This window comes from Budorcas taxicolor, chromosome 12, assembly GCF_023091745.1.
Source record: "Budorcas taxicolor isolate Tak-1 chromosome 12, Takin1.1, whole genome shotgun sequence".
NCBI classification, from domain to species: Eukaryota; Metazoa; Chordata; class Mammalia; order Artiodactyla; family Bovidae; genus Budorcas; species Budorcas taxicolor.
This window is the reverse complement of record NC_068921.1, coordinates 50,544,832-50,616,920: the sequence shown is the minus strand read 5'-3', so window position 1 is coordinate 50,616,920 and position 72,089 is coordinate 50,544,832. Positions and strand designations below refer to the sequence as shown.

General features: G+C 37.9%; 1 protein-coding gene across 1 annotated transcript; it reads right to left on the bottom strand.

Annotated features, from left to right (window-relative positions):
• Window positions 1–17,340: 17,340 nt before the first annotated feature.
• On the bottom strand, window positions 17,341–70,033 carry UCHL3 (ubiquitin C-terminal hydrolase L3). The gene is made up of 8 exons (XM_052650203.1): window positions 69,977–70,033; window positions 55,643–55,771; window positions 53,017–53,173; window positions 52,586–52,671; window positions 50,723–50,770; window positions 23,194–23,269; window positions 18,170–18,228; window positions 17,341–17,555 (listed from the first exon to the last, which is right to left on the bottom strand). The coding sequence occupies exons 1-8, from the start codon at window positions 70,016–70,018 to the stop codon at window positions 17,472–17,474; spliced, it is 681 nt and encodes a 226-aa protein (XP_052506163.1). The 5' UTR covers window positions 70,019–70,033; the 3' UTR covers window positions 17,341–17,471.
• Between the last annotated feature and the right edge of the window lie 2,056 nt (window positions 70,034–72,089).

The window sequence follows — 72,089 nt, the reverse complement described above, 5'->3', positions numbered from 1 at the left end:
GTCTCCCCCACCCCTCCATCCTACCCCTGTAGGTTATCAAGGTGACTGAGCTGGACCCTCGTCACATAAGATGTTGATGATGATGAGTCTTCTGCCCAGTAGATGAAGGCAGGGGTCCTAAACATGTCTTTTGAATCTGCTAGATGAGATGGACAGACCAGAGAGAAGCCCTTGGTACTTACTGACTTTTCCCTGTGTGCACAGACAGCTCTTTAGGAGACCAGCAGAGATGGTAGCTTTCAAAACATGGGGCCAACCCCATAATTTGAAGAGTAGCTGGTTATTTTCTTCCTATTATAAAGATCTTAAGGCTTTGGGTTTTGTTTTTTTTTTCCAGCATCTACAAAAGTTTCCTATCATTGAACTCAAAGTATTTAACATAGAATCTAAGACTTCTTTTTTTGTTGTTGTTAAGGTCCTGCATTCTAGCCAGATTTGCAAAACCGCACTATAATTCTCTAAGTGATAGCAGTAAGATCAAAAGGACTTACCCTAGAATTAGCTTTAAAATAAACTATTGGGGCTTCTGGGAAAAAAGAAGAAGAGAATGCCTGTTTACTAAACTTCTTTTCCTGCAACCTAGTGGAATGAGTAAAATGAACTCTGTGTTTTTCCCTAAAGGGATATATTTAGTAGTGATAGTCAAAGTTAAAAATAGTCAAGCCCTGTTTTCTCTAAAACATTTTTTTGCCTTTTTGTTTTTATGTTTTGGTACGAAAGTTCTACCTGACCTCTCATTTAGTTTACTCGATCAGAGGAACAGCCTTTTTGTTTGTTCAGCTTGTTTTGCTAAAAAGCAGGAAAAAATTAAGCACGACATTTACTGTACTATTAACTTAGAATTGTAATAACTATTTGCATTTATGTTTTGAAATATAAAATATTTCATTTTATCTTTGCAGGAGGGAACAGCCCTCTATAATAGGAAACTGATAAAAATTCAAACTCTATTTTAAAAAGTGTCTTTAATTGTTTAAAAACGTTTAGAAGTCTTTTTTATGTTTATTTTGTCTGCATTGGGTCTTTGTTGCTGCATATGGACTGTCTCTAGCTGCAGTGAGTTGGGGCTACTCTTCATTGCGGTGTGCAGGCTTCTCATTGCAGTGGATTCTCTAGTTCCAGAGCACAGGCTCTAGAGCATGGGATCAGTAGTTGTGGTGCTTGGGCTTAGTTGCTCTGTGGCATGTGGAACCTTCATGGACCAGTGATCCAACCCAGGTACGCTGCATTGGCAAGCAGATTCTCACCCAGTGTACCACCAGGGAAGTCCCCCCAAATTTTTCATTCTTCCTATTTCTGTGAATAGTGCATAGATATCGATTGATATGTTAGCTTCACAGAAGAAAGGATTCCAAAAGTATAAAATAGACTGGCCTGGGGAACAAGAGACCCAAATTGTGCTCCCAGATTCTCCCTTAGTAGTCATCAGAGAGTCAGTGGTGGGAGAAAGATGATCTCCAGCACACCTCACTCTCACCTCCATGTAGAGTGAAGAGATGTTATAAACACCTCTGAAATGAAGCCACTGGCTATTCTTCAGAGTTCCAGCACAGCCGTGAAATCTCAGTCTACACAGAGGAGAGTCAGCTGTTCCCTCAAGGGCTGGAAATAGCCATGGAAGAGGCCAGCCTTGACTCAGCTCCTTCAGAAGGTCCTTTGTGAAAGAAGGCAAAGGGATTTCCTTGAATGTAGACATCAGTTTAGAATGCTCACAAGGGTCTCTGAGGTAAATTGTCAGTCTACCAGGAGTTCTTGGACTAAGAATGGTCCATCCATGACTCTACCATGGACACTTGCGGACAGAAATATACCAGTCAGGCCAAACTATTTCAATCCTATGTAACTGAAGCTTTCATATACATATATACACACACAGATGCATATATCCATAACACTGGGGTTTTCCAGAAACAGGGAAAGAAGTCACCTATCTACTGCTCCATTTCTGCTTAGACCAGGAATTGGTGGGTAGAGGGTACTGGGGCAGGAAACACTAAGACAAGACTTTACATGGGCTTCCCATGTGGTGCTAGTGGTAAAGAATCTGCCTGCCAATGCAGGAGACACAAGAGATGCGGGTTCCATCCCTGGGCGGAAAGATCCTCCGGAGTAGGAAATGGCAACCCTCTCCAGTATTCTTGCCTGGGAAATCCCATGGACAGAGGAGCCTGGTGGGCTATAGTCTGAGTGACCTAGCACACACAGAACTTTACATATATACACACACAAACACAGGCACACATATATCCCCATAGATTACACACATCAGATATCTTCTGTTGGATCTTTGAATAAATAGAAGTAGTGATCAGGGGTCTATGGCTCTGTTATTTGAAAAAGTATTATAATAGGTGCCATTTTATTTTTTCAGAGATAGACCTCTGGTCATGATCTAGGTCAGAAAAATAGCGGGGGGAAAGTCTCTGCAACTTTGCTGTGTAAAATGTAGAATGCTGTTTTCTACCGTCAGGAAAAATTATTTGCGAGATGTATTGGCTTTCAGTTCAGTTCAGTTCAGTCGCTCAGCTGTGTCCAGCTCTCTGCAACATCATGGACAGCAGCATGCCAGGCTTCCTTGAGCTTGCTCAAACTCATGTCCATTGAGTCAGTGATGCCATCCAATCATCTCATCCTCTGTTGTCCCCTTCTTCTCCTGCCTTCAATCTTTCCCAGCATCAGGGTCTTCTCCAATGAGTCAGTTCTTCATATCAGGTGGCCAAAGTATGGAAGCTTTAGCTTTAACATCAGTCCTTCCAATGAACACCCAGGACTGATCTGCTTTAGGATGGACTGGTTTGATCTCCTTGCAGTCCAAGAGACTCTCAAGAGTCTTCTGCAACACCTCAGTTCAAAAGCATCAATTCTTCAGCATGCATCTTTCTTTATAGTCCAACTCTCACATCCATACATGACTACTGGGAAAACCATAGCTTTGACTAGATGGACCTTTGTCAACAAAGTAATGGCTTTAGAGATGTATTTCCTTTCTAAAATATGCCCTTAAATGGTCTCGTCTCTGAGAATAATTGTTCAAACTTGGGAGATCTTGCGTGAGTGTGTGTTTTACCCAAAAGGGACCCAAAGGAGATCAAAAGACATCAGGAGGAGTTAGCTTTCTTCCTACTGGCCCAGAAACCTCAGTAGAAACAGAATTTGTTATCCCCATCCTGTATTGCCATCCTGTATTGCTCTGTTAGAAATATTTATCATCACCCCCACTACTTTCACTACAAACCAAACCTTAGAAGATGTATTTCTGTGTGTCTTCTGGTGTCTAAGGATGTCTAGTGAGTTCTAGTGAGAAACCAACTCCCATAGGTAATGAGTGGAATATTCTAATAATACCCATAGGTAATAGTGGAATATTCTTAAGCGGGCATGAATTTGGCCTTGGGAAATATTAACATTTATGAAAAGTATTTCTCCAACAAATGAGAACAGGGTAGACTTTAAGGTAAGGCAGAAAGGCTGGGAAGCTGAATAAACCTATAAAGTGTTTAACTTCCAGAAGCGTTTAGGTTCCAGAAATAGTTGTATTCAAAGTATAGGTTTAAGGCAGTGGTGAATATTTTTATATTCTAATTCTCTTCTGAAGTGTGGAGACCTTCAGCAAAGTTGGATACACAGCTTTGTTAGTGGTGTCTTGAGGGTATGGTAATGCTCTGCGTGAGGCCAAGTGCTACCTGGGAAAGGTGAGTGTCTGGTATAGTTGAGAGACTGAGACAGGCAGTGAGAATTCTGCAGAAGTATACAGCTGAACCAGAGAAATCTGGAGATATGTTCACTCTTAAGAATCCTTGGAGGATTTCCCTGCTGGTCTCAGTGGCTAAGACTCCTTGCTCCCAATGCATGGGGCCCAGGTTTGGTTCCTGGTCAGGAAACTAGGTCCCACATGCTGCAACTAAGAGTTCATAGGCCATAACTAAGACCCAACATAACCAAACAAACTTTTTTTTTTAGTTTTTGAAAAGAATTCTTGGAGATATTTGGGGAAGCTGAGATGGTCGTTCAAGGCATTGTATTTGAAAATTAAAAGAGCTGTAACTTCCAAAGATCAAAGATTTAGGAGTACTCAAGAGATATCTGGGGATCATATGCATTTATAAACTGATTTTACTCTCCTAGTGGTGGAATAGGCCAGAAGAATGTTATTTACCTATCACTTCACTTTCTAAAATCTTACTAATCATTATGCCATGGCCAAATTTTCAATAGCTTTTATTTTCCTATAACATATATAAAAACAAATCTAAATTGATAAATTCCAACAGCCAAACTTTTCACCGTTTTGAAAGAAAAGTTTTATTTGACAACACATGCAATAAATTACCACTTTAATTATGTTAACGAGTTAACTTTTTCTGATTCTGCCTTAGAAATTAGAGAAAAATTTTACCTTAATAGGATTTGTCTTTCCAGAATTTCTTTTAATCTCCAAATTAATAACTGCACAAAAATTCATGACTAAGAAAGTTAAAACATTAACATGGGTGAAAAAAAGAAAATTAATTAATCAGCATATATTTATTGAGCAACAAAAAATATTTATTGAGTTGTTAGCTAGCAGAGATACCAAGACACATAAACGCTGGTCCCTCAAAAGTCAAACACAAATATGAACCTGATAAAATACTAGGAGTATTTTGACTTTAAGTCAAATTTTAGAGATAAGATTATTTCTGCTCTTCTAGTGGCTTGTAGAAATTTCACATCATTTGCAAAATAATTGCAATGTAATCCCACAAGAAAAATTCTTTGCCAATGAAGTGTTTTGTTCTTTAAGCCCTCACTGACAGAAAAGTTTACTGGATGCTAAATTAAAAGATCAGGAGCTATAAATTTTCAGATCTACTTTTAATTGCTATTCTGACATATTTGGCCAACACAGTGGAGAAAATAAATTCTTGTGAATAACTAAATTTTTTGAATCAGACACCAGTATCCTGCATGTTTATTGCCATATCTGTTGGATAGATCTAATGTCAAGTTAGGACAGTGGTTGTAAATTAACATGACACCCACCATAAACATCCATTTCTAGTCTGATCCTTTTGAAAAGATCCCTGGGCTTATAATTCTTAAAGTTCTTAAAAGCATTAGAGTAGGAGCATGAATTATGAAGGTAGTACTTAACAGACAATTATAAGATTTAGAAAAAGAACAAGAAAAACTTTTCAAAGTGAAAGTTAGTGAAAGTGAATTCGCTCAGTCATGTCCAACTCTGCGAACCCGTAGATGGTAGCCCACCAGGCTCCTCCGTCCATGGGATTCTCCAGGCAAGAATATTGGAGTGGGTTGCCATTTCCTTCTCCAGGAGATCTTCCCAACCCAGGGACCAAACCCAGGTCTCCCCCATTGCAGGCAGATGCTTTAACCTCTGAGCCAAAGTAAAGTCAAGCAGGATCTTAATAACACTGGGCCCACAGACCTCAACTAAAACTGGCGTCAAGTAGCTTGGCTGACATTTCTGCATATCCTCATCACCTTGTACATGAAAGCATGCTACCAACTTCAATACTCATTGTAGTACATTAATACCTCCCACCATCTGGGCATATTCTACCAATGCAAGAGATCAACGATGATTATAAGATTGATAAGGGAGAGAGAAATATTTGCAATATTGTGAATACTAAGAATAAAAGGTCTGGTAAAATGTGCCTGGGGATAGTCTGGAAAATTGACTTAAATTTATCTCAATAAATCTCAATTTATTTATTTTTTTAACCTTCTATGAACCTCCTTTTTGCCCTCTGCATGTGTTTCCTAAAGAAAACCAAATGAAAGAACTTCCCAGGAGGTCCAGTGGTTAACAAACCAGGGGATGCAGGTTTGATCCCTGGTGAGGGAACTAAGATCCCACAAGCCACAAGGCAACTGAGCCCACGTGCACCACAATGAAAGATCCTGCATGACGCAACAAAGATCATACAACAAAGACCCAGAGCAGCTAAGTAAATAATTAAAAAAAAATTTTTTTTAAGGCCTAGTACTGAGCATTAAAAATAAAACAAACAAACAAAAAAACAAATGGAGACATTCCTTCTTGGTGCTTTCAAAGCAACAAAGAAAGAAACTATTACTTTCTGTACTTCGGGCTACCTCCCTGAGATCCAGCCAGCCCACACAGACCCGGCCCCAGCCCCGGGACAATGATCAGTCACCTTCAAATTCCCAGAGCTCAGAACTGTGTTCTCAGCATAGGAAGTCCAAGTGTGAAAAGTGGAAATATTGTATATACACATTTTCTTCATAAGAAAGTGAGGAAGTGTTAGTCACTCAGTTGTGTCTGACTCTTTGTGACCCCATGGACTATGGCCCACCAGGTTCCTCTGTCCCTGGGATTTCCCAGGCAAGAATACTGGAGTGGGCTGCCATTCCCTTCTCGAGTTGATCTTCCGCACCCAGAGATCAAACCCAGGTCTCCTGCATTGCAGGAAGATTCTTTCCTGTCTGAGCCACCAGGGAAACCCTTTCTTCATAGCAGTTGTAATTAAAATTAAAATAGGTTTATATCATAACCTTATATTGAATATATTTTGTTTTGTCACTATATTGAAATTTGTCAAAATTCAAATAGCTGTAAATGAAGAATGAATAATAATAACTTGAAATGTTGAAATAATTAATTAAGGTGATTTACCTTCTGTAAACCTAGCTATCAAAGAAAAACAGCATTCTTGGCCCCTAAGAATAAAAGATTCAGATAAAAATGTTTTCTAATGAGCAGTATGCCTAGTCTTACAGGAAAGGCCAAAATTCTAATCAACCTTGCTAAAATTGCATGCCTGCTAACTTGAGCTATTTTGAGATATTTTTTTAAGTTAAACCATGTCCGAGTTACAGAAGAAATATGCACAGTTCTCTTGTGCATAGAAACAAAGCCTGATCTGTTCATTCCACCTTGTTATTTAAATTCTTTGAAAAATTAGATGAATCTGATAATTTATGAAACCAACTTTGAAATTATATTCAATGCAGCCTAATGCACTTGTGGAGTGATGTGATAATAATAGCCACCATTTCTTGTGTGCTGGTCTTTATGTATTATTGATACATATGTAATTCTCACAAAGAGACAAAAGAAAAAAAAATTGCATGAAAGTACTCCTACTTAAGATGTTAATAGTTTGCCCAAAACCACTCAGAATCAGAGTCAAGAACCAAACTATGTCTAACACCAAAGTCTGAGCTCTGTTTATGAAGCAATGATATTTAGATAATTGTTAGTGATCCTAATAATGTCTCATTTTAAAAATAGTAGAACCATTGCATTTTATGCCATAACCTCAGTATCTTGCTGTCCATCAAACATTGTGAGAACACTGAAATTCGAAATTATTAGAAAGGGAATTTAGAAAGGAAAGGGTACTAACTGGACATTAGAGGTGGAAAAAAATCTCTCTTAAAAAAGTTCCATAAGCTGGAATGTTCAGATCTCTCTGCTCCTCCTCCAACGTTCAGCTCTGCATCTGGGCTCTAGAATCTCCCTTCTCAGTGAGGTCCTCAGACCAGCAACCCAGGTGCTCATTAGAAACAGACAGTTTCAGAATCTGCACTTTAAGAAGATCTAGGTTCTCATATACTCATTAAAGTCTGAAACGCTCTGCTGGATGATACACGTCTTATCCTCCCCCACCCCTCATCCGTCCCCCGGTCATCCCATTTCTTTGCTGTGTTGTCAGTTTCTCTCTGCTGTTTTTGTTTCCTCACATAGAAACACTCTTATAAACAACAGCAACAAAAAACAACCCTCTCTGATCCTGCCTGAATCCAGCTATGACCATGTTTTGCTTCTTTTCTCAACCAAGTGCCTTGAAGGTGGTGTCTGTGCCCCCTAAATCCATATTTTCACCCTCTGTTCATATCCCAACCCACTGCAGGATGGTTCAATTACCTCCTGGATGTCACCTGGCATCTACTACATGCGAAGCACTGAACCGGACTCAGGATAAAATGATGTGCAAGAAACACTGTCTTTGCCTTCAAATGAGTATCTTCAAAATTGTTTTGACATAGATCACCACCGACTTCCTAAATTGCCAATTTCAGTAAGCACTTTTCTTTCATTATTTAGGAGACTCCAGTTGTCTTCCTAGGTCAGACATCAAACAGATTTTGTATTTTGTTAAATGCAAAACAATACTACTCCTCTCACTAACTTTTTAAAAGGAAACAGCTATTTTAATCGAAATGTTATCTGTTAACTTATAAGGTGTTTATTTTTATTTTAAAATACATTAATATTCTTAAAATTATGACTTAAATTTATGACTAACAAATCAACAGATATAACTTATAAAGTTCCTCTGGGCTTTGCACAGCTCAGAGGAGGCCAAGGTGCAACCTTCTTCGGTAGTCCAGAATCTGGGTTCACCTGACACCAGCCGCCTCTGCCATACTGCCTAAGCATGTGTTAGTCACTCAGTCGTGTCCAACTCTTTGCGACCCCATGGACAGTGGCCTGCCAGGCTCCTCTAACCATGGAATTCTCCAAGCAAGAATACCAGGGTGAGTTGCCATTCCCTTCTCCAGGGCATCTTCCTGACCCAGGGTTTGAACTTCGGTCTCCTGCATTGCATGCAGATTTTTTTCCAACTGAGCCACCAAGCCCAACGAGGTCAAAGTCGTGTACCTGTGGTATACCTGTGGGGAAGTCGGTGTCGTGTCTGCCCTGGCCCCCTAGGTCTGTTTCCAAAAGAGGTTGATGGTGATACCACCAAGGCAACTGGTGATTGGAAGGGTCTGCGGATTGAAATGAAAATGACGATTCAGGACAGACAGGCCAAGCCTGAGGTGATACCTTCTGCTTCTGCCCTTATCATCAAAGCCCTCAAGGAACCGCCAAGAGACAGAAGCAGAAAAACATTAAGCACAGTGGAAACATCACTTTTGATGAGATTATCCACATTGCCCAGCAGATATGGCATCAATCTCTACCCAGAGAACTAAACAGATCCTGGCAACAGGTCAGTCTGTGGGCTGCAATGCTGATGGCTGCCACCCTCACGACATCATACGGTGGTGCGGTGGAGTGCCCAACTGGTTAAGAACTACAAAGAAAAGAAAAATAATAAAGAGTTGACAACCAGTGGATTAAAAAAAAAAGTCCTCTGGGCTCCTCAAAATTTTTAAGTGTTAAGGCTTCTAAGATGAAAATGTTTGAGAGTAACTGGATCCCGTTTTAGAACCAGGTTAGTTGCTCAAAAAATCCTTAATATCTACATAGCAATCAACTGTGGAATTATATTGGAGGGGCATGAATAAACCAGCCTAAGCATTTTCCCTCCTATTTTTATTAATTTAGCTAAAGAAGTCACTTTCTCAAGGCATTCCATGCACAGTAAGGAAACACTAGATGACTGCTAGCCTTGGGAAACTAAGAGCCTCCACTGGAATCTTTGTATCAAATGAGATACATGGATTCTGAAAATGGAAAAAAGCAAGGTAAAAACAAAAACAGTAAGGTTAATGGCTTTAAACATTCTATGTTGATTTTGCCCACAAGTCATACTTTGTAAAATTCTTAAAATAAATCAGCACTGCTGTACTCTTATCTTGAATACTTCATATGTAGCCGATTATTAAGTCACACCAGAATATAGCTGAGAGAGCAAATATTCACATATTAAAATAAAGAAATATTTAAGGCATGTGTATTTTGTTTATAAAAGAAATCAGTTCTTCATAAGAATGCATCTTTTAAATTACACCCAGACCACAAAATATTCTTTGGTCTCAGTGGTTAAAAAAAAAAAAAGATGGACAGTGTAACATTCCTATTAACTGTATACACAATTATCAAATGTGTATACTTGTATAGCCGTGGTGGAGGATGGGAGGAATGTCTGCCTTCAAATAGTATGCAGGGAAGAATAAAGAAAAATAACTTTCTACTACTGAACTCTAAGGAAAATTCAAATGCAGTTTTTTGTTCATCTTCTAATATAGGTAAACTCTCAATACACAATGCAACTTTTCAGCAGATAGGTTTTACAACATTTTAAAATAATAGTCTAAATTTACAACTTTTGCATGTGCTTCAAGGCTTTCATGTTTTGTTGTTGCTAAATCGTTCAGTCTCATTCGACTCTTTGTGACCCCATGTACTGCAGCATACCAGGCTTCCCTGTCCTTCACCATCTCCTGGAGTTTGCTCAAACTCATGTCCATTGATTCATTGATGCCATCCAACCATCTCATCCTCTGTCGTCCCCTTCTCCTCCTGCCTTCAGTCTTTCCCAGCATCAAGGTCTTTTCCAATGAGTTGGCTCTTTGCATCAGTTGGCCAAAGTATTGGAGCTTTAGTTTCAGCATCAGTCCCTCCAATGAGTAGTCAGAATTGATTTCTTTTAGGATTGACTGGTTTGATCTCCTTAAAGTACAAGGGACTGTCAAGAGTCTTCTCCAACACCACAGTTTGAAAGCAATTCTTCAGTGCTCAGCCTTCTTTATGGTCCAATTCTCACATCCATACATAACTACTGGAAAAACCATAGCTTTGACTATACAGACATTTGTCGGCAAAGAAATGCCTCTGCTTTTTAATGCGCTGTCTAGGTTGGTCATAGCTTTTCTTCCAAGCAGCAGGTGTCTTAATTTCATGGCTGCAGGCACCATCGACAGTGATTTTGGAGCCCAAGAAAAGAAAGTCTGTCACTGTCTCCATTGTTTCCCCATCTATTTGCCGTGAAGTGATGGGACCAAATGCCATGATCTTTGTTTTTGGAATGTTGAATTTTAAGCTAGCTTTTTCACTGCCCTCTTTCACTTTCGTCAAGAGGTTCTTTAGTTCTTCTCTTTCTCCCATAAGGGTGGTGTCATCTGCATATCTGAGGTTGTTGATATTTCTCCCGACAATCTTGATTCCAGCTTGTGCTTCATCCAGGCCGGCATTTCACATGATGTACTCTGTATAGAAGTTAAATAAGCAGGGTGACAATATACAGCCTTGATGTACTCCTTTTCCTATTTGGAACCAGTCTGTTGTTCCATGTCCAGTTCTAACTGTTGCTTCTTGACCTGCATATGGATTTCTTAGAAGGCAGGTAAGGTGGGCTGGTATTTCCATCTCTTTAAGATTTTCCACAGTTTGTTGTGATACACACAAAGGCTTTAACATAGTCAAGGAAGCAGAAGTTTTTCAGAATTCTCTTGCGCTTTCTACAGTCCAGTGAATGCTGGCAGTTTGATCTCTTTCATGTTTAAGATACAAATAAACTTCAGGCAATTTGTTTTCATCTTGTCCTCACTGAACATATGCAGGACAGAGCTATCCTTTAGCTCTTAAGGAATAGACTATTGAATTTAACTGTTATTTAAATATCAACTATGTTTACATGTCATAAAGGCATAATTTCGAATGAACTAAAATGTATCATTCATATCATTTGGGACTTATTCTTGAACATATGGATTTTTAATTCAATTATACTCATATCTGTTTTATAGATTAGAATGGCTTTACTATATATTTCTATCCATATTAAAATTATAATATTAAATCATTCATCTTGCAAAATAGCTTTTATTATTGATTATGTGCATTCAGTGCCTCTAAATCAAGGATTCCCAACCATGCTATCAATTAGACAGGAAATTAATGCTCAAAACTTATAGCATTTGTTGTCTACAAAGCCTCCTGTATAATATCCAGGCATGGAAGACCTCTTGGAGGAGGGCATGGCAAGCCACTCCAGTACTCTTGCCTGGAGAATCCCATGAACAGAGGAGCCTGGTGGTCTATGGTCCATAAGGTCGCAAAGAGTCAGACATGACTGGGCAACTTAGAATGTACACATGCAATGCATTTAAGGGGTCAAAATTTGAAATCAAAAGAAACAATGGGGGACTTCCTTGATGGTACAGTGGTTTAAAAATCTGCCTTGTAATGCAAGAGACATAGGTTTGATCCCTGGTTGGGGAACTCAGATCCCACATGCTGTTGGGCAACTAGGCCCATATGCCATCACAACTACTAAGCTGGTATGTCACAACTAAGACCTGAATCAGCTAAACAAATAAATATTTAAAAAAAAAAGAAACAATGGGAATGACAAAACTTATTTTCTGCTGTCTGAAAACTCAGTATATTCCACATTTGGTTTCTGATAGTAATCTTGTTGAGAGCATAAGGAATCTAAGATTTTACTAGAGAATTTCATAAGATTAAAACATTACTAACATTTACACGTGTACAAGTCCATCTAAATTAGCTCTAAAAACCTTTACAATGATTACACACTTTTCAGAGTGGTTTTACTTTAACTTCAGTCAGGGATTTTCATAATGTGCAGAGAATTTTAGACCAAAGTTAGTTTCCTATTCAAGACATGAATGTGTATGTACATATATACATGCACATATGTGTATATATACATACACATATACATATATATACTTGTTAATTCCCAGATAATTTATATACACCCATGGAAATACACCTATATACATATACATATAAACTTTCCCTAGAAGAAATAACTTCTATAAATAGAAAAGTATTTTTAAAAGTAGTTAAAAGTATTTTTAAAAGTAATTAAACTATGCCTCTTTGCAATTTTCTACAAGCATCAATATATGTCTCTTAAGCCTATAGATGCTTCTTTTGAAAACTACAGTAGTAGTTAAACATTAATGGCTAAAAATCTCTTTTAAACTATATAATTTTCATTAAATGAAATAAACAGGTTTGTTGCACACAGCTCAGCTATAACACTTAGCTAACAAGCTCTGTCTGTACACAAATCTAAGATGGAAATTAAATGTAAATCAGATTTCTTTGTTTAAATAATTTTTACACTGAATTAAAGATATAATTTAATTACATATAATATATAAGGTTTTCATTTAAGATATAAGGGCTTCCCCTGTGGCTCAGTGGTAAAGAATCCACCTGCAAGGCAGGAGATGCAAAAGACGTGAGTTCAATCCCTGGGTCAGGAAGACCCCCTGGAGAAGGAAATAGCAACCCACTCCTGTACTTTTGCTTGGAAATTCCCATGGACAGAAGAGCCTGGGCTAAAGTTTCAATCCTTGGGTTGGGAAGATCCCCTGGAGGAGGGCATGGCCACCCACTGCAGTATTCTTGTCTGGAGAATCCTATGCACGAGGAGCCTGGTGGGCTACAGTCCTTAGGGTCACCAAGAGTCAGACATGACTGAAGCAAATGAGCATGCACACACGTGAAGTTTGATTCACCATAGAATACAGATAACTTTTGTTTTAGTCACAAATGAACACAAAATATTAGGAGTTAAACCTTGTAGAGTTCATAAATTTCCTCTGATTCATTGATTTAAAGCAAATCACTATGCCTAGTGAAAGGTGATGTTTAGTCAGCTCTTAAATGTCCACTGAGAAAAACATTTAAAGTTTCATTTTAATCTCACTTCCCCAAAACATATTATGGTCCTTAACAGCAACATGCAGAAATGACTCATAACTAGACATACAGTCAACAGACACATGAAGAGGTGCTCAACATTGCTTATACTGCTGTGCTCAGTCATACCTTACTCTTTGCGACCCAAGGGACTTTAGCCCAGGCTCTTCTGTCCATGGGAATTTCCAAGCAAAAGTACAGAGTGGGTTGCTATTTCCTTCTCCAGGGGGTCTTCCTGACCCAGGGATTGAACTCGTGTCTTTTGCATCTCCTGCACTGGCAGGCTGATTCTTCACCACTGGGCCACCTGGGAAGCCCAGGGAAATACAAATCTAAACCACGATGAGATATCACCTCATGTCTGTCAGAGTGGCTACCATCAAAAGAACCACAAATGACCAGTGTTGGTGAGGATGTGGAGAAAAGGAAACCCTCATACACTGTTGGTGGGAATGTAAATTGGTTGTAGTCTGGAAAGCGCATATGGAAAACAGTATGGAGGTTCCTCAAACAACTAAAAATAGAACTGCCATATGATCCAGCAACTCCACTCCTGAACATATAGCTGAAGAAAACAAAAACATTAAGTCAAAAGATAAATGCACCCTGCTATCCATAGCAGCTTTATTTACAGTTGCCAAGATATGGAAACAACCAAAGTGCATATCAACAGATGAATGGATAAAGAAGATGTGGTATCTTTACAATAGAATACTATTCAGCCAAAAAGAATGAGATTTTGCCATCTGCAACAACATGGATGGACCTAGAAGGTATTATGTTTAGTGAAATGTCGGACAGAGAAAAACAAATGTTCTATAACTTATATGTGGAATCTAAAAAAATAAAGCAAAGGAATGAACATAACAAAACAGAAATAGATTCACAGAACCAACTAGTGGTTATCACTGGGGAGTAGGAGAGGGAAGGGAGGAGGGGCGAGATAGGAATAAGGGATTAAAAGATACAAACTATCATGTATAAAATAAATAAGCTCTAAGGATATACTGCACAGCACCTGAAATAGGACAAACATTTTAGGATAACTTTAAATGGAGTGTAATCTATGATTTCGAATCATGTTGTACACCTATAATATGCGTGGCATGCTCAGTTGCTCGGTTGTGTCCGACTCTGCAACTCCATGGACGGTAGCCCACCAGGCTCCTCTGTCCACGGGATTTCCCAGGCAAGAAAACGAGAGTGGGGTGCCATTTCCGATTCCGGGGTATCTTCCCAACCCAAGGATCAAACCCATGTTTCTTGCATCTCCTGCATTGGCAGGATCTTTACCACTGAGCCACTTGAGAAGCTCCACACACTTAAAACATACTGTAAATCAAATGTAACAATAAAAAACATTAAGATTTTTTAAAGTTAGTGTTCAACCTAGAAAACTGAGAAACTACATACATTCTTGCTAATATGTCATTAAGAACTAAGAAATTATATAGGAGAAACCCAGCAAGGCAAGAGGCAGAACACTGCTTAGGAACGTTTAAAATATTTAAGATGATATACAAGACAAATGTGAGTACCAAATGCAAACAGTATAACAAGAAAAACAGAACACTTGGTTGTTATTGGCATGACAAAGCATCATCTCTATATACTATCTAGTTACAGAACTGTTCCCGATTTTTTCTTCATCCTTACTGCCAACATTTCATTCAGGCCCTCTTCAACATACATGGGTAGTACATTTAATAGACAGGTCCAAAATGACTTATAGTCTATTTTTTTCTAATCTGGTGCTTCCCAAACTTACGACTCACTCAGGGATCTTAAAACACTGGTTCTGATTCAGTCTCACAAGTTCCCCTGGTAATCTTGATGTAACCACACTTTGAATAACAAAGATTCCATGTACTCAACAAGCCTATTACTTCAAAAAAAGAAAAAGGTCTTTTTTTGGTTGTGTCTGGTCTTAGTTGCAGCAGGCAGGATCTTTTATTGCAGCCCACCGACTTCTAATCATGGCACGCTGGCTCAGTAGTTGGGCACCTTGTCTTAGCTGTTTTGTGCCATGTGGGATCATAGTTCCCTGAACAGGGATTGAACCCATGTCTCCTCCATTGCAAGGTGGATTCTTAACCACTGGACCACCAGGGAAGCCCCTATTACTTTTCTAAGTTGTACCATTTGTTTAACATATGTATTGCAAAGTCACTACTACCATAGTGTTAGTTAACACCTGCATCAAGTTACTTAAAATTTCCTTTAAAATTAATTGGCATATAGTTGGTTTACAATGTTGTATTGGTTTTGCTGTACAGCAAAGTGAACCAATTATATACATATATATATCCACACTTTTTTAGCCCTTTTTGGCTGCACTGTGCAGCATGCAAGATCTGTTTCCCAGACCAGGGACTGAACCCTGCCTTGGGAGGGCAAAGTCTTAACCAGTGGACCATCAGGGAAGCCCCTCTGTTTCATAGTTTTAAAACACCACTTATCTCATGTTACAGCCTCAGGAATCCACCCCAACTCAGTGAAGCATGTATAAACATCTACCTTCAACTTTATGGGTTCAGAACCTTATTCTGGATCAATTTGATCTGTTTACTGCTATTCTCATTCCAGTTCATTTGTTTTTGTTTCTGCCATTTTTGTTTTCGGGGGTAAAATATATATACAATAAAGTAACAATTCAATGAGTTTTGCTAAATGTATATACCAGTGTAACCAATATTCTCCTAAAAAGATGGACCATTACACCAACCCTGTGTGTTGATCTAACTCTACAAATACCTTTCCACCTTCCCCCTATCCTTTTAAGTTCCTTATTAAAAACACATCCAAATTTACCCAGATATCTCTATCTAAATTACTACTAATTTTAAGACCCTAGCCATCATCATCTGTCACTGAACTAAAGCAGTGGGCTTCTCACAAGTCTCCTCCTTTTCTTACCCCCTCCTCTCAATTTATTACCCACAATCAATGACCTAAAATTCTAAACCAAATCAGGTCACTTTCCTGTGTAAAACTCTCCAATGCATTACCTTCACACCTGTGCTAAGTCCAAATGCCTTTTCCTGTATTCCTATATCACTAAACTCTCCCACTCTGACCTCATCTCTTGGATTTTCCCCCTTGTTTTCAATGCTCTGGTTATATGAATCTTTTTTTTTTTCCTGGTCCTAAAACCCAGCAAGACTTGCCTACTTTAGGAACTCTGCAGTAAATAGTCCCTCTTCTCTTCCCCACCATCTTTCTATGACTAGCTATGTTTAGCTGCTCAGATCTCAACTTCAAAGTTACCCTTCACGGAAGCCTTCTCTAACCACAATATCCTAAAGGATTCACTCAATCACTAACACAAATCCAACTTTTTCTGTATAGCTATTATTACTGGTATGTATCTTATTAATGTGCTTGTGTGTGTGTGTGTGTGTGTGTAGGTTCAGTCGCAAAGTACTGTCTGACTCTTGACAACCCGATGAACTGTAGCCTGCCAGGCCCTGTCCATGGGATTTTCCAGACAAGACTACTGGAGTGGGCTGCCATTTCCTCCTCCAGTGGATCCTTCCAACACAGGGACTGAATCTGTATCTCTTGCCTGCGTCTCCTGTGTTAGTAGGTGGGTTCTTTACCACTTGAGCCACCCAGGAAGCCCCATTAATGTGCTTATCATTTGTCTGCTCTCACAGGAACATAAGCTTCATGACTATGGAACTTGCCTTAGTGTTCACTGTTAACTCCAGCCCCCAGAACAGTATCCAGCTCATTACAAATAGATGATAATGTCTGTTAAATAAATATGTATGTTTGTACTGTGCATATGGAAATTGTGCCTGTGTACCAACACAGACTCTCCTATGAAATTCAAAGAGAATAAGAAAGATATTGCTAGTCATCCAACAAGGCAAATCCTTCACAAGAAAGAAAGGGAAGAAAAGAACTGCAGCTTTAATTTGGGGCAAAAAATAATATAAAACACAGATTAAGTCAAAGTTTAGTTCACATAAAGTTTAATCCGTCAAGTTAATGAAAATATCAAAATTTGTGAGTTAGTGTCTGGCAGAGGAAATTTAATTTTGTTGCAAATAATACAGTATTTGGTGTTTCCATTCTGGATGGGCTATGCTGCAGAAAGAGCAATGGCATTGAATCTCAGTTCATCAGGGTCACGTTCCATAAACTTCTTGCAAACTTCTATGGCATCCTAGAGGGAAAAAGGATACATAATCTTTCAGTTTAAAAACATGTGTTTTACTTACAAATGATAAATAAAATGCTTCATAGCTTCCTAATTCACAGTAATTTTATACTGCAGACTTCTCTCAAATGCAAAATAACTCAGAGGACACCAGAAAAGTGAATAGCTGGTGGCCTAATTTGCTTAGTACAAAAGTATGAGATATGCTAAGTGTTCCTTCTTAAAAGGCTTTTAAGAAGGTTTTAATCTGAAAATTACATGTTTCATAGATTCTAAGCCATATAATTTGTTCATAAATTTTAAAATCTTTAAAATCAAGAAACAAATGATGGTACCTTGGATTTAATGAAACATGGAATACGATGTGCAATGCTTTCAATACTACTCTTGTGTTTTTTTTTTTTCAAATTTGATACTTGTTTACACCAAGAGTTTTCCAAACCTCTTTCATTGGCTGTAGATTTTTAACACTAGTTCAAATTTTTCTTTTTGGATTTTTTTCCAGAAAGCCAGGACAAGAAGATATACAGAGAAAAGTTACACCAGTTCTCTTTAGAAATGTTTTAAAGATAACAAGAATATTAATGAACTGAAGGTGGGCCAACAGGTTTTACTGTTACCTCTAATAAAGTTTCATCACTAGTTTCCCCATGGTTAATTGGAAATGGTTTTCGTCCATCTGTGGAAAAATAGACAGGTGAATGGTTAGTTGTTTGTATAGGATAATATGCTTTTTAATAATATGAACAATTAATGACATTTATTTCATTTAGAAATTTTTCCAGCTGACCCAGAAATATCCTTTATCCATGCTGTTTTGTTCTATGTGGGATCTAATCAAGAATCACATATTTTATTTAGTTGTCCTATCTCTTTAGTCTCCGTTAATTAAGAATGACAGGATAATGTATTAATATTTTCAACTTCCATTTTCCTCTTCCCATAGTGAGGCAAAAGTTAAAAGATAAAATAATATATCCTAGAACAAACTCTTTAAATGTGCTACATATGAATATTTTTAACACTAATGGTTATTTAGAACGTTGCTTACACGTTTGAATGTCTAACTTCATAAACAGATGCTATTAGGAATAAACACTATTGGCTTTAATTTCCTAAAAAGAATACTCAAGACTAATGTCAGCTTTTTAAAATCAGAAATATAAGAAATTTCAGGACTTCCCTGGTGGTCCAGTTCAGGAGGCCTGGGTTCGATCCCTGGTCAGGGAACTAGATCCCACAAGTTGCAACTAAGAGTTCATATGCTGCAACTAAAGATCTGGCATAGCCAAATACACATTTTTTTAAAAAAGGAAGTATAAAAAATTTCTTTCTTCACTTTAAAGCCTTCTGATAAAGGCTCCTAAGTAAAACTGACATTTATACCAAGGAAAGGGAACCACTGCAAGGTTAATATATTACTACTACTAACCATGTACCAAGGTAGGAACACAAAATAACAATCTAAATAACCTAGGATTATTTTATTGAACACCAAGAGTATTATCACCTTGAATAAAGTAGTACTCTTGCAACACTATGAAAAAATGAAAAAGTTCAGAATTACATAAACTCATGCAAACCCAAAGTTAACTGATACTCTATATCCATAATTTCAGATGTTTTATAAGTGGCACTTCAAGTTCAAGCCATAAAACACAATCCCCTCTATAATTTCATGGCTTCTAAACACAATAAAAATTTTTGAATCAATATGCATACAGTGATAGACCTGGACTAAAAGACACTACTTTTAAAGAAAAATATGAATGAAAATGAACCAAACAAACCAAAAAGCAAAACAGGACAGTTATTAAATTCAGAGAAATAAAAAAGTGAAAAAGAAAAGTACATTAACTATGGCTCATCTGAGAAAAACATTTCTGTAGTCATAAAAATCTAAACAACTATATACTGTATAACACAGGGATCTATGGTCAATATCTTGTAATAACCTACAATGAAAAATAATCTGAAAAATAATATATGTGTATATGTGTATAACTGAATCACCTTGCTGTGCACCTGAAATACTGTAAGTCAACTATACTTCAATAAAGTATACATATTAAAAAAAAGAATCTAAACAACTGTAACAACAGGAAAAAAATAAGTATGTATTTTGTGATTTGGAGATAGAAGTAGGTAAAGAGTGACAAAGGAAATAGATTCTTATCTTCATTGTGGGAGGCCAAGGAATAACAGTTAGATACCCTCCCTCTCCAGCCAGGATGAAATAATGTACTGGACTAGGTTTTCCACTGAAAACAACTAAAGACCTGGACAAAATACCTGAAATGGTTGTTTTATAGACTGGGAAATATGTAACTCAGAACTGTTAGGTAAGCCTAACAGTAATACTAGCTCTCTGCCAGTGCATGAGAGGGAGACCCAAGCAGCCTACAGCCACCTTAATTAGGAGACCAAAGCAAAAGAGGGCACAGTTTGAGGGGAGCAGAGTTCAAGGAGGCCGAGGCGGTTGGAATCTGCACAATGCCAGGAAGAAGGTAGCTACACTCTTGGGAGAGCTCCGGCTATTTGTCTGGGCCAGGCCAGGATCAGGGGGCCAGGTTGGGGCGGGAAGCAGTGTGTCTGGAACGGAGCTTTAGGCTGAGCAGCCAAGAGCTTGTTTATATATCAGGGAAGGCTTAAGTCAGAAAATACATAAAGGACAATGAGAGCTAGATTTCCCCTGTTCAGAAAAGGAAGTCACAAATATGGTAACACTAGCAAAAAATGTATAATATTAGCTTAGAATTAGAAATGTAGATGTAAATAAATGCTCTTTAATATAGAGAAACATATAACTAATTGATTGTGTGTCTATGTATATTCTTATTCACACATAGGTGTCTATTTATATAACACATACAAGTATTTACTAGCTCTGTCCTCTGAGAAAGCCTGAAAGTGACAGCATCTTAATACAACGAGCACCCAGATCTTGGTTCTAATCATCACCTTCCAAAAGAAAGAACCAGGGCTCCTTGGAGAAGGCTTAGGCATGGAAAATTAAAGAGGAGCCAGGAAATGCTGTTCTTCTAGAAAGTCAGAAAGAGCTCAAAGAATGACAGGGACAAATTAAAAGGACATATGCCAGGAACTACTTGAAGCCCTAAGGACAAGGACGGGATAATAAAAGAAACATGAATAACTCAGTCCCTTCCATTAGTTAACCTTACAATTAGGTACAGAATGGACATATTAAAGGCTATCACTACCCTCTGTTATATAATGGTCCTGCAGAGAGTCACCTGTACCGTGTCTATAATCATACAGCCTTATTTTAAAAATTAAAGGTATTCAGAAATAATTTTTTCCTTAAAAATCATATGCTGTTCTCTTAACCACTATTTTCTATGAACTAACTCAATACTTCCCTTGTTCAACATTCCTTTTAAATTAGGAATTTGCATCAGGGCTACCACCAATTCCCCTTGCAATGAGTCAGTAACTGTCCATTTTAATTTGTCTTGTATTAATATTTATCCCTATCCTCTATGACATCTCAAAGATTCCCGCTATTCTTTAGAGCCCGGAAATTCTTTTAAACTCATTTAAAGAATGTAATTCCCAAAGGGCTCTAATTCTCTATCAGCCACATTGATCATTCTTCCTGCTAAAGAATACTTGAACCAAACAAGACCTTAGTAGTTCTGCCTTTCTTTTCTGATGTTCTTACTTCAAGCCAATTTTAAGATCCTTTCATGTTGATCTTGGCGTGCTACAAAAGAGAACCATTCCTGCATATGTAGCCAACCCTTGATATATGTCTTTCCTTCCACTGCCCTTTAGCCTCTGAGCTCAGAGAGCCAGCTCATCAGTCAAACTGGGTTTTCAGACAATGTATTCCTTCTCACTGAGATAATCACAGATTTTTTTCTTCTAAGTATCTTTCACTGTTGTTTGTTCTATTATTAAGCCTCCCATTCTGAAAGTCACCATTACATTTTTATAATCTCTGGTTATGGGTCATATTTATCACTCCTCTGGCCTTTCTTAAATCTATGAGAATGTGTCTGATCAGTCTCAGCACTCTCTTTAGACCTCCACTTCTACCAGTTAGTCTTTAAAAACAATATATATATATATATCTTTATCTTTATTATTTCTTTTGGCTGTGCTGGGTCTTTGCTGCTGTGTTTCTCTAGTGGCAAGTGAGGGCTACTCTCTAGTGGCAGTGCAAAGGTTTCTGTTGTTGAAGAGCAGAGGCTCTAGGATACTAGGCCTTCAGCAGTTGCAGCACATGGGCGCAACAGTTGTGGCTCCCGAGCTTAGGAGCACAGGCTCGATAGCTGGGGTGCATGGGCTTAGCTGATCTGCGTCGTGTGGTATCCTCCCAGAAGAGGAATGGAACCTGTGTCTTCTGCATTGGCAGGTGCATTCTTTACCACTGAGACACCAGGGAAGGCGTACTAGTTATTCTTTAAGAGTGGAAACTAGCTTCCAGCAATCAGACATTTGAAATCCCCGACTGCTATTACATCTTATCTTTATGTAAGTTCCAGAGACTGAATTAAGAAAGCATACTGTCTAAATTGCCCCGCAGGTCTCGTATACTCCCGTGACAATGACTTCATTTTAGCTTGATTTCCTACTCAAATCACTGTACTACTGTAGATGATCCACGGTTGTACACTTCTTTCCTTTCCTTGTCCCCTTTAACAGAGCCCCTTCTTTTAAATAAAGTATATGATTCTGTTCTGTATTCCAAATATAAAATCCATCTAAATTTTATGGATCACGTTTACAGTCACACTCAGAGTCCTTTCTGAACTTTTCTGTCTTTATATAGGAAAAGGAAATTGTGAAAGTGTAAAGTTAATATTTACCAGCAAATGAGAAGAGAACTAAAAATCATGGTATCTAGAAACTGAAAAGGACTTTACTCTTTTGTTTTCTTTATTTAGTCTTTTTTCTAATCTAAGAAGTTTTCATAGAGGGCTCATAAGTACTGTAAGTATTATGAAAGAATCATAACAAGCTTATTCTGCTTGAATGACCCTATTAAAATTAGAAGAATCTCTAAATAGTCCCTGAAGTAGTCCATTGATATTTATACTTTTAAAAGATAAATGCAGGTATAGGCCAATACCAAGTAATTAATCATAGGGACTTTGACACATGCCTGAAGGAACTGTTGCCAGAAAACATAGATTCCTGTAAAGTCTTTTGAAAAATAAGATATGATACAAAAGGATGTTACAAAAGCTTAAACACTAGTGATACTCATCACTGAATATACACAGTAATCATTATGAATAATAAACTATGTTTTAAAACTAATTTCAGGATCAAGAAACTAATTTTAAATGGTCATCCAAGATGTTGCTGATACCAATTCAAAAATTTAGTAAAGAATTCTGAAGTGATTATAGGAGTTTCCTATAATAGTTTTTACTTGCCTGTTTTACAAAGGTGTTTGCAAGCTTTCTTGAATTATATTAATAAGTCACTTGAACAACAAAACATTTTTACTTTTTCTAGTAAGAAATCTTAAGCGGAAAACTGTTATTATGCCAACTCAGTGCTGAAAAGTAATCAATTTAAGTAAACACAATAAATATCAACAGTCATGTTTTTGTAAATACAGATTTTCCCATTTACTATTTTTCTCCCCAGGATAAATTAAAATAGTTCTTACCTAATTCATAGAGATGCCCATCTACATGAACTAATGCAATAAAATGAAGATCTACTTTTTCATCTATATTTGGTGCCTAGGAGGGGAAAATACATAGTATGTATGTTAGTAGTCAAATCAATCAACTTACATGTAAACACATATAAATAATATTAAATGACATGAAAAACATTTATAACAATATGATTCAAGGCTTAGTCTTTGATATGGTGGACAGAGAGTGAACATGCCTACCTTTATAACAAATGTGTTCACCCATCAACAAGAAAAACACTGACTCAAAGTACATCTCTCTTAATCTCAACTGACCTAAAAACCCAAGGTTTTGTTCACTTTGGAAGCCTCAGCCCCTAGCACAATGCTTGCTACACAGTAGACGTACAATGTATATTTGCTAAATGAAATGAATTCACAAACTAATTTGTCTAATTTTTGAAATTTTAATAAACTTTTTAGAAGTTAAATAGCAAAATGAGTTAAAGAAACTCTTTTCAAGTTAAATTTGAAGACATCAAGAAAGTGAGTTTTTTCCCTTAATGATTTAACCTTAATAATCTCATTTTTTGAATAATGCAATATAGACTTAGAATATTTTTTATTCATCCTAGATTCAAAAATCTAACTGGTTTGAAATGTAATATAATCACTGCTAAATGCAAGTACAAATTTTAGAGGTAAAAGTTTTAAAGAGGCATAAATCAAATTATATCTCATATCATTTAATATCCAGTAAGTAACACAAAGTATAGGACTGATGCTGAAGCTAAGGCTCTAATACTCTGGCCACCTGATGTGAAGAGTCGACTCACTGGAAACACTCTGATACCTAGAAAGACTGAGGACAGGAGAAGGGGACAAGAAAGGATGAGATGGTTGGATGGTATCACCAACTCAATGGACATGAGTCTGAGCAAGCTTCAGGAGTCAGTGAAGGACAGGGAAGTCTGCCGTGCTGCAGTGCATAGGGTTGCAGAGAGTCAGACACAATGACTGAACAAGGCAAAATTAACTTTCACTAACTTTGTCAACTCAAATTTTTATTTTTCACTCTCAAATAATTATATAATTTTAAGTTTTAAGTAATACAAAGTTCTCAGATACAGAAATTGAAAGGTACAGAATAAACATTGCTAACCTGGATTTACTGGGTGGGTACTTATTCGTGTCTAACTCTGTGACTCCATGGACTGTAACTTGCCGGGCTCCTCTGTCTGTGAGATTTCCCAGGCAAGAATACTGGAGTGGGTTGCCAATTTCTCCTCCAGGGAATTTTCCAAACCCAGGGACTTAACTTACATCTCCTGTGACTCTTGAATTGACAGGTGGATTCTTTACCACTGAGTCACCTGGTAAGCCATCTTGGATTTACTGGCTGCTTCTCAAAATATTTACAGATAGTGACTCATCTAAACTCACATTATTCTTCAGAGATTACTTCCCTCAAATTGCGAATGGGTGCAACACAACATACATTGCTGTGGCAAACTAGCTCTTCTTAAATTTGACTTAGAGCTAAAGAATTCCACAGTTGGTAAGAACCACAGTTACGTAGGATTACTGTTGTTCTGATACTAGACTGCTCTTGACTGCAGCCCCATTTGTGACAGCCCCGCCAACAACAGGGAACTGCCCCTAAGTTTTCAGGTAGTCCATTCCAGTTGGACAGTTTTGTTAGAATTATCCCACCTACTGAGGCAAAAAATGTTTCCCAGTATTTTCCACCATCTTAAAAAAGACTAATCCTTCTTGAACATGGTATTTCTCCAAACACTTAGATAGTAATAATGAGTTTCCTTATTTTACTGGTCAGAGAATCAAAAATTTTAGTGATCCCTCAAGCCTAGTACGCCCATTTTAGCAATGACCAGAGAGAACCCAATTTTTCAAGGGTAAATCTAGGCAATTCTACAAACTATAAATTCAATTCTGTACAAAAACACTAGAAAGAATTCCTTATACAATCAAGCCCCAGGAAAGGGGCTTGATTTACTCCTTTTAAGACAGAATTCTCCAATAGGACATCAAGTATTTTAAACCTTTAGGCTATTACGTTTTTTAAAATTATCACTTATTTTTACACCGTCTCTTAAGAATAATATCTCTTATATAATAGCTTCTGTTTTTCACATTTTGTCAGTAAATACAACCGTGCTAGAGATGAAAGTAATACAACGGGAATCAGAGACCCGACTATGTACTCAACCCCTCTGAGCACTGGGTTTCTTACCCATTTTCAGGTTTAAATGAAATTCTTGAAAGTACTTTGTTAACTGTCACATGCCATATAAATATTATATATTATTATAATATTAACACTACATTATCACAAATGTAAGAAATCACTAAATCTAAGTGACTTAAAATTGTGAGTCATTGTACCTTTTATCCAAAAGTGCATACTAAAAATCCAAACTGCTAAAGAAGGTATGAAAAGTCTTAAACCATTATAAAAGATAAGAAATGCTCAAAACTTCTACCCTTCTCACAAAACCTCAGTACCTATTACAAGCCTTTTCCCTTGGTCAGCTTCAATTAATCAGGGTCTGAAATCTATACTTATCCAATTGCTTAAGCAGTACTCCACTAGAAGCAAGAACAATCAGTAAAAAACAAATTCCAGATTAGCTCATCTTTGCCTACATTTTTATATCTTATTTTTACAAAGTTTCTTAATTTAGAACACAGTTCTCACTACCATGAAGAATCAAAAAGTGGTGTGACAAATCAGATAGAAAATTAAATACTAAATAGAAATTTAAAAACTAAACAGACATTTCAAATTATAACAAATAGCTTAAATTTAATTTATAATTGTGGCACTAAATATATACCAGATATTGTTCTAACCACTTTATAAGAACTGACCAATTAATAGTCATATGGACCCTATGAGGTAAGTAATATAGTATAATCCACTGTACTCATCATTGTCATACAGGCCCTATGAGGTAGGTAATATAGTTACATCCACCGTAAGTAAAGTCACTCAGTCGTGTCTGACTCTTTGTGATCCCGTGGACTGCAGCCCACCAGGCTCCTCAGTCCATGGGACTCTCCAGGCAAGAATACTGGAGTGGGTTGCCATTTCCTTCTCCAGGGGATCTTCCCGACCCAGGGATCGAACCCAGGTCTCCCGCATTGCGGGCAGACGCTTTAACCTCTGAGCCACCAGGGAACTCATTGTCATATAGACCCTATGAGTTAGGTTAATATAGTTACATCCACTGTACTCATTGTCATATAGACCCTATGAGGTAGGTAATACAGTTACATCGACTGTACTCTCAATCGACTCACAGAAGCATTAAGTAACATGCTCTAGGTCACAAAGCTAGTAAGTGATCTGGTTTCAAGTCCTGGCAATGTCATTCTACAATACACATTCTTAGTCACTAGGCTATGAAAACACTTATGAAGTTACAAAGCAATGATTAATATGGAGCAAACATTAATATTATGTAGAAATATAAAACTGAAAATGTCAATCTTTATGACATGTTCACTTATATTTAGAATATTTTTAAGTACAGAGGAATTTATTCCTATTTAGAATCAACTGTGCCCCAGTAAGAGTTATTAAATTAGGGTTTTACTCTGATCATCTGATTCACTTGCATCTCTTCCTACTGTGCCAGTGTATGGCATGGTAGGAAAGCAATAAACATCAGGTGGATAAATAAATAAAAATGAAAAATGCATGTTTGTGACCCAATGAGGACAATGAAATAGAGAGACACCAGTCTGTTGATGAAAGGCTATTTTGGTGACCATACTGGTATCTGATGGGAGATGTTTAAGGAAAAGTGCCAAGACTCCACTTTCTAGGAATAGCTCTAAAACAGTAAATAAGCAGAAGGAAAGAATGTTTGACACCAATTTTTAATTTTTTTAAGCATTAAAGTATGTATAATCAGACTACCTCTGGCTTCACAAGTCACAATGATTTCCTCAAGTGTTAAGTTTCTTATAAATGCACGGCATACACCAAATCTTTCAGATGTAGCATTTCTAGGTAGGCTCTGCTCATTACCATTTTCTAAAACATCAGAAAGACAAGAGCTATATAGTTGCCTAATCCTGCATTTTATTTCAATTATGAGAATTATTAGACTTCCATCATCAACCTCAACATTTAAGATAATTAGCACAATTACAAGAACAAATGTACTTTTTAGCAGTTTGCTAACATTACCAACTTAAGAAGGAGAAATTGTGAAATTTGTGGGAATTCTATGTCAATTCACAAGAAAATCTTCACCTCCTGCTTGAGAAAAGATCTTCAGAAACTGAATAGGCAGGGAAGATTGGATCAAGATTAAACCAAGTACCTGAGCCACCTCAGGGAATAAAATAGTTTAGATGAACACCCTACACCATGAAGGATTAGATTAAGGACAGAGTAAGTAAAAGTAACCCCAGAGCATGACAAGAGATTAAAGTCATGTTCAGAAAGATAAAAAAAAAAAAAAAAAAGTAAGAGATGGCAAAGAACTCAGAAGGTACACAGCATTTGTTGACCTAAGTCAACTAAATGAAACTGGAAAGATGAAGGGGTAAGAGAATACATATTCACTTGAACAACTGACCGGAACTTAAACATTATCATGAATGTCGATCAGCACTCATCAAAAGACAGGCACCTTTATGCTGGCAGGATATGGAGCGGAAAGATGGATGTTCACCAAGGCACTGGTCAAAGTCAAGCTGAACTGCAAAGCATAGAGGTATGCTTGCAATCTTATCAGGGGAGAAAAAGCTCATGGCTGATGAACCAAGAGAAAAGCACTCTGAAGACTGAAGAAATTTAAGGGAAAAAATGGACTACCCCTGTCACTGGAAGAAGAGATGGAAGATTGACTACACTTACAACAGAATGGAGACCCAAAGATGGCAGACGTAAGAAGGGTCGCCAGCGACGAAGACGAAGAGATGGACTGGTAGCCTTTGCAGGGCCTACATGGCTACGTTTGACCCAGGGCAGGGATGCATGGTGACACAATGATGAGGCCTTCGTTCTGCAGTGGCTAGAATGAGGCTGTGATGAGGATGGCGAGGAGGACTACATAATTAAAAAAGAGAACACTTTACTTAGACCACGTCACTGGGAGGTCAGTTATTCTTAAAAGCAACGTATGGTCAGACTTCGATTTATATGGTCTAGTACCTTTTAACCAATCATAATCTAGAAAAGGATCGTAAATGAACATTAGTTAAATGCATATAAAGTGGAAATACATAACCACAGTATCAGGTTATATTCCACAGCTTCTATTCAATACACATCTAAAATATTTACATATTCTCATTTGTACAGCACAGATTCATGGAATTAAAGCCACTAATATGGAATTATTACAGCAAATTCTTTTAAAAAAAGAACACACACACAAAACATGTAACACATACAAAGAATTACATGTAAAAGAAAACTGCATGGTGATAGGCACTGGTAAAAGATTTTCTTAGAAGGAATAAGTGATAAGAAAAAAAAAAGCCACTTCAAAATCCCTCAGAAACAGGATGCCATGCATAAATTATCCTCTTACTTATGCTGAGAAGTTAAATAGAAACTATCATGGCTTATTAGCCATCTTCTAGTTATGAGGACTTTCCTGGTGGCTCAGACGATAAAGCATCTGCCTACAATGTGGGAGACCTGGGTTCGATCCCTGGGCTAGGAATATCCCCTGGAGAAGGATATAGCAACCCATTCCAGCATTCTTGCCTGAAAAATCCCATGGACGCAGGAGCCTGTTAGGCTACAGTCCATGGGGTCACAAAGAGTCATACACAACTGAGCGACTTCACTTTAGTATTAGTTAAAATATGCATCATTTATTTCGTGCCAAGCATCCTTTTAAGCACTTTACATGAATTAACTCATTTAATCCCCCAGTAACCCATGAGATAGTTGTTATAATTATTTTCATTGTACAAAAGAGGAATCAGGACAAAGAGGTGAAGTAACATAACCCAGGTCACACTGCCAGGAAGTAGCAGGGCTGGGATTCAAATACAGGAAATCTGGTTCTAGAATCCAATGATCTTAATCGCCAGGGTGTACAGCCTAAGTGGCCAAGAAAAAGATTTTAATACTAATTTATTAGACTAGTTTCCTAGGTGTAATCCTCTTAAAGTTAGATTTTTGGGAAACATCCTACCAAACACTGCTGTACCACAAAAGGCAAACCCGACCCAAGATTTCCCATGAAATGTACATGCTGAATAGTAACTAACTTATTCATGGTAATCCAAATGATAATTTGACAACTGTCACCTCCAATAAATGATACCAGTACATGAAACTAAGTTTAAAGCAGTATGATAAAGTTATAGTCACTAACAACCATAGTGAGAAGTAAAAAGGGTAGTGGTATAAATTCCCTGGTGGCTCAGAGGGTAAAGCGTCTGCCCGCAATGCAGGAGACCTGGGTTCGATCCCTGGGTCAGGAAGATCCCCTGGAGAAGGAAAAGGCAACCCATTCCAGTTCTCTTGCCTGGAAAATCCCATGGACTGAGAAGCCTGGTAGGCTACAGCCCATAGGGTCACAAAAAGAATTGGACACGACTGAGCGACTTCACTAGTGATAATGGGTTTCACTAACCAAGACTTATTCTCTTAAGGAAAATGAAGGGGTTTTCCCTGAATGATTTCTAAGATTCTTTCAACACTAAAAATTCTATGATCCTACTTAGCACTTTTGATCCATGTAAACAATACAACAACTTAAAGCTATCATTGTGATGAGGGTTTTAAACTTGTTTGTGAACACTGTAGCTGCTCATAATAAGAATCAATCAGTTAGAAATACACAAATGAATGCTTTACTTGGCTCTTCAGGGGAACAAAGGTGTATATACTAAAGTGTCTGCTCTCACAAACAGTCTGAGGCCCAGATAGGCTGCACACACAATGGGCTGCATTACTACTACTTACTGAGTGCTTACTGTGGTGGCTCAGACAGAAAAGAATCTGTCTGCAGTGTGGGAGACTCAGGTTCAAGCCCTGGGTCGGGAAGATCCCCTGGAGGAAGGCGCAGGAACCCACTCCAGTATTCTTGCCTGGAGAATCCCACGGACAGATTAGCCTGGCAGGCTACGGTCCATGGGGTCACAACGAGTTGGACATGATTGAGCGACTAACACTTTCAGTTTCATAGAAATAAAAAGAGTATACAGGAAGCACCTAGATCTACCTATGACATTTTATCCCAATTTCCTTTACCATCTGTACCTACACTCTCTCTTCCTGTCTCTCTACACAGTTCTTTTTCTTTCCTGCACCATTTGAGGGTAACAGCAAGATCCTACTGTAGAGCCCAGGGAACTCTATTCAGTATTCTGTAATAAACCATAATGGAAAATAGTTTGAAAAAAAATATATGTGTAGCTCAACCACTTTGATGTACACCAGAAATTAACACAGCATCATAAATCAACTAATATTCAATTAAAGTAATATTTTCAGTATGTTTTCTATTTTTCTTGGTGACTTCCTCTTTGATCTACGAGCTACTTGGAAATGTGCTGTTTAATTTCTAAATATTTGGAAATTTCCTAGATACTTTTTATTGCTATTAATCTCTAATTTAATTCCACTGTAGTTAAAAAACATTCTTCCTATAACTGAAATTTTAAAAAAATTTGCCAAGATTCTGTGACCCAGAACATGGTCTATCCATGTGCACTTTTAGTTATCTTTTAGAACAACTTAAAAAACACAATATATATTTACCTTCACTTGTTCCATTGACAGTGCTCTCATGTGTGCCTCCAAGATGTAGTGCAGGTAAGCTTGTAATGAATTCTTTCACTTTTTGTTTGTATAAAAGACGTTCTCCTTTTTTTTGAAAAATATTTTTGTTTCAAATACTTCTTTTAGCACTTTAAAAATAATTTCATTGTCTGGCTTGCATAATTTCTGAAGACAAGTCTGCTGTAATTCTTAACTTTGTTACTTTGTATCTAATGTATCTTTTTCCTCCGGCCACATTGAACATTTTCTACTTATCTGGGGTTTCAAGCAGTTTGAATATTATGTATCTCAGGGTGTGTGTGTGTGTGTGGGTGTCTGTGTGTGTGTGTTGCGGTGGGTAGAGGTATTTATCCTACCTACTGCTCTCTTGAAAATCTTGAAGCTGTGGTTTGATGTGTTTAATTAATTTTTGTAAAACAGTTGGCCATAAACATATTTTTCTTCTGTTATATGCCCACTCCTCACACCCACCATTCTCTTTTGTATCTGATTCTACTTATACATATTAGATCATCTGAAACTGATCCACGGCTTTTGGATGATCTGGGAGTTTTTTCTTGTTTGTGTTTTTTTTACCTCCATGATTTTTTATTTTCATGATTCAGTTTGGGTTCAGTTCAGTTCAGTCACTCAGTTGTATACAACTCTTTGCGACCCCATGGACTGCAGCACACCAGGCTTCCCCATCCCTCACCAAATCCTGGAGTTCACCGAAACTCATGTCCATTGAGTCGGTGATGCCATCCAACCATCTCATCCTCTGTCATCCCCTTCTCCTCCTGCCTTCAATCTTTCCCAGCATCAGGGTCTTTTCAAATGAGCCAGCTCTTTGCATCAGGTGGCCAAACAATTGGAGCTTCAGCTTCAACATCAGTCCTTCCAATGAACACTCAGGACTGATCTTTAGAATGGACTGGTTGGATCTCCTTGCAGTCCAAGGGACTCTCAAGAGTCTTCTCCAACACCACAGTTCAAAACCATCAATTCTTCGGCGCTTGGGTTTCTTTATAGCAACTCTCACATCCATACATGACTACTAGAAAAACCATAGCCTTGACTAGACGGACCTTTGTTGGCAAAGTAATATCTCTGCTTTTTAATATGCTGTCTAGGTTGGTTATAACTTTCCTTCCAAGGAGTAAGCGTCTTTTAATTTCATGGCTGCAATCACCGTCTGCAGTGATTTTGGAGCCCCCCAAAACTGTCTTCTCACTGTTTCCCCATCTATTTCCCGAAGTGATGGGACCAGATGCCATGATCTTCGTTTTCTGAATGTTGAGCTTTAAGCCACCTTTTTCACTTTCCTCTTTCACTTTAATCAAGAGGTTCTTTAATTCTTCTTCACTTTCTGCCATAAGAGTGGTATCATCTGCATATCTGAGCTTATTGATATTTCTCCCAGCAATTTTGATTCCAACTTGTGCTTCATCCTGCCCAGCGTTTCTGATGATGTACTCTGTATATAAGTTAAATAAGAAGGGTGACAATATACAGCCGTGCCGTACTCCTTTCCCTATTTGAAACCAGTCCATTGTTCCATGTCCAGTTCTAAATGTTGCTTCCTGACTTGCATACAGATTTCTTAAGAGGCAGGTCAGGTGGTTTGGTATTCCCATCTCTTTCAGAATTTTTCACAGTTTGTTGTGATCCACACAGTCAAAGGGTTTGGCATAGTCAATAAAGCAGAAAGTTCACAATTTATTTTCACATTTACTTCACATATTTTCTTCTACTTTGCTGAGTCTATTGGCAAACCCATTAAAGGCATTCTTTGTCTCTGGTATTGTGCTTTTCATTTCTAGATTTCCACTTGATTCTTTCTTATAGCTTCCAACTCTGTTGATATTCCCTATCTGTTGGTACATACTGTCTACCTTTTCTACTTGAGCCTTTAACATATTAAAACAAACTGCTTCCCAGGTGGCACTAATCATAAAGAATCCACCTGCCAATGCAGCAGACACAGGAGACACATGTTCGATCCCTGGGTCAGGAAGATCCCTGGAGTAGGAAATGGCAACCCCATCCAGTATTACTGCCTGGAAAATCCCGTGGACAGAGGAGCTTCACGGGCTACAGTCCATGAGGCTGCAGAGAGTTGCACACAACTGAGTAACTAAGCACATGCAGTAGTGAATAGTCACACTAGTTCATATGTTCATTAGTCAACAATATTAACAGCTAACACTGAGTGCTTACCATTGTATACCAAATGTTCTATATAGATTCTTCCAATGATCCCACTAAGGTAGAAATTACGATCATTTCTATTTAAACATGACGATATGTGCTTCCCTGGTGGCTCAACGGTAAAGAATCTGCCTGCCAAAGCAAGGGATATGGATTCAATCCCTGATCCAGGAATATCCCCCAAGCCATGGAGCAACTAAACTTGTATACCACAACTATTGAGCCTGAGCTCTAGAGCCTGGGAGCTGCAACTATTGAAGCCTGTGTGCCCTAGAGCCTGGACTCCACAACCAGAGAAGCCCCTGCAATGAGAAGCCCGCACACTGCAGCTGAAGAGTAGCCCCTGCTCGCTGCAAATAGAGAAAAGTCCACGCTACAACAAAGACCCAGGACAGCCAAAAATGAATAAATAAATAAAACTATCTTTAAAAAAAAAAAAAAAACAACTGTTAAGGGGAACTTCCTTGGTGGTCCAGTAGTAAGGACTCCGTGCTCCTAATGCAGGGAGCTCGGATTCAATCCCTGGTCAAGGAACTAGATACCACATGTCGCAGCTAAGAGCCAGTGTTAAACAATGTTTTTGTTTTTTTTTAAAGAAAAACTGTTAAAAAACAATAAAGAAGAAGATACTATTTTTTCCCAAACATGATCAGATTATCTATGGGTAATTTTAGCCCTTTTTGTTCATCATGTTTTCCATATACAAGAGAAAGGAAAGAAAGAAAGATAGGATATGTTCAAAAGCACAACCTCCTGAGTAAGTTTCATACACCAAAGTTCACGAGTGTATGCATCTATTTCTATTGGCAAGTATTCTACAGTATCAAATACATTACTATATTATGACTGTCTTACTTGTAACTGCTTTGTGATGCACTTAGGAAAATCTTTTATCTACTATCATATTGCTAGCATACTAAGTATTGTTTCTGTCAGTAAATGACTATGTTGAGATATTAAGCATTAGAACCAATAATTTTAAATTTTTACTCATACTTATTTCTATTGCTTAAAGCTATAGGAATACAATATATACAAATTTTCTCCAACTGTACAATTTATAAAGACAATTTAACTCGTAATACAGACATAATAGTGTACATCATAAATATTTTCAATTCCAATGAAAAATTTATATAGTTCACAAAGGACATTCAAGTAATATTATTTTAAGAGACTTTGATATGAAGAATGCTATTAAGGCATCTTAAACTTCATAGGCTCTCTCTTAGAATTACAAAGATTAAAGACATATTCACCAACTTTTCCACTGTAGTATTAGTTACATAAGCAATTGCATTGACAGATAAGTCAGCTTTGCCTTCAAATATGAAAATTTAAACTGCGAGTAGAATCTTCAGAATAAATATCCAATTTCCTTTCCATACTAATTGGAAAAGATCAGACACTGATAACTTATTCTTGAGTCTTTCAGAAGATTTTAATCAAGAGCTCACTTTCTGGAGCATCTGAATAAAGCACTCAGTTCCTCAGTTTTTCAGCTCTGGTAAAGGAATCTGAAATTGTTAAAAATTGTGTACTTCATTCAGTTCAGTTCAGTTCAGTCGCTCAGTCATGTCTGACTCTCTGCGATCCCATGAATCACAGCACGCCAGGCCTCCCTGTCCATCACCAGCTCCCAGAGTACACTCAGACTCACATCCATCGAGTTAGTGATGCCATCCAGCCATCTCATCCTCTGTCGTCCCCTTCTCCTCCTGCCCCCAATCCCACTCAGCATCAGAGTCTTTTCCAACAAGTCAACTCTTTGCATGAGGTGGCCAAAGTACTGGAGTTTCAGCTTTAGCATCTTTCCTTCCAAAAAAATCCCAGGGCTGATCTCCTTCAGAATGGACTGGTTGGATCTCCTTGCAGTCCAAGGGACTCTCAGGAGTCTTCTCCAACACCACAGTTCAAAAGCATCAATTCTTCGGCACTCAGCCTTCTTCACAGTCCAACTCTCACATCCATACGTGACTACTGGAAAAACCATAGCCTTGACTAGAGGGACCTTAGTCGGCCAAGTAATGTCTCTGCTTTTGAATATACTATCTAGGTTGCTCATAACTTTTCTTCCAAGGAGGAAGCGTCTTTAAATTTCATGGCTGCAGTCACCATCTGCAGTGATTTTGGAGCCCCCCAAAATAAAGTCTGACACTGCTTCCACTGTTTCCCCATCTATTTCCCATGAAGTGATGAGACCGGACGCCATGATCTTCATTTTCTGATTGTTGAGCTTTAAGCCAACTTTTTCACTCTCCTCTTTCACTCTCATCAAGAGGCTTTTTAGTTCCTATTCACTTTCTGTCATAAGGGTGGTGACATCTGCATATCTGAGGTTACTGATATTTCTCCCGGCAATCTTGATTCCAGCTTGTGTTTCTTCCAGCCCAGCATTTCTCATGATGTACTCTGCATAGAAGTTAAATAAGCAGGGTGACAATATACAGCCTTGATGTACTCCTTTTCCTATTTGGAACCAGTCTGTTGTTCCATGTCCAGTTCTAACTGTTGCTTCCTGGCCTGCATACAGATTGCTCAAGAGGCAGATCAGGTGGTCTGGTACTCCCATCTCTTTCAGAATTTTCCACAGTTTATTGTGATCCACACAGTCAAAGGTTTTGGCGTAGTCAATAAAGCAGAAATACATGTTTTTCTGGAACTCTCCTGCTTTTTCCATGATCCAGCGGATGTTGGCAATTTGATCTCTGGTTCCTCTGCCTTTTCTAAAACCAGCTTGAACATCAGGAAGTTCATGGTTCATGTATTGCTGAAGCCTGGCTTGGAGAATTTTGAGCATTACTTTACTAGTGTGTGAGATGAGTGCAACTGTGTGGTAGTTTGAGGATTCTTTGGCATTGCCTTTCTTTGGGATTGGAATGAAAACTGACCTTTTCCAGTCCTATGGCCACTGCTGAGTTTTCCAAATTTGCTGGCATATTGAGTGCAGCACTTTCACAGCATCATCTTTCAGGATTTGAAACAGCTCAATTGGAATTTCATCACCTCCACTAGCTTTGTTCGTAGTGATGCTTTCTAAGGTCCACTTGACTTCACATTCCAGGATGTCTGGCTCTAGATGAGTGATCACACCATCATGATTATCCAGGTTGTAAAGATCTTTTTGGTACTGTTCTTCTGTGTATTCTTGCCATCTCTTCTTAATATCTTCTGCTTCTGTTAGGTCCATACCATTTCTGTCCTTTAGTGAGCCCATCTTTGCATGAAATGTTTCCTTGGTTCTCTAATTTTCTTGAAGAGATCTCTAGTCTTTCCCATTCTGTTCTTTTCCTCTATTTCTTTGCATTGAGCGCTGAAGAAGGCTTTCTTATCTCTTCTTGCTAGTCTTTGGAACTCTGCATTCAGATGCTTATATCGTTCCTTTTCTCCTTTGCTTTTCGCTTCTCTTCTTTTCACAGCTATTTGTAAGGCCTCCCCAGACAGCCATTTTGCTTTTTTGCATTTCTTTTCCATGGGGATGGTCTTCATCTCTGTCTCCTGTTCAATGTCACGAACCTCGTTCCATAGTTCATCAGGCACTCTATCTATCAGATCTAGGCCCTTAAATCTATTTCTCACTTCCACTGTATAATCATAAGAGATTGGATTTAGGTCATACCTGAATAGTGTAACGGTTTTCCCTGCTTTCTTCAATTTCAGTCTGAATTTGGTAATAAGGAGTTCATAATCTGAGCCACAGTCAGCTCCTGGTCTTGATCTTGTTGACTGTATAGCCCTTCTCCATCTTTTGTTGCAGAGAATATAATCAATCTGATTTTGGTGTTGACCATCTGGTGATGTCCATGTGTAGAGTCTTCTCTTGTGTTATTGGAAGAGGGTGTTTGCTATGACCAGTGCATTTTCTTGGCAAAACTCTATTCGTCTTTGCCCTGCTTCATTCTGCATTCCAAGACCAAATTTCCTGTTAGTCCAGGTGTTTCTTGACTTCCTACTTTTGCATTCCAGTCCCCTATAACGAAAAGGACATCATTTTGGGGTGTTAGTTCTAAAAGGTCTTGTAGGTCTTCATAAAACCGTTCAACTTCAGCTTCTTCAGCATTACTGGCTGGGGCATAGACTTGGATTACCGTGATATTGAATGGTTTGCCTTGGAGATGAACAGAGATCATTCTGTCGTTTTTGAGACTGCATCCCAGTACTGCATTTCAGACTCTTTTGTTGACCATGATGGCTACTCCATTTCTTCTGAGGGATTCCTACCCGCAGTAGTAGATATAATGGTCATCTGAGTAAAATTCACCCATTACAGTCCATTTTAGTTCTCTGATTCCTACAATGTTGACATTCACTCTTGCCATCTCCTGTTTGACCACTTCCAATTTGCCTTGATTCACGGACCTGACATTCCAGGTTCCTATGCAACATTGCTCTTTTCAGCATTGGACCTTGCTTCTATCACCAGTCACATCCACAGCTAGGTATTGTTTTTGCTTTGGCTCCATCCCTTCATTCTTTCTGGAGTTATTTCTCCGCTGACCTCCAGTAGCATATTGGGTACCTACTGACCTGGAGAGTACCTCTTTCAGCATCCTATCATTTTGCCTTTTCATACTGTTCATGGGGTTCTCAAGGCAAGAATACTGAAGTGGTTTGCCATTCCCTTCTCCAGTGGACCACATTCTGTCAGACCTCTCCACCATGACCCACCCGTCTTGGGTTGCCCCGCAGGCATGGCTTAGTTTCATTGAGTTCGACAAGGCTGTGGTCCTAGTGTAATTAGATTGACTAGTTTTCTGTGAGTATGGTTTCAGTGTGTCTGCCCTCTGATGCCCTCTTGCAACACCTACCATCTTACTTGGGTTTCTCTTACCTTGGGCGTGGAGTATCTCTTCACGGCTGCTCCAGCAAAGCGCAGCTGCTGCTCCTTACCTTGAATGAGGGGTATCTCCTCCCGCCACCCTTCCTGACCTTCACGTGGGATGGCTCCTCTAGGCCCTCCTGTGCCTGCACAGCCACCACACCACAGTTCAAAAGCATCAATTCTTCGGCGCTCTGCCTTCTTCACAGTTCAACTCTCACATCCATACATGACCACAGGAAAAACCATAGCCTTGACTAGAGAGACTTTAGTTGGCAAAGTAATATCTCTGCTTTTGAATATACTATCTAGTTTGGTCATAACTTTTCTTCCAAGGAGTAAGCGTCTTCTAATTTCATGACTGCAACCACCATCTGCAGTGATTTTTAAAGTCTGACACTGTTTCCACTGTTTCCCCATCTATTTCCCATGAAGTGATGGGACCAGATGCCATGATCTTCGTTTTCTGAATGTTGAGCTTTAAGCCAACTTTGAGTATCAATAATATCGACGTCTGCCAGAACATTAACACTGAACCCATGCCCCCTCTGCTTACTGTGGGGGTTTGCAACAGTACAATGTGACTTCATACATACCACTGCCCAGGCAATATAAACCTATCTCTTCATTACAGTTTGGAAAATCCCAGAATAGCCTTTTCAGAAACTCTAGGAATTAAATGCTTTGTTCTCCATAAAGAACTCTGAGTTTAACAAACCATTTCTGCATAAACAAATTAGATATAGACTTTTGAGATTTTAATTTAACTATTCTGATTATGACTTAAATCCTCTGAGTTTTAAAAAAATTACAGTTAGCTCTTTGGATACAGTCCATAAGCATCATGACTGTGTTAGCACTTTTCAGAGGCACAAGGGCTCAGTTTACTTGCCCAAAGCATGTAAGTAGTGACCAACGGCAGAGGCAGAACCCATGACTCTTGACTCATATTTCATTGTTTTCATCACACACGAATCCACCCACCTGTCAACTGCCAACTATCTTATTTGTAGAGGCAAACCTATTACTATCTCTATCTGTATTCCCAATCAATGGCTCAAATCTTTCTATTTTCAAACTTAGTTCAGTTCAGTGGCTCAGTCGTGTCCTACTCTTTGGGACCCCATGGACTGCAGCATGCAAGGCTTCTAAGAATGTCCATCACCAACTGCCAGAGCCTGCTCAAACTCATGTCCATCAAGCCAGTGATGCCATCCAAGCATTTTATCCTCTGTCACCCCTTTCTTCTCCTGCCTTCAATCTTTCCCAGCATCAGGGTCTTTTTCAAATGAATCAGCTTTTCACATCAGGTGGCCAAAGTATTGAAGTCTCAGCTTCAGCATCAGTCCTTCCAATGAATATTCAGGGCTGATTTCCTTTAGGATGGACTGGTTGGATCTCCTTGCAGTCAAGGGACTCTCAAGAGTCTTCTCCAACATCGCAGTTGAAAAGCATCAATTCTTCGGTGCTCAGCTTTCTTGATGCTCAACTCTGACATCTATACATAACTACTGGAAAAAACCATAGCTCTGACAAAACGGACCTTTGTTGGCAAAGTAATGTCTCTGCTTTTAAATATGCTGTCTAGGTTGGTCATAGCTTTTCTTCCAAGGAGCAAAGCATCTTTTAATTTCACGGCTCCAGTCACCAACTGCAGTGATTTTGTAACCCAAGAAAATAAAGTTTTCTGGCTGTTTCCATTGTTTCCCCATCTATTTGCCATGAAGTGATGGCACCAGATGCCATGATCTTAGGTTTCTGAATGTTGAATTTGAAGCCACCTTTTTCACTCTCCTCTTTCATCAAGAGGCTCTTTAGCTCCTCTTCGCTTTCTATTAGGGTGGTGTCATCGGCTATCTGAGATTACTGACATTTCTCCCGTAATCTTGATTCCAGCTTGTGCTTCATCCAGCCCGGCATTTCACATGATGTACTCTGCATAGAAGTTAAATAAGCACGGTGACAATATACAGCCTTGACGTACTCCTTTCCCAATTTGGAACCAGTCTGTTGTTCCATGTCTAGTTGTAACTGTTGCAACTGTTGCTTCCTGACCTGCATACAGATTTCTCAAGAAGCAGGTCAGGTGGTCTGTTATTTCCATATCTTGAAGAATTTTCCATAGTTTATTGTGGTCCACAGAAACAAAGGCTTTGGTATAGTCAATAAAGCAGAAGTAGAGGTTTTTCTGGAACTCTCTTGCTTTTTCCATGATCCAGTGGATGCTGGCAATTTGATCTCTGGTTCCTCTGCCTTTTCTAAATCCAGCTTGAACATCTGGAAGTTCACAGTTCATGTACTGTTGGAACCTGGCTTGGAGAATTTTTGAGCATTACTTTACTAGTGTGTGAGATGAGTGCAATTGTGCAGTAGTTTGAACATTCTTTGGCATTGCCTTTCTTTGGGGTTGGAATGGAATCCAATCCTTTTCCAGTCCTGTGGCCACTGCTGAGTTTTCCAAATATGCTGGCATATTGAGGGCAGCACTTTCACAGCATCATCTTATAGAATTTGAAATAGCTCTAGTGGAATTCACCTCCACTAACTTTGTTCATAGTGATGTTTCCTGAGGCCCACTTGATTTCACTTTCCAGGATGTCTGGCTCTAGGTGAGTGATCACATCACTGTGGTTATCTGGGTCATGAAAGTCTTTTCTGTATAGGTCTTCTGTGTATTCTTGCCACCTCTTCTTAACATCTTCTGCTTCTTTGGTCCATACCATTTCTGTCCTTTATTGTGCCTATCTGTGCATGAAGTGTTCCCTTGGTATCTCTAATTTTCTTGAAGAGGCTTCTAGTCTTTTCCATTCTATTGTTTTCCTCTATTTCCTTCATTGATCACTGAGGAAGGCTTTCTTATCTCTCTGTGCTATTTTCTGGAAATCTGCATTCAAATGGGTGTATCTTTCCTTTTCTCCTTTGCCTTTAGCTTCTCCTTTCTCAACTATTTGTAAGCCCTCCTCAGACAACCAATTTGCCTTTTTGGATTTCTTTTCCTTGGAGATGGTCTTGATAATTGCCTCCTGTGCAATGTTACGAACCTCTGTCCATAGTTCTTCAGGCACTCTATCTATCAGATCTAATCCCTTAAATCTCTTTGTCACTTCCACTGTGTAATAGTAAGGAATTTGATTTAGGTCATACCTGAAAGGTCTAGTGATTTGCTCTACTTTCTTCAATTTAAGTCTGAATTTTGCAATAAGGAGTTCAAACTTATAATTAGTTCAGAAAATCAAACAAACACACACCTGGGTCTTAAAAGGTCAGGTTACTTTCCCTTCACAGTTAATGCGTATGTCATTTTGTATGAAAAAATGAGTCAATTACTCTATAAACTGTTTAATATCCACAAAATTAGAAATGCCGTGGAGACTTATAAAATATTTCAAGTCTTTAATAAAAATATTTTCTTTCGAGTGTGTGATTTAAAAAGTCAAATTACTTTTCCTTCAGTTAGTATACATGTCTCTGTGAGCATGAAAAATTAAGAGATTACTCTTTAAAGTACTTAATAATAACTAAAGAATTAGAAATGCAATAAATGCTAAAAAGAAATGATATGGACCTTTTAACAAAGGGGGCAGAGGGTCAAACTAATATTAATTCTCTATTAAGAAATCAACTGATAGTTATGTTAAGTGCTTAAATCCAAATTATTCTAAAATGTTAAAATAAAGTAAGTAGATTTTTGGCTTACACCCAAAATGTTTTCCCATTTAAAAGGGCAACCCGTTATTAAGAAAAATATCATTATAACCATGTAATTTCCTAAATATAAAGGGATCATTGGCTGGTAGACACTTTAATGACTATTTTCCAAAATATACATAACATAATTACCAAAGGACTGGTTAGTTTATGGGTAAGATTTTAGATTTAACATAGGGAAAAATCTACTACTGACTAAGAGCTAACTTAGCTATAAGGGCAACAAAGAACAAAGTATTTGGCACAATGCCCAACAGTCATTTATAATTCATTACATAGTGGTATTAAATTATTTGCTGTATCTAACCTTGCTTTTAGGACAAACTAAAAATTTAAAAAACTTCACTTTGTTTTTGTTTCTTTTAGCACTTTTGATTCACCAATACATTTTGTTGCCTTAAGAGCATGGGCAGTACTTACAAGCTGTGTAACTTTGGCAAGTTAATAATTTCTTAGTCTTCCAGTCTGTAAAATGGGGTAGTATCTAACTTTCGGAACTAAGAGGATTAGAATAGGATACACACAGTGCTGATTATAATGCCCACCACTTAAGATGTATTTAGTAAACGGTAACGATCGTTATAAGAAGACAGACATACTTTTAGAAGCAATGAGATTGAAGAGAATATTTGGAAAATGATATGTATGTCAGCAGTCAATTTTAATTGCATTCACCCATAAATGACACAAGAATAGTCATGACTGATACTGTAACATCCCAAAGGGATTCCCAGTGTCTCCAGCAACCCTAGGTATCTCATGGTGAGAATCTTTTGGCTTGAAAACCTACCTACTAAATCACACTTTAAATTGACTTGTTGATAAAATATGTACGTAATCGTGAAATTAAATTTAAGTTATTTCCAGAATAGGACACGTCCTTTCAAACTTTAAAGATACCACTGAGTCTAAAAAATGGCACATGGAAAGGAAAAAAAATTAGGAACTTCTCTAGGGCTGCCAAATGCCACGAAAATAAGTAAAATTATAAAGGTGGCCATATGTTTCTGAGGGTATATACACATCCATAAAACTTTAAAAGTTTAGAATCAAAATTATAAATTAATCCCAAAGGGATTCTTGTAGGCTTGAATAAATTTCAGTGTAATACATTGAATCACACTAAATTTGACATACAAATTTAAAATAGGATTAACTAGATTCATGAAAAAAATGCAAATTTTCTACAAAGTATCCATGTTCAATTGGCAAAGAAGTCAAAGTGAAACATGGGCTAGATATCAAAATACACAAAATACGCCTACTTGTTCCATGGAAAAGGGCAAATGTCTTCATTTTGCTCACCTAATAAATCAAAATACCCACAGATTTCTGGATATTCTTTAGAGATTTGTTTCTCTTACTGGTTTAACAACTGTATCTTCTCACTTCCATTTACAATTATCCATGTCAGAAATCCCTATCAATATAATGACCTATATATATTACATTAAACTCAAGCTTAGTTAAGCTGACCAGACTAAGTCCCAGAAATTCCTTTTTTTTTTTCACAATTTGAGAGTAGCTCCAAATAAGACTCTTACTGACTACAAACAAAAACAAATAAATCTCAAAATAACCGTTTGTTTTGGAAAGCTGAGGTTTAAAATCAAACAAACAGAAGAGCCCCCCATCCTCAAATACAACTTCAACTCTATTTTTATTGTTGAAGATGTCTTTAAATAGAAGAGTTACTTCTAGTCAGGTCTGGAAGAGTAAACTGACCAAGTTCAATATAAGTTCAATACAAGAACTTGTGCTCGATTAATCGTGTTCGATTCTTTGCAACTCCATGGGCTATAGCTCGCCAAGCTCCTCTGTCTATGAAAATTTCTATGCAAGAATACTGGCGTGGCTTGCCATTTCCTACTCCATGTAAGAACTTACTTTAAAGTAATAATAGTAATATATCTCCATTCCCAAAGCCCTGATACTGGAGAAAAAAAGATGATGATGCAGAAAGCATAAAAAAGAAAAACAGACTACTTTAACTCTTTTGAACAAAATACTTGATAACCTAAAAGAAAGGGGAATGAAGTGTAAACAGGACAGAGTAATAACTACATTCTGACCCTTTTCATAACAAATTTCATTTACTTAACCATCGTCTATTTTCACGTGATATTAGATAAAGAAGAACTGATTACATGAATGGAGGCACAATATCACTGCGTGAAAACAAAAGACCAGAAAAAAGAACCATTTCAATATTTCCCCCCACTATGACTAATTTTAATTTGTACTTCCACCTTCAAATTTAGCTCTCCCACTCAACTCCACACATAATCTAAACTGGCTTCTATTCAGTAATGATATACCGAAAAAATGATAACAGAAACAGAGAAAAAGGCAAAAGAGTATGAAATTACAAGTTCCAGAGCATTTCTCAATTTTAAGAATGACATAAAGTTCATGTTTGAATGGAATAAAGAAAATGGGATATGGGAAATAAATGGGGGGGGGGAAGAGAGATCAGAAAGATGCAATTTCAGATTTCTTGACAATATTATCCAGCTTAAAATGCATGATACTTTTCATCAGAATTTCATTTACTGTTCCCATTTGATTCTCCCAAGACAATCAGGTATTTAAATTGTACATTATATAAGGACTCAATTTTTTCCTAATATTTTCAGTTTTTTTCCAAAGTCAAGGAAAGAAAATAAATCCCTAAGAAAGGAAAATAAATGTAAACATCTTGACTCTTTGTAACTCTAACATAATCAAAATAATGAAAAACTGTATTTCAGAGTAAAATGAAGTGAGGCAAATAATTCTTAAACATCTAATGAAGAAAAAACTTGACACAGTCTCTCCCTGCATTGACAGTCTGCACTGACTGGGCCAAAAAAGCCAACTACATACACAGACACGCACAATTTATCTTGAATTGTGTATAAATATACCTGAAATCAGAATTTACCCACCGCTTACCCAATAGTCAAAAAAAGCTTCTATGACAACACTAACCAAAATAAATTACATTTACAATTTAATTTCATGGTTGAAATTCATTCCAGAAACTTTTAAAACAACAGATCTTCAAATGATCTTAGCAATCAACCATATTATTTCCCTCTATTAAACAAACCAAAACTTAAAAACAGAATTCAACATGGGCAACAGCTAATTTTGAGACTATCTCTGCTGAAATAAGAGATCCTTGAAGACACAATTTGCATCTTACTTATCTCTGTATGTATAGTTTCTAGTACCATACTTGGCATAGTAGGTGCTCAAAAAAATCACTTGGTCAATCAAATGAAAGAAAGACAGTAATTTCATATTATGTAACAAGAACTTTAAAAACATTCTTCCCTTTGACTCAAGGTAATTCTACTTACAAGAAATAACCTTAAACAAAGGACCTAGAATGAATACAAGAACAAACAAAGATATTCAATGAAGTTATATTTTTAGCTTAAAAAATTGAAGATAATCTAAATATCAAAAGTTAAGGAAACTAGAAAGTAAATTATGATTCATTCGCATGAGAGTACACTGCCATGAGGAATTATTTATAAAGAGGGTTTTGATGAAATAAGAAAATACTCATGATAAAATATTAAGAAAAAAATCCCACAAGTGTTTGATCCCAACTGTTTAAAAAAAAAAATACCTAAGAAAAGATGTGAAGGAAATAAACACAAATATTAAAAGCACTTTCGCTACATTTTCCATATTGGCCAGTTTATTTAAATACATAGATAAAGCAACTGTGCCAGTTTCTATTATTTTTCAATATTACTATGTATTTGTATGGAGGTTCCTGGGCAATACAATAAATTTGGTTTTTTGTGTGAAAAGTTAAACAAACAATAAATTATCAGGAGATGTCTACTCATACTTGGGCTGACTCCTAAATTAATATGGACAATCACAAACGTTAGAAATTGCTTTACCCATGAAATAAAACTGGTGTTTGAAGGCAAATAAAATACTCTTTTGGATTTTTATTTTCTTTCCTTTACATTCGACTTTTAAGTTGTTTCCATTATAGCATCGCTGATATTTCTTCACAATTTAAAAAACACTTTAATCTCCTCATATCCTGCTGTTGTTCTTTTATTTTCCCAATCTCAAGTGAAACATGAAAGCAGTAACTTTCAGTATAAGCTAATGAAGCAAAAATGAGGTGGGGCTACTGTCCAAATTTCTGGATTAGCCAAAATCTGCTGGACAATCATGATGGGATGGGGAAAAACACACAAGTAAACAACTACTCTGTGGCCACATGTTATGGCCTATCTTCTAAAAGGACCTTTACTGATGTCTCAATTAGTCTACAAATCTCTGCATGCGATAAGGTTCCTACCTACTCCATTCCCATGAAAACGTTCTGAAAGAGAGGATCAATGATGTCGATTGTTATTACACTGCTGTCACCAGCTCTTCTTCTATCCACTCCTTTTAACATCCAGGTGCCCTAGGGGTTTATTACGGTTCACACTGTTCTCCCTCGGTAGAATTCTCACGGTTCTAACCACTTCCAGACAAGATATTGGGTTGGTCAAAAAGTTCATTCAGGTTCTTCCATGAGCTGTTACAGAAAAACCTGAATGAATTTTTTGGCCAACCCAATACAAGACACCAGGTATCTCCCTGGAGCTTTAGACTCCACATTCAACTTCTACACAGGTGACCCGTTAAATCACTTTAAACTCGATATGCTGAACACTAAACACCACTTTTGGTGACTCGGCATTGTTTATAAAATTAAAGCTACCCCCTGATCTGGCTTCACTCTACTATTCAGCTTCATCCTCTGCCATCCATATTTGTTTTTCTGAAAGCCTAGTAAAATAAAATTACTACCTAGTATTTATTAAAGGCCCATTAAATACCAGGTACTATTCTAAGCACTTTGTATGATTAATTCATGAATCTGCACAGCAATTCAATAAGGTAGATGTTATTATTTTCATTTTATGTTGAGGAAAGTATCTTCCCTAAGCTATCTACATCCTGTGCTCCTTATTTAATACTGTGCAATTTTTCATAAATGCCTCTATACATCAAGCATTGTCCTGGAGATTCAAGGTAAATATGACAAAGATGACCCATATCCTCATGGAACTCATACTCTAGTAAATATATGGAATAAACAAACAAACAAAAAAGTACTATAGACTTTAAAATCCCAGGAAGAAAATCAAAAGGATTTTATGACAGAAAATTCACTGAGATGGTCCTACTTAACAGTAATGAAAGAAAGCCTCTCTGAAAAATGACTTTTAAGGTGAGACCTAAAGGATGAGAGGGTGTCAACTATGCAGACGGGAAGATATATCCAGACAAAGACTGGGCCCTTACAAAGCACAAAAATGGTGTTAGGGACTGAACGGCATTCTCCTGAAATTCATGTGCTGAAGCCCTAATCCCCACAGTGATTTTGCTTGGAGACAGGGCTTTTAAGGAGTGATTAAGGTTAAATGAGGTCAGAAGGATGAGACCCTAAACCTACCTTATGAAAAGAGGAAAACACATTAGAGACTTTTCTCCAAATGCACAAAAAAGAAAAGCCACTTAAGGACACAGTGAAAAGGTACCATCCGCAAGGCAGGAAGAGAGGCCCCACCAGAAACCAACCTTGATGGCACCCTGATATCGAGTTCCAGCCTACAGAACAGTGAGCAAATAAATTTCCAGGACTTCCCTGGTGGTACAGTGGATAAGAATGCACATGCCAACGCAGGGGACAAGAAGATTACAGAGCCACTACGCCGCAGAGCAACTAAGCCCGAGAGCTGCAGCTACGGAAGAATGTGTGCCTAGAGCCTGTGCTTCACAACAAGAGAAGCCACTGCTAGCTGCAACTAGAGAAAGCCCTTGGGCAGCAATGAAGATCCAGTGCAACCCAAAATTTTAAAAATAATAATTAACTAATTTTTAAAAAATAAAGAAAATAAGCTTGCTAAGTCATCCAAATCTATGGTATTTTGTTATAGCAGTCCAATCAAACAAATACAAATGGGAAAGACAGAGATGCTTTGTAGGAAATGATAAAAAAAAAAACAAAAAACAGTGTACTGGAATATAGAGAGCAATGGAGATAATAAGATGTCAAAGACTCTTACGTCCACAGATGGTAGATGAACCAGAAATAAAAGATCATAAAAACTGTCCCTGGTGCAGGCGTTTTTAAGCTGGCTGATACTAAAATTCAGAAATGTACGGTATGGGTTTTTGTTCTCTCAGTGACTGTGAGTCACTGACATATAATGACTAGAATATAATAATCTATATTCCATCTTGGAAGGCATAAAACAACCCCTACAATAAAGAACTGAACTCTTCACAAAATGTTAACAGTGCCCTGTTGAGGAGTAGTGGCTAATAGTATGTTTGGTTTTCTTAGGGAGTACAGAAGACCAAGAGTTAGCCTTTTTTGGTAGTTCTTACACCACTAAGGATAGTTTTGAGCTAATTCTGGAGAATTAACAAATATGTGTTGTGCCTATGCACCAGGAATGGTGGTGGGTACTCTGGAGCATACTCAAAGGAATCCAACAACAATTCTAGGTCTAAGGGCCAGAGTCAGGAGATATGACACCACATTTCAGAGCATATAAGGCACCACTGGCTTGAAAATCTATCAATTTATGTACCACTAAAGAAGGTAATATCACCAAATAAATTATGACATCAATGGTAAGATACACCATAATTTTAGAGCCACTGAAACATGAAAAAATACACATCTTAAATAAATGAAAAAGAATATGAAAATAGCTAAAATCCAAATAGTAAGAGTCATATAAAAAAGCCCATAGAAGGCAAGAAGTTTCGGTCTAGAGAAAAAGATGTGAACATCATCTAAAAGGAGGTATTAAAAGTCGTAATTTGGATAAAGGCCAAAAAGAAGGCAAGAAAGGGCACTGTAAAGACAACTTTTAAAGCAAACATGGATTAAAATATTTCATTGCTTTATTACAAATAATGGTTTTCATTTTATGATAATCTCATGCTGCTCTTCATTGCATTGCTAACTTTAACACTACAAATTTACCAACAAAAAAGCAAAGCACACTGAAGATTAAGAAAATGCTCAAGATCATATCGTTGTTGTTGTTCAGTCGCCCAGTCATGTCTGAGTCTTTGCGACACCATGGGTTGCAGCATGAGATCATATAAAGCAATACAAAAAGCAGAGCGTCCCATTCATTTCAAACCTGGTGGTGAAATCACCTGGACATGCCCTTTGGGTATGTGCATAAACTTAGTCAAAAAGACAATGGTTCAGGGGCCTCCTGGTGGCTCAGTTCCCCCACTTGCTCCAACTAGAGAAAAGCCCGCACAGCCACAAAGACCCAGCACAGCCAAAAATAAGTAAACAAAATTTAAAAAATAAAAAGCAATGGTTCACACCTTTGAAAGCAGAACCTGAGAGCAACCCAGAAGGTATAATATAATTATAGGGACATAAATTCCTAGGTTTATGTTTATTTATGTTATTATAAACATTCACAGTTAACAGAGCTATAAAAAACTCAAGTCATATCATAGTATCAAACTGTTTTCTCCTTCAAAAAATTTTTTTTGAAGATCATGGGAATATTTATGTTCAATACTCTTAAATCAGTAATTTTTAAGTATTTTTAAAGCATAGAGGCAATGTTATCTTTGTAAATGAAAAAGCATGGTTCCAAGTCACACATGGGATAAGAAAGAAGAAAGTCTATAATTCTCTGGTGTTAACACTTAAATGTTTTATAAATACACTAAATGTAAGTAAATTTTATTCATTTTGACTGAAAAACCTGCTGATAAACCTCCCCTAAGAGTGGGAGAATGAGGTTTGTAGGGAAGAAAAAGGAGAAATGGAAGGAGAGAATGAGGGAAACCCTCAGGAAAAAGAGACCCTGTGAAAAAAGGGGCAAGAGAAGCAGCAGAAAGGTGACCTAGCTCAATAAATGACTAGCTAACAGAGTTGAGATGGTAAAGTTCATTACATTGCCCAGAACAGACTTCCCAAGTAAAGCGAAGATTGCAGTTTTTTGCCAAAAACTGAGCCATGATGACTCAGAGTACATCATGAGAAATGCTGGGCTGGATGAAGCACAAGCTGGAAAGATGGCTGGGAGAAATATAAATAACCTCAGATATGCATATGACACCACCCTTACGACAGAAAGTGAAGAAGAACTAAAGAGCCTCTTGATCAAGTGAAAGAGTAGAGTGAAAAAGCTGGCTTAAAACTCAACATTCAGAAACCTAAGATCATGGCATCTAGTTCCATCGCTTCATGGCAAATAGATGGGGAAATAATGGCAACAGTGACAGACTTTATTTCTTTGGGCTCCAAAATCACTGCAGATGGTGACTGTAGCCATGAAATTAAAAGATGCTTGCTCCTTGGAAGAAAAGCTATGACCAACCTAGACCGCATATTAAAAAGCAGAGACATTACTTTGCTGACAAAGGTCCATCTTATCAAAGCTATGGTTTTTTCAGTACTCATGTATGGATGTGAGAGTTGGACTATAAAGACAGCTGAGCGCCGCAGAATTGATGCTTTTGAACTGTGGTGTTGGAGAAGACTCTTGAGAGTCCCTTGGACTCCAAGGAGATCCAACCAGTCCATCCTGAAGGAGATCAGTCCTGGGTGTTCATTGGAGGGACTGATGTTGATGCTAAAACTCCAATACTTTGGCCATCTGATCCAGAGAGCTGACTCCTTTGAAAAGACCCTGATGCTGGAAAAGATTGAGGGCAGGAGGAGAGGCGGACGACAGAGGATGAGATGGTTGGATGGCATCACCGACACAATGGACATGGGTTTGGGTGGATTCTGGAGTTGGTGATGGACAGGGAGGCCTGGCGTGCTGCAGTTCATGGGGTCGCAGAGAGTCGGACACGCCTGAGAGACTGAACTGAAGTTCATGTTCATGGTTGGTCAACACATATTCTTGGGCTACTTCGTGACTGCTTTTACATAATCAAATGCCCTCATAGGAAAAAAAAAGTCCAAGCAATTTTCCAAAACTATGTGTCATACAACAATACTGTGATTAAACTCACACGTGTCAAGAAAAGTTTTGAAAAATGTGAAATACCTCAGTCTGACCTTCATGGGCACTGGTCTCATGAGTAACTCGAATGGCCTGTAATATAAAGTATTAACAGGAAAAAATGATTATATTCAACTTTTTGAATGAAAACAACAATGCTAAATTTTAACATCTAAAGTCTTGTTAAGAAACAACAGACTGGAGGAGATTTCTGGAACAGTTTAACACTAAATATTTAAGAATGACTTCTGAGTAACCAAATGAATTGCTTTGCTTTCCAACCCACAAATCTCCAAAGCCTCAGGAAACTGAGTATCTGCTTATTTGCAATTGCCGGTGGTAAGTGGGGGTTATTTACATTGTTTAACTGTTAGAACTAACATTTAACACTTTATTCAACTGAGACTAGAATAAAGTAAGCATCTCACAGATAGAGACTGAAAAAGCTTAGCTCATCTGTTCCTCCAGGTTACATGCTATTATTCTGCAGCTCTAGCTCTATTTATGCTTAATCATGCAGCTTCAGTCAGCACTTTAGAAATGTGGAGCAAAAAGCATGCATTTATCAGAAGCTAGAGATTTCAGGTTCCTGAACTTGAAAAAAAAAATGTTCTTATAATATCCACTATTAGCAAAGATGAAGAGAAATGGACAAAGAAGTAAATTACAGGTGAAAGTACAACCTTTATGAATGGCAATTTGGCAATAATATCAAAGCTTTAAAAAAACATGCAATCTGTTTGATCTATCAATTTCTTTTCTAGTTTATATATTTAATTATAACTCTACATAATCACATATAACTAATATTTGCAAAGATTTAGCTACAGTGATATACCTTGCAGTATTTTTTCAAATGGTGAAAAAAGACGGAAAAATATTAAACTTCTGACAATAATTTATTAGTTAAATAAAATACTACACAATGGAAAGCTAGGCAGCCATTAAATGATGATGTCAAATATATACTTACTGGTATGTAATACGTTTGTGATAAGTGAAAAAAGCAAGTTATAAAACAATATTACAGTGTGATCAAATTTTGTGTGTATACTTATATATTCCCTATAAAAAGCATTAACGGTGGCTACCTCTCACTGGTGGGATTACTGGTGACTTTTACGTTGTTTATTTTTATGTAAAATAAAGATGTTTCATGAGATCTGCAGGTTTTTTAAAGAAAAGTAACTTAATCAATGTATATGAGAATGCTAAAACAACATAATCAAATCAATGGATTTACTGGGCTCAAACTGCATAACAGATTGTTTTAGCCAAGTAATTTGTACACAGTAGTGTTTACAGTTTCAAAGAATGTACAATCCACTTAATAATGTCAGTAAAAAGTAAAAAGCCTTCAATAGCAAAATAGATTTCAAATATAATAAAGGTAAATACCTCTCTAAAAAAATTCTATGATATGGTATAATCATTTAAAACTAGACTATGCGGCCTGTGTCCTCACACATGAAAAAATATTACTATACTGATAAAATAGCTAGAGAATGTTCTGACATCTGCCATTAAACCTTTGTTTTTTCCATTCATTGGTCTTCAGCCGTGTTCCAAATTCCCAGTGAAAGACACACAGGGTATTGCCAAACACGTTCTTTACCACAGGAAGGGAATGGTAAGGAATGGTCAACTATAAGATATTTTATAAATTTGTAAATCAAACTGCCTTTTTTCTCTCATTCAGTTCTGCACATAGAAAAGAAGTGACAATTTATCAACATTTATGGTTATTTCAGATAGTGTTACCTGAAAAGTACAAAAGGCCTTTTTTAATGGATACGACCAAATCCTTAATTGCTCAAAACTGTAGTTTCAAGACAAACTCCCAAACAGAATCTATAATTTCACAGAACTTTGCCCACAAATGACAGCAAGGCAGAAAAAGGTACCGACGTCATAGTTCTCCAGGTATCTGGCTCGTTCTTCAGGGCTCATTGATGCAGACTCCTCCAGGAATTTTTTCAAGGTTGATCCAGATTCTGAGAATTTTAAAGATGATAAAACTGAAAAAGCCTGGTATCTCAAAAAGACTGAGACGTGAAAATACTAGAAGCAAGCTAAACATTTTTCAGGTTAAAACCCTTTCATTGGTAAGGAATGTAAGATAAATGACAGGGCTTAAACCTCTGTTTATCAACAATACAGAAGAATCGGAAGCATTAATATTTTCCCTAATAGGAAATATGTACATTCCCATTATAAAAGAAAGGGAAGAAAAGCTTTATTTACTACTTCGAAGAAAGAACTAGAGCACCACCTACTGCTCAATAAGTTAACTTACAACTTGTGGAGGGGGAAAAGAGCGGTAATGAAAAACTGTTTACCAAAGTGCATCTTGTCTTTATTGTTGGCAATAGCATGGATTAGTCCAATTGTTCCACAGGCATTGCTGATTGTTTGCTTCATGAAATATACTGACGATGTAACATCTTGTCCCCGAGATTTTATTTTTTCCTCTTCTTCTGTTCTGAATACTTCATACTATTAAAAACAAAAAAAGGTCTACATGTAAAAAATAATATATTAAAAGGACTCTAATGTAAATTTGGAAAAACTCTAGACATCAGTGGAGATATAGTTAACATGGCATATCTTAATGCAACACAATAAAGTATTTTAAAAAGAATAAAATGGATTTACATATTCTGACTCAGAAATCTGTTCATTATTATAGAGTGGTTTTAGGTCAGTATATATTAATCTGATTCTCAATTATGTTTTAAAAATATTTATATATGCATTGAAAAGTGATAAAGGATATAAAAAAACGTAACAGAGGTTATCTCTGGGCTAAGATATTACTGGAGAATTTTTATTTCCTATTTTTCACATTTCTGTATTGTTATACCATATTAACAAAATTTATACTACATTTATAAGCATATGATATTCATAACATTAACCATTATCTATAACAACTGACAGTAAAAACAATACAGTACAATTAGGTCAAAAGTGTGTGCTCTACATCTGACTGCCTGAACCATTATAAGCTGTGCAACTCCAGCAAGTTATTTTTTCAATTGTAAAAAGCATTAAAAATAATGAGGTTAAAAAATGAGTGAGGACAGAATAAAACATTGTAAATCAATTATACCTGAAGAAAATGAATTTTTAAAAACTGAGTGAAGAGAAGGAAGAGAATAGAAAGATAATTTATTGTTTTGATGTTTTCCTGTAATTTTCAGATTTCAATAGAGTAGGGAGTCTTACTATATCCCACAAGCAACAGGCCACATCTGGCCCACTGCCTGGTATCACAGATAGAGTTTTAGCTTTGTATTGTCTGTGGCTGTCTTTATACTAAAAGGCAAAGTTAAATCGTCATAGCAGAGATTATTAGGCCTGCAAAGTTACAAATATTTACTAGCTGACCCTTCACAGAAAGTCTGCTGACCCCTGCAATAACAGAAATAAATGATGTCTATTAAAAACCCATAATTAAGGAACTGCTTTTAACAACAAATGCACCTATGCCTTAAAACATAATTTCTGTGAATGTGCTTCTAAATCAAATTTTAAAATAATATTTTCTGAATAAATTCTGAACCATTAATTCAGGCATATAGCCCAACTGATAAAATCTGAAAGGTTCAATATAGTAAGGTTTGTGTTGACATGTTTATATAATCCTTCAGTTTAGACTGTTATTATTGTTGTCTAATATCAGTTCTCCTTGGTGACAAAGCAAAATGAGATTTGATAACTTAAGATTTAATGTTTAGAAAAAAATCCTGAAATGACACACAGCAGGTATAGCAGAAAAGGAAAAGCAATTATGGCAGACTACAGTGAAAACACAGAGTCAAGAGACAACAAAAATATTAATGAGAGAGAAATGAATTTATAGCTTCTTCATCTGTGATTCATTGGCTGGTAAGCACTACAATGAAACATATTTAAAACACTGTAACTGACTTTATTTAAAGCATAATGAGGTATTCATGACAGTTCCTTTTCTATTAGTATGTTGAAGCCATTCACAACTACATGATCAGTTTCTAAATGAAAACACCGTATAGCTCCTAAAATATCCATAGATATCCTCTGTGACTTTATTATGTCACTTATTATAAGCTGAAAGAGGGATCTACCAAATTGTAAGAGAGACCAAAAAGTGGCCGATGCCACTATATTCTCTACTTATGTAAGTAAGTATAAATACTTACTCATTTCTCTCACATCTTCCCAAGCATTTACTTCATTTTTTACAATGCTGAGCTCATCCTATTATCTCGAAGTTTAAAAAGAAAAATCAGAAGGCTATAGTCTCAAAGTCATTTTAAAATGAGCTTAAAATTTCTGGCTCCAATGATATGAACATCTACATGATTATCATTCTAGAAGAAAGGCTGAAACAGAGAGATCTGAATTTGGATACAGAGATCTAAGAATAGCTATTTAGAATCCCCAACACATTCTAAATCTGCCGATTAAACTGTATTTTAAGCTTAAAGATTTCCACCCAAATCAAGTATTTTCTGAAAATAATGTAAGCCATGTCATTAGTTATACTTACCTCCTTAAAACAAAGATTTGTTTATACATATGTGTGTTTTAAAAATTTACATATTTTATATACAAATTTTCACTAATTTGAATAGATATTCTGTATTCATATATTTTCTAAGACAGATTTAAGATTATCCATTTCTAAAGTATATACATCAAAATGTGATTAAATGTCACACCAAAACAGGTGAGATGCCTGTTTAAAAAAAAGAAAACTATCCAAGTTTAAAAGACTAACCCAGGGCTTCTCTGTCAATCTACAAATCAAAATCTAAATACATCTCTTTAATAAAATTAGATTTTTAAGATGTCCCCATTCCTAGATTTCCTCATTTTATGCAAGAATAGAATTATTTGTTCTTAAAGAAGAGCATAGGTTTAACTCAACATTGAAAAAGCACTCTGCATTTCCCAGAAACTCTCTTACTTAACAATTACCTTTTCTGTAATAGGGAAGAGAAGTAACACTGCACACACTGGTCTTGGTACCATGCTAAGGAGTTCAGGATCCATTCCATATACATCAACAAACTGCCAGTTAGGATGCAGACCTAATTGTTTGAGAAACTGGGAAAAGAGGAAAAAAAAATAGGGAAAGTTTTTTTAAAAACAGGGAAATAACCAATGTGTATATACTATGTATCTGATATACAAAAGGGAATGGAAGGTACAAATATTACTGATGTTCAATAAGAATAAAGTAAAGCAGGTTCTTCATGAACTATGTGAGAAGAGAGCAATTTATTCATTCACTTAACTAACACTTGAAATTTATAATTTATTAAGCAAAACTCCTTGCCCCCACCCCCAAAATCCACTATACTTTGGGACTGAACAGTCAGGACTTCACCAAACATATACAAGGTGGCTTGGCTGATAGCTTAAAACTCATTCTTAAAACGGACTTTTGGACTCTGTGGGAGAGGGAGAGGGTGGGATGATTTGGGAGAATGGCACTGAAACATGTATACTATCATGTAAGAAACGACTCGCCAGTCTATGTTTGATACAGGATACAGGATGCTTGGGGCTGGTGATGGAGATGATCCAGGGAGATGATATGGGGTGGGAGGTGGGAGGGGGGTTCAGGATTGGGAACTCATGAACACCCGTGGCGGATTCAAGTCAGTGTATGGCAAAACCAATACAGTATTGTAAAGTAAAATAAAGTTAAAAAAAAACAACAACAACTCATTCTCAACATTTGATTTTTAAGGAAATGCATCTAAGTTCTAGTATATAAAGACTTATTTTAGTAGTAAATCAGCATAGTTTATCCTAATTATAAAAAATGATGCCTGAGGCTTAAAGACAAATGTTAGAGCGATATCACAAGTTTTATCAATGAGCGAAAGAGTATATAACGCCAAAAAAGTCCAAGTGAATTGTGTGAATACCAGAAAGTGCTTGATATAAAGTCACCTACTGGCTCTCTGACTTCCAGTACACAATGACACCTACTCAACTTCACTGTCCCGCTTACATTTGATAAAACAACTGCAACAAAAGAGGAGTGGTTTCTTGACTCTTGGAGAATTCACAGGGAAATAAAATATCAGACCCTAATCTACTGCAGAGAGAAAAAGAACATACTAATGAGAACGATGTCAATTTCACAATAAACTCATATGTCTGTATGGAAGGAAACTGATGATTTTTAAAAGTGCACCATCACAAAATAAATTTTACATGACAGAAATAAAGGAGCAGAGGAAACAAGAAATGTATTAAAAATGCATCATTATACCCTACCTCAAGAATACATTATAGTATCTACTGGTTTAACATTATGTGAGATTTAAAAATAAAAAAGTGCTTTGGGTATTTCTCCTTGAAGAACAATCACAGGTACTTAGATGATAATGAGACTTTGCAAAACCAATGGAAGCCATGCCCTACTCCATGAACAGTGTTAGTCATCTCACAGTAAGGTTCTCCAGGAAATGACTTTCCTGATGAAAGGATGACCACCGTCCACATCCCTCCATCTCTTGGCTTGTAGAAGAAACACTACTTAATGATAATATGGTTGGTCAAAAATAATGTCCTTGATATGTTTAATAAGAAACATACTGAATTTAAAAACTTCTCTTGGCAGAATGTGCTCAGCATCCATGGATTCATTAACATGCTCTGCAACAGTCTGGGGCCAGAGAACTCAACAGACTCTTCTAGCTAATACCAATTCTTCATCTGGTTCTTATTCATGATTCCAGACTTTAATAAAGTTCAATAAAGTATTCCAAATTACTCCCTCTCGCTCCTCCACTGTCTCTGAAATTCTTAGTCTAGGCCCTCAATATTCAATTCTATCGAGAAACCAAAAAAGGACTAAAATTGACTGCAGAGCCCAGAAAAGGAACTACGTCTTATTCATCTTTTTAATCTCATACCATAGACACTCAAGTTATATTTATGGAACCAGCAACAAATTTGCTGAATTTGTTGAAAACTGTATCACTATTTTAATCTAGTCATCTGTATGTCTGCATATGTCTGTTAAGCTGTGTTAATAATGAATATTTAATATATATTTGGTTTCATTTGTGCCAAGTTAAAGAGGCAGGAAAGATACATTTGGCTTCTAATGTGAAACCAGGCATTTATTTTATCAGCGCCACACACTCCAGATACCAAATACTGCCTGCACAGAACTGACAGCTCTAAAACGCACACTGTCAAGGAAAAGTATCATAAACCCTCATAAGATAATCTAAATTTATCGGTTAATTTTATGTAACCCCAAGTCATATTGCTATAAAGTTATAAAATAAAATGTACATGTAAGACAGTAAATTTTCACATCTAGAAGGGAATGGCAAACCACTTCAGTATTCCTGCCTTGAGAACCCCATGAACAGTATGAAAAGGCAAAATGATAGGATACTGAAAGAGGTACTCTCCAGGTCAGTAGGTGTCCAATATGCTACTGGAGGTGGGTGGAGAAATAACTCCAGAAAGAAAGAAGGGATGGGGCCAAAGCAAAAACAATACCCAGCTGTGGATGTGACTGGTGATAAAACAAAATACAATGCTGTAAAGAGTAATACTGCATATGAACCTGGAATGTCAGGTCCATGAATCAAGGCAAATTGGAAGTGGTCAAACAGGAGATGGCAAGAGGGAACGTCAACATTCTAGGAATCAGCGAACTAAAATGGACTGGAATGGGTGAATTTAACTCAGATGACCATTATGTCTACTACTGTGGGCAGGAATCCCTCAGAAGAAATGGAGTAGCCATCATAGTCAGCAAGAGTCCGAAATGGAGTACTTGGATGCAATCTCAAAAACGACAGAATGATCTCTGTTCGTTTCCAAGGCAAACCATTCAATATCACTGTAATCCAACTCTATGCCCCAACTAGTAATGCTGAAGAAGCTGAAGTTGAACGGTTCTATGAAGACCTACAAGACCTTTTAGAACCAACACCCAAAAAAGATGTCCTTTTCATTATAGGGGACTGGAAGGCAAAAGTAGGAAGTCAAGAAACACCTAGAGTAACAGGCAAATTTGGCCTTGGAATGAGGAATGAAGCAGGGCAAAGACGAATAGAGTTTTGCCAAGAAAATGCACTGGTCATAGCAAACACCCTCTTCCAATAACACAAGAGAAGACTCTACACATGGACATCACCAGATGGTCAACACCGAAATCAGACTGATTATATTCTTTGCAGCAAAAGATGGAAAACCTCTATACAGTCAGCAAAAACAAGACTGGGAGCTGAGTGTGGCTCAAATCATGAACTCCTTATTGCCAAATTCAGACTGAAATTGAAGAAAGCAGGGAAAACCGCTAGACCATTCAGGTATGACCTAAATCAAATCCCTTATGATTATACAGTGGAAGTGAGAAATAGATTTAAGGGCCTAGATCTGATAGAGAGAATGCCTGATGAACTATGGAACAAGGTTCGTGACATTGTACAGGAGACAGGGATCAAGACCATCCCCATGGAAAAGAAATGCAAAAAAGCAAAATGGCTGTCTGGGGAGGCCTTACAAATAGCTGTGAAAAGAAGAGAAGCAAAAAGCAAAGGAGAAAAGGAAAGATATAAGCATATGAATGCAGAGTTCCAAAGACTAGCAAGAAGAGATAAGAAAGCCTTCTTCAGTGCTCAATGCAAAGAAATAGAGGAAAAGAACAGAATGGGAAAGACTAGAGATCTCTTCAAGAAAATTAGAGATACCAAGGGAACATTTCATGCAAAGATGGGCTCGATAAAGGACAGAAATGGTATGGACCTAACAGAAGCAGAAGATATTAAGAGGTGGCAAGAATACATAGAAGAACTGTACAAAAAAGATCTTCACAACCCGGATAATCATGATGGTGTGATCACTCACCTAGAGCCAGACATCCTGGAATGTGAAATCAAGCGGGCCTTAGAAAGCATCACTACGAACAAAGCTAGTGGAGGTGATGGAATTCCAGTAGAGCTATTTCAAATCCTGAAAGATGATGCTGTGAAAGTGCTGCACTCAATATGCCAGCAAATTTGGAAAACTCAGCAGTGGCCACAGGACTGGAAAAGGGCAGTTTTCATTCCAATCCCAAAGAAAGGCAATGCCAAAGAATGCTCAAACTATCACACAATTGCACTCATCTCACACACCAATAAAGTAATGCTCAAAATTCTCCAAGCCAGGCTTCAGCAATACGTGAACTGTGAACTCCCTGATGTTCAAGCTGGTGTTAGAAAAGGCAGAGGAACCAGAGATCAAATTGACAACATCCGTTGGATCATGGAAAAAGCAAGAGAGTTCCAGAAAAACATGTACTTCTGCTTTATTGACTATGCCAAAGCCTTTGACTGTGTGGATCACAATCAACTGTGGAAAATTCTGAAAGAGATGGGAATACCTGACCACCTGACCTGCCTCTTGAGAAATCTGTATGCAGGTCAGGAAGCAACAGTTAGAACTGGACATGGAACAACAGACTGGTTCCAAATAGGAAAAGGAGTACATCAAGGCTGTATATTGTCACCCTGCTTATTTAACTTCTATGCAGAGTACATCATGAGAAACGCTGGACTGGAAGAAACACAAGCTGGAATCAAGATTGTCGGGAGAAATATCAATAACCTCAGATATGCAGATGACACCACCCCTATGGTAGAAAGTGAAGAGGAACTAAAACGCCTCTTGATGAAAGTGAAAGAGGAGAGTGAAAAAGTTGGCTTAAAGCTCAACATTCAGAAAACTAAGATCATGGCATCTGGTCCCATCACTCCATGAGAAATAGATGGAGAAACAGTGGAAACAGTGTCAGACTTTATTTTGGGGGGCTCCGAAATCATTGCAGATGGTGACTGTAGCCATGAAATTAAAAGACGCTTACTCCTTGGAAGAAGTTATGACCAACCTAGATAGCACATTCAAAAGCAGAGACATTACTTGGCCGACTAAGGTCCGTCTAGTCAAGGCTATGGTTTTTCCAGTAGTCACGTATGGATGTGAGAGTTCGACTGTGAAGAAGGCTGAGCGCCGAAGAATTGATGCTTTTGAACTGTGGTGTTGGAGAAGACTCTTGAGAGTCCCTTGGACTGCAAGGAGATCCAACCAGTCCATTCTGAAGGAGATCAACCATGGGATTTCTTTGGAAGCAATGATGCTAAAGCTGAAACTCCAGTACTTTGGCCACCTCATGCGAAGAGTTGACTCATTGGAAAAGACTTTGATGCTGGGAGGGATTAGGGGCAGGAGAAGAAGGGGACGACCGAGGATGAGATGTCTGGATGGCATCACTGAGTCGATTAACCTGAGTCTGAGTGAACTCCGGGAGTTGGTGATGGACAGGGAGACTTGGCGTGCTGTGATTCACGGGGTCACAAAGAGTTGGACACGACTGAGTGACTGAACTGAACAGTTAAACACTTTAGTGAAAAAATCTGGACAAAACCGGCAAATTACCTTGAAGGTGTACATTTATTCCATGCCAGCCAAAGCTAAAGAGTATATATATTACCAAGCTCCAAAGGCGGCAGGTTGTAGTTAGAATGCTAAGTATTGGACTGAAGATACATTAATGATTAAATTAAATATATTAAAATGATTAAAATTTAACTGGAATCATATTTCTCCTTAACTTTTTTCTCAGTTAATCAAATAAGATTGATAAAAAGAAGTTCATTTTAATTTGTATATATGAAGTACATCAATGCAACCTTTGTTGAAGATACTGTTATGAGTCAGACTCACCCAGAAGTCATCACAAGCACAGAAAGAATACTGTGCTGTGCTTAGTCGCTCAGTCGTGTCCGACTCTTTGCAACCCCATGGGCTGTAGCCAACCCAAGAATCCTGGAGTGGGTTGCCATGCCCTCCTCCAGGGGATTATCCCAACCCAGGGATGGAACCCAGGTCTCCCGCATTGCAGGCAGATTCTTTAACGTCTGAGCCACCAGGGAAACCCAACAAAAAGAATAAAAGCAGCTGTTTACAGTAACTACCTCTGGGCAGTGGAAAAAAAGTGAGGAAAAAGGCTTTCAACTTTAACCTCTCACTTTTTAAATAACAGAGGTATCCTACTTCTATTATTTAAAAAAAAAAAAAAAAAAAAAAAGAGAGAACCTACCTGCAGTGTGGTAGTCAAAAACAGAGAAAGATTAAAAAGAAATTCTCTAAATTAGTAAATATTAACAGCAACTAGAGTGGACAGATTCAACAAATTTGTTGCTGGTTCCATAAATATAACTTGAGTGTCTGTGGTATGAGATTAAAAAGATGAAAAAGATGAACTTAACTTTTTATTTTCCAGTATTTTCAAAAAGTGTCATTTTTCCAAAAGTTGGATGTAGTTTCTAAAATAAAACCTACAGAACTGATACACATTTATCTTCTTTAAATTTACAAAACTGAAAGAAAACAAAATACCAGTAGTAAAACTACTCCAAAAAACTCTCTTCAGACTACTCACAAAGTATTCCACGAGCTACAGGCACTTGCACAGACCTCTGTACACAATTATTAATAGAAAACATCCTATTTGTATCAAGTATAATAAAAGGATTTATAACTGCTAACATTAGTCTTCTGGCTTGTTTAAACACTGGATAATAAAATAAAAAAAAATTCTGACTGACTAGCTCACTGAATCTTCATAATGCCACTGATGTTTGGCTTATCAAGAAAAATAATTAATAGATAATATGCCCCCAAAAGATCTTGGTTAACTCATTCTTTTTAGTCTTTGGGCCAAAGAGAGTATTTCCACTAGATGCAGAGTTCTTTAAATTATGTCAACATTTTTAGAGAGTATCCTGTAACAGAAACTATGCTAGGCGCTTTAATGCACTTCACTTTTACCGCAACTGGCAAAAGAGGTTTTCTTACACCCTTTCACCAACAAGAAAACTGAGCCTGGGAGATTCTGTGACTCTGCAAGGTCATGTTGCCAGGACTGACACACACAGCTCTGGACGCTCTGGTACTTATTTACCTGTCTCTCACGGCTTGAAGTAGCTTTCCGTACTAGGTTCTCTAACCACAGCCACAGTGAACTCTCCTCCAGTTCTCGAAGGGTTGACAACCATCATTTACCTTGTTTTTGCATGTGAACTGGACTTCTCTCTGTCAGAAAAACTGTTAGCCTCTCCTTGTCATTTTTAATGAATTCCTCCTTATTCTATAGGTGACAGTCGGGTCAGCAAAAACTCTGATTACATGTATGTAAAAAAGAGAAAAATTAAATCTACCTTTCTTTTAAGTCTGTTCTAAGCCACTTGCTTTGATCTCTAATGCGCAGTTCAGGACAGCAATATATTCTGCCTCACTACTAATTTACTAATCTTTTGGGTTATGACAGAAAGTATACCTATCCAGTAATTGTGTGATATCACCACTAGTAAAAATATACTAGTAAGAACTGCTGGATGTTATGAGGACTAGGAAAATAACCAAGAGTTAAATGAGAAAACAATGGTTCCTAAAGTCTAGAAATGAGTAAAATGAATTTTAATAGGTATTCAATAAACAAAGAATAATAAAATTAGTTAAGTACAGAACGGGAAAATAGTAAAAACATTTTATGTGGGGACTTGAAAAAGGGGAATTTAAGTTTACGTCACTGCAGGCTCAGTATGGAGTGACTACACAACTGTCAAAATAATGATGCAATGTTGATCTGGTTTAAAAGTTGGATTACTCAGGATAATGTAGTAATCCACTATTTCAACACAGACTATGCAGAGTGAAATATGAATCAGCTCTGAGAGGCCTATTTTATGAAGGATGACGACAAACAGAAGCAGGCTCAAGGAAAGGTGACCAGGAATAATAAGTTTTTGGAAGACATCACAGCTGGAGAATCTGGGCATGTTCTGAGAAGACTTATTATAATCCTTTCCCCCAAATATTTTCAGTGATATCACAAAGGAGCAATTAGATTTATTCTGCATGATTTCAATGGGAGGATGACAAACAACTGGAGGAAGTTACAGAAGAGCAGATTTTGTTTCAATATAAAGAAATATAATTCTTCTAATTATGTATTATACATTATTCTCATTATAATAAAAAAAAGACTAAACCACTTTAATGAGATAGAATACTATCACTGAAATATTCAAGCAAAAGATTCATGACCACAGTAAAGGTAATCTTAAGAAAGATTTTCTGGAGCACAAAACCAGCTATATAAGATTTAGTCATTCTTCCACCCAATAACTATTTGTTGAGATCCCTCTATGGGCCACACACCACTCTCAGTACTTCAGACTTGTCCTTTCTCTCACAGAACTTATATGCTAAGGGTGGGATACATACAATAAACAAGCAGACACAAAAACAAGATAATTTCACAAGGTGGTTAAGTATTATGAAGAAAATAAAACAAGAGATAACGTCAGTAGAGACTCACGGTGGGTGGTAGGAGGAGGAAGGGACAGTACCTGAATAATCAGGAAAGACTTATTGAGGAGATAACTTTAATATACAAACAACAAGAAAGAATCAGCCATGAAATGACCAAGATAGTAATGATTCAAGCAAAGGATGAGCTATACGAAGACTGAAGCAGTAACAGCACTCAAATGCTGCAGCCCAGCAAAAGTGGGAGACAGGCAGACAGTACCTCCCCATCAAGTCAGAGTAGGCAGCCTGAATGTATTCTAAGGGCAAGCAGTGGAAGGCTGTTTTGTGTTTTGAGTGTTTTAGGCAGGGAAACACAAGTTGTGACTTGCATTTTTATAAAATCTCCTTGGGTAAACACTGGGAACGGATTTTAGGGCGGCATATGGAGAAGCAGAAAAACTAGTTAGGAAGAGACTGCATTGTTCAGACTGGGGTTCACAGTGGCTTGGGATGCAGCAGTAGAAATGAACAGAATGGGCAGACTCAGGATAGATTCTGAAAAAAGTCTACCAGAATTGCAGATCATTGGATCTGAAAGATAAGGAAAAAAGAAAAATTCATTTAATCCTTACAATTTTGCAAGATCGGGAGAGGTGGTGAGAAACTAGGGCTTCCCAGGTGGCGCCAGTGGTGAAACACCCACCTGCCAGTGCAGGAGAGACCCAGGTTCCATCCCCGGGTCACGAAGTTCCCCTGGAGAAGAGACAGACTACCTACCCCAGTATTCTTAGGCTTCCCGGGTGGCTCAGATCGTAAAGAATCCACCTGCAATGCCGGAGACCTGGGTTCGATCCCTGGTTTGGGAAGATCCCCTGGAGGAGGGCATGGCAACCCACTCCAGTATTCTTGCCTGGAGAACTGCATGCACAGAGGAGCCTGGCAGGCTACAGTCCATAGAGTTGCAAAGAACTGGACACGACTGAAGCGATTTAGCACCCATGAGAAACTAAGAAACTGAGGTACAAAGAGGTTAGAGAACTCCCCATGATCTCAGAGCAGAGATTCAAACCAAAGAAATTAAAATCAATACATGAATGGCCTCTCTAAATTAGTATAGCGGTGAAGAACAATCGATGACATTAACTTGAGCACTGGCTAAATGGCACTACCCTGAAAAGACTAGGGAAGCAGATTTGGAGGAGAGATGAGAGGATATAAATCCAGATTTCTTTTTCAGCCATGTTAAATTTGAGATACCTATATCTAAATGGAGATATCAAAGTGGTGGCTGAATATGTTAGTTTCCAATTCCATACAGAAGTCAGGACTTGGAGTTACATGGGATCAAACATGTGACGGCGGATGATATTAATGCTCTACAACAGAAAAGATTAGCAATCTAGACAAGGCTCTGAGGAAGTCTTCAGAAATTGGAAGGGAGAGGATCCAGCAATGGCAAATCTAGGAAGCAGCCAGAGAAATAGGAGGCGAGCAGAATTATCACAGAAGCCAATGGAGTGGGTACTCTACCAAGTGTTGCTGAGAGATCGAGAAAGTGGTGAGAGAAAAGTGAACACTGGATCTGACAAAGTGGTGATTAGTAAACTTGAGAAAAGTAGTTATTGTGAAATGGTGAGGATAGGAGTGAACACAGGAAAAATTTGCAGATAAAAGCAGCAAGAGCATCTATGGACAACTTTTTTGTGGAAATTTTACAAAGAAGGGAAACAGAAAGGAGATAGGAGCTAGAGGAGGACAGGGTAACAGGTATGTTTTTCCCAAGAAGGGAAACCCCAACTAACAAATGTTTGCACGTTCATGGCAACTATCCAGCACATGACTTCTAATTCTCTTTCCAACACTAAGCAACTAAACTAAATACAATAATAAAGTAAATTTCTTTTCCTTCAGCCTCTTCTTGGGCTTCCCTGGTGGTTCAGCTGGTAAACAATCTGCCTGCAATGCAGGAAACCTGGGTTCGATCCCTGGGTTTGGAAGATTCCCTGGAGAAGGGAAAAGCTACTCACTCCAGTATTCTGGCCTGGAGAATTCCATGGACTGTATAATCCATGGGATTGCAGAGTCAGACAAAACTGAATGACTTTCACTCTCTTTCGCTTTTGGCCTCTTCAGTAAGATCCACAATTAGGAACATTTCTAGGAAATTGTCATATCAGAAATCAATGGGTCTAAACACAACAATATTCAAAATTATAAACTGTGGCCATGTAATACTCAGATCACAAAACATAATCAAGATAAAAATCTAGTGTGATCATAAAAGTAAATGCTATGATTACCCATAGCACAGAATTGTCTTTGTAAAAAATGTTATAATTCCTGATGTTTAATTACTTGTAACTTTACACTGGCCTCAAGCTATCAGTTCTGTAAATGCATATATAAACAGAATAGAGCTAAGTTTTTTAAATGATTTTTTTCTGTCATTGAACTGATTTTATTCTAGGTAAGTTCTACCTAGAGTAAGACAAAATATCCTGAGAAGAGATTGATAGCACAGTAAGCGATAAAAGAAATTACTACTTACCACACCTACCAAGACATGTGGTTACCAGTTAATGTGCAACAGTTAATAATGATCTTCATATAGTTGACATGTGTTAATCATTCTTATACAGACTAGTCAACATTAAAGTGCTTGCTGACACTGAGTACAATGCAACCACCAAATGGTAACAGAGTGAAACGAAGATAAGTAAAAGGCCCAGGGTTCCATTAAACTGAGGAAATAAGAAAAGGTGGGGATGGACATAGTTGTTGAGATTAATCTGTGGCTGTGAGTTAATTCAATTTCTATTCATTTTTAGATTCTCAGTTCTGCCACTAACACAAAGAGAATAAAGAAACAACTACAAAAATTTTGGTTAAAACTGATCACTTTTTAGATACTTATCCATTCTCCCACTAAATGTGCATTACTTCTTTAAATAATAAATTTAAAACAAACATAATCACACCAAAGCATGCCAGAAATTGTACAATCATATACTAATAATATCTTTCTCTGTTTATGTCACTCAGAATGGCCTCCTGTCACCATTCAGGGAAAATGTTTTTCCTGATGGTCTTCATCACTGTACCATTAATTTTCTCCACAGCACTTATAACAATCGCAGTTTTCTTTTTTTTTTTTTTCACTTACTTGTTTATTGTCTGTCTTCCCAAAGGACTGAAAAGCAGAAAACCATAAATGTTTTCATCACCAAATATAACCAGCTCCTGCTCAGATACCTGGTATTCCAAAAGGTGTCCCCCAAATATTATTTAATTGATGTGAATAAGCGAATGGATTTCATAGTCTACCAAGATCTAAGTTTCCAATTATAAAAGCTTCCATCTTATTAAGGTAACAATATTGTCTAAAAATGATTGTTTTTAAGTCTGTTGATAGTTAATAGTGAGCCAGCTTTACAATACCAGAATAAACAGTTCTTAGGATATACTATCCTTTCTATATATTGCCGCATTCTCTTTGCAAATATTCGGCAGAGGATTTCTACATCCATGTTCATGAGGGATATCAGTCTGCAGTTTTTCTTATTATAGCTTGCCTCGGAATGCTGGTCACAAAATTAGTTGGGAAGTGGGCCCCCTCTTCTATGTTTTTGTAGGACTGGTATTATTTCTTCCTTAAATGATAATCTCGAGAGACAGAGAAGCCATTTGAGAAAATTCAACATTGATCCATGATAAAAAAAATCTCAGCAAACTCAGAACAGAAGGGAAATTCCTTAACATGATAAAAAAATATCTACCAAACCCCTACAACTAACATATCTAAAGAAAAAAGATCAAATGTTCTCCCTCTAAGATTCTGAACAAGACAAGGTTGTCCTCTCTCTCTCCATTCTACTCAATTTTGTATTGAAGGTCCTAACCAGTGCAACAACAAGAACGAATAAAAGGCATTCAGACTGAAAAGGGAAAAATAAAACAGTCTAATCACAGAGAATATGACTGTCTATTTAGAAAATCCCAAAGCATCTACCAAAAACAGCGACTAAAGTCAGTGAATTTAGCACAGAAGTAGGCTACAAAGTGAATATGCAAAAATAAATTCTATTTCTCTATACAGCAATAGACAACCAGAAAATAAAATTTTAAAACTATCATTTACAGTAGTGTCAAAAAGTCATTAAATACTTAGGTACAAACAAACAAAAAGCGCAAGACCAACATGCTAAAACAACAGACTACTTTTGAAAGAAATCAAAGAAGACCCAAACAAATGATGAGATGCACTATCTTCATGAAATGCAAAACTCGATACTGTTAAGATGTTAATTTTCTTCAAAATGTACCTATAGACTTAGTTACACATTCACCATCAAAATCATAGCAGAATTTTTTGTATAAATTTCTTAATTTACACAAATCTTTCCATCAGCTTTTCAGCTGATTCTAAAATTTATATTGAAAGACAAAGAAACTAAAACAGCCTAAACAATTTTGAAAAAGAGTGAAGTTTAAGAATTCATACCATTTATTTTCAAGACTTACTGTAAAACTACAATAATGAAAATGGACACATAGATCAACAGAACAGAGTCCAGATATACAGCAAATTGATTTTTCACTAAAGCTATAGAAAAATTGAGGGATTAGGTCTGAAAGATATATGTTTCTTTCCTATGGCACTAAATCAGAAGTTAATACTAACTTTTTTGGCCTCAAGATTTTTCTTAACAAAAGCATCAAAATGTTGTGTGGGGGGGAAATGAACAACAAATGCCAAAGGGGGTAAAACAAAAGAAAATTAACACTGATTGGAAAGGCCACCTTAATAATAACATAAAAGATATATGCTGTGTTCCAAGCTTTGTACATTTCTAGATTAGTAAATAAACAAAAGTTGACGGACAAATGATCATTTCAAAAATGCAAAATAAAGCTGAATTAAAAAATAAAGGGTTTGTTGACCACCCTGAGATAAAGCATTCTATCTGCTTTCTTTATATAAGGAATTTTCTACAACCTTTCACAACCAAAAACTAACGAAGTACCAAAAATAATGAATCATTATTCCTTGGTGATGAATAGGAAGGTTAAGGAGGTGGAAAACTGTACCATATGATAAAATAAGAGAGCAGTAAAAAGTAAACCTGCTGCTGAGAATGAAAAAGAGGATAAGACAAAATACACCTAAGCAAATAAAAAGTTTATACCTGGTAGTATTTATTGTCCTTTTAATCGAGTAGCTGGGAGAGGTTCCCTCTTCCCTCCCCATCCAACACCCAAACGAATTTAAAGAGTTGAAGGTGGCAAAGATGACATGGGAACTGAGCTTTCCTATGGCATAAAAAACAGAATTCCACTTTTAAGGAACTGGAAGAGAAAGGGGGTGTGGTACCAAAGAGAAGTTGACTTGATGGGGCAAGAGATGACTGGAAGATGGTTTCACGGAGCAGGTGGCGCAGGAAATTATAAGGACTGGGTGGGCGAGTTTACAAAGCTTAGAGTCAGGTACTGTAAGGGAAATTAGTCACCTGGAAGGTATAGGGGTGGGACAATTATGGATTCGGCACTAGCAGGAGGCAAGACTTAGAAGGAAGAGAAATAGGAATACAGGGTGAATGTTCCTCAAACATCTGACCCCGAAATCCCAGGAAACGTGATGACGGGGAATAGGACCAGAGACAGCTGGGAGCATCTTTCCAGGAACCAGGTGGGATGGAGGCGGCCATAAAAAAAAAAAAAAAAAAGGCAAGCCTAAAGCTGAGCAAGAGGGACCCGCACGACGTTAAATCCCAGACTCCAAGGGAGTGCGGGGCTGTAGGCAGCCAGGGAGGGCTCCCAGGTCCCGAGCGACAAGACACCTCACTCACCTGGTTGGTGACCTGAAAACGAAACAGAGAACACGATTTAGCGACAAACTGCCCGGGACGAGCTGCAACAGCCCGGTCCCCTCCGCCCCTGCCCGCGGCCTTAGGCCGAGACCGGAGGCGCGCTCACCTCGGGATTCGCCTCCAGCGGCAGCCAGCGTTGACCCTCCATGGCCGCTCCGCCCGGCCCCTCTCCAGCTCTGACAGCCGCCGCCGTCGCCGCCGCCGCTTCCGCCCCCGCGGCCCTGACCTGGGACTGTCCAACCTGCGCCCCCCGGGAGGGGTGTCCTAAGACGAAGAAAAGTTTAATGACACTCTAGGTCCTTGTTCGCTCCCCATAGAACCATAATTCAAGGCTTAAACTTTAAGCAAAGAAACGATGAGATATAAAAAAACGTGAGCCAGCTTCCCATTGCAGAAGGGAAAAGAATCTTAGCGCGCTCCACAGCTCGCTCCCCTCACGCTTGGACTCTTCCGAGCTCAAGCGTCCGCTCGCGTGCCACGCATGCGCCAAGCGCGAGTTTAGGACCTCGTGCTCGCCGGCGCCCTCCCATTCCTGCCGTCAGCCCGCGGCGCTAGGGGGCGTGCCGCTAAGTCCTATTCATCGAGGGAGGAGCCGGGCACTGCCCACCAGGAGGCCCCACAGCCAGAGGGAGACGGAGTCATGCCAAGAAGCTCCTTTACCACGGTACAGAAGTGATGTCTTGGCCTTGCCTGCTGTTACAGAGTGGAGGATGTTTGTATGTACCTACTGACTCGATGGACGTGAGTTTGAGTGAACTCCAGGAGTTGGTGATGGACAGGGAGGCCTGGCGTGCTGCGATTCATGGGGTCCCAAAGAGTCGGACACGACTGAGCAATTGAACTGAACTGAACACAGTTCCTTTTGACAAAAAATGTCGAGTACCTATTATGAATCAGACGCTGTAACTAAGTGTTGGATACAATAAGCTGAGCTTACCATAGTGTGAAAGAAGTGGGCAAGAGAACGAAGAATCACAGTACATGTGATACGTGTGTGATAATGTTAGCATAAGGTGGATGAAACTACAGAAAAAGGCAGCTAAAGGGGGAAGGGAGTGTCCAGAAGTCTTCCTGGAGGAGATGGACAGCTGGAGTGAGCCCTTAAAAAAGTAGATGTTAGCCATTCAGAGAGGAGGGTGCTCTGAAGAAGGGAGAGTGTGTACTGTGGCTACATACAGAACCTCCAAGACTGAAGGGCAGTGGTTAGAAGTGACGCTGGGGAGAGAGGCAGGGACTTCCCTGGTGGCTCAGATGGTAAAGAATCCGCCTGCAGTGCAGGAGACCAGGGGTGGATCCCTAGGTCTGGAAGATCCCTGGGGAAGCAAATGGTAACCCACTCTAGTATTCTTGCCTGGAGAATTCCATGTACAGAGGAGCTTGGCGGGCTACAGCCCATGGGGTCACAGAAGAGTGGGACAGGACTAAGTGACTAACACGTTCACTTTCAGCTGGTCCAAACCTCAGGGCTTCATTCTGAAAACAAGGGGGAACCCTGAAGGATTTTAAGAAGGATTTTCATCTCTCTTTTCCGGCTGTTAATTCCGTAAGGCCTGAAGTACTGTCTTTTTTTTTTTTAATTCTTCACATTGTTTTCCCCAAAGCCTAACCCAATGCCTGATACACAGTAGATGCCGAATAAATATTTGAGGAATGAATGGAATAATCAGATATGCAGGAATGCTATTTTCAGTAATGTGGGAAATTTGCCAGAGTAAAATGATGAGAGACTTAACTAAGACAGTAGCCATGGAGATGGAGGGGCAGACACAGATTAAAGAGATTCTGTTGGAAGGCGGTATCCTTCTGTTGAGCCGTGGTTGTCATTGATGACACCAGAGATCTGACCTGGGATAGAGTGTATTACTGCTGCACCCAAGAGACGAAAAGCAGGAACATGAGCAGTTAGGGAGTGGGGAAAAGATTATTACATTGAGTTTGCCTTGCTTGAGGAACTTCCAGCTCTCCCACTTATGTTCTCCTGGCCACCATTCTTCAACTTCCAAGGAATTTCCAAGAGTCCTCGTTCTCCTTATCGATCTGAGAGACTGTTGCTATGTCCACCCAGCTGCGAGTTGTTAAATCTGAGATGCCCAGCTCTTGATGAGCAGCCACAGTTGCATCATCACTTCAGTTGCACAGCCAGGCTCTTAGTGGCATGCCAGGGGCTGTTTGTCAAATGACTTGTTGTCAGGGGAATGATGTTGCTCCGGAATCGTGAG

Bases quoted from the DNA above. Each gene is read 5' to 3' on its own strand.
- UCHL3 (XM_052650203.1), bottom strand. From the start codon at position 70,018: ATGGAGGGTCAACGCTGGCTGCCGCTGGAGGCGAATCCCGAG. The intron at 55,772-69,976 runs GTGAGCGCGCCT...CTCTTTTCCCAG, and splicing joins CGCTGGAGGCGAATCCCGAG to TTTCTCAAACAATTAGGTCT. The intron at 53,174-55,642 runs GTAATTGTTAAG...TGTTTTTAATAG, and splicing joins TCTTCCCTATTACAGAAAAG to TATGAAGTATTCAGAACAGA.